Here is a 69,627-nt window from a genome sequence, read left to right on the forward strand (position 1 = left end):
CTGTCGCCACCTTGCCAGTGGCCCTGCTTTCTCACCTGCCTGCTCCTCTCTCCACCTTGCCAGCTGCCCTGCTTTCTCCCCTGCCTGCTCCTGTCTCCACCTTGCCAGCTGCCCTGCTCCCTCCCCTGCCTGCTCGTTTCCCCACCTTGCCAGCTGCCCTGCTGTCTCCCCTGCCTGCTCCTCTCTCCACCTTGCCAGCTGCCCTGCTTGCTCCCCTGCCTGCTCCTCTCTCCACCTTGCCAGCTGCCCTGCTTTCTCCCCTGCCAGGTCCTGTCTCCACCTTGCCAGCGGCCCTGCTTTCTCCCCTGCCTGCTCCTCTCTCCACCTTGCCAGCTGCCCTGCTTTCTCCCCTGCCTGCTCCTGTCTCCACCTTGCCAGCTGCCCTGCTTTCTCCCTTGCCTGCTCCTCTCTCCACCTTGCCATCTGCCCTGCTTTCTCCCCTGCCTGCTCCTGTCACCACCTTGCCAGCGGCCCTGCTTTCTCCCCTGCCTGCTCCTCTCTCCACCTTGCCAGCTGCCCTGCTTTCTCTCCTGCCTGCTCCTGTCTCCACCTTGCCAGCTGCCCTGCTCCCTCCCCTTCCTGCTCGTTTCTCCACCTTGCCAGCTGCCCCGCTTTCTCCCCTGCCTGCTCCTGTCTCCACCTTGCCAGCTGCCCCGCTTTCTCCCTTGCCTGCTCCTCTCTCCACCTTGCCATCTGCCCTGCTTTCTCCCCTGCCTGCTCCTGTCACCACCTTGCCAGCGGCCCTGCTGTCTCCCCTGCCTGCTCCTCTCTCCACCTTGCCAGGTGCCCTGCTTGCTCCCCTGCCTGCTCCTCTCTCCACCTTGTCAGCTACCCTGCTTTCTCCCCTGCCAGGTCCTGTCTCCACCTTGCCAGCGGCCCTGCTTTCTCCCTTGCCTGCTCCTCTCTCCACCTTGCCATCTGCCCTGCTTTCTCCCCTGCCTGCTCCTGTCACCACCTTGCCAGCGGCCCTGCTTTCTCCCCTGCCTGCTCCTCTCTCCACCTTGCCAGCTGCCCTGCTTTCTCCCCTGCCTGCTCCTGTCTCCACCTTGCCAGCTGCCCTGCTCCCTCCCCTGCCTGCTCGTTTCTCCACCTTGGCAGCTGCCCCGCTTTCTCCCCTGCCTGCTCCTGTCTCCACCTTGCCAGCTGCCCCGCTTTCTCCCTTGCCTGCTCATCTGTCCACCTTGCCAGCTGCCCTGCTTTCTCCTCTGCCTGCTCCTCTCTCCACCTTGCCAGCAGCCCTGCTTGCTCCCCTGCCTGCTCCTCTCTCCACCTTGCCAGCTGCCCTGCTTTCTCCCCTGCCAGGTCCTGTCTCCACCTTGCCAGCGGCCCTGCTTTCTCCCCTGCCTGCTCCTCTCTCCACCTGGCCAGCTGCCCTGCTTTCTCCCCTGCCTGCTCCTGTCTCCACCTTGCCAGAGTCCCTGCTTTCTCCCCTGCCTGCTCCTCTCTCCACCTTGCCATATGCCCTGCTTTCTCCCTTGCCTGCTCCTGTAACCACCTTGCCAGCGGCCCTGCTTTCTCCCCTGCCTGCTCCTCTCTCCACTTTGCCAGCTGCCCTGCTTTCTCCCCTGCCTGCTCCTGTCTCCACCTTGCCAGCTGCCCTGCTCCCTCCCCTGCCTGCTCGTTTCTCCACCTTGCCAGCTGCCCTGCTGTCTCCCCTGCCTGCTCCTCTCTCCACCTTGCCAGCTGCCCTGCTTGCTCCCCTGCCTGCTCCTCTCTCCACCTTGCCAGCTGCCCTGCTTTCTCCCTTGCCTGCTCCTCTCTCCACCTTGCCATCTGCCCTGCTTTCTCCCTTGCCTGCTCCTGTCACCACCTTGCCAGCGGCCCCGCTTTCTCATCTGCCTGCTCCTCTCTCCACCTTGCCAGCTGCCCTGCTTTCTCCCCTGCCTGCTTCTGTCTCCACCTTGCCAGCTGCCCTGCTCCCTCCCCTGCCTGCTCGTTTCCCCACCTTGCCAGCTGCCGTGCTCCCTCCCCTGCCTGCTCGTTTCCCCACCTTGCCAGCTGCCCTGCTTTCTCCCCTGCCAGGTCCTGTCTCCACCTTGCCAGCGGCCCTGCTTTCTCCCCTGCCTGCTCCTCTCTCCACCTTGCCAGCTGCCCTGCTTTCTCCCCTGCCTGCTCCTGTCTCCACCTTGCCAGCTGCCCTGCTTTCTCCCTTGCCTGCTCCTCTCTCCACCTTGCCATCTGCCCTGCTTTCTCCCCTGCCTGCTCCTGTCACCACCTTGCCAGCGGCCCTGCTTTCTCCCCTGCCTGCTCCTCTCTCCACCTTGCCAGCTGCCCTGCTTTCTCTCCTGCCTGCTCCTGTCTCCACCTTGCCAGCTGCCCTGCTCCCTCCCCTTCCTGCTCGTTTCTCCACCTTGCCAGCTGCCCCGCTTTCTCCCCTGCCTGCTCCTGTCTCCACCTTGCCAGCTGCCCCGCTTTCTCCCTTGCCTGCTCCTCTCTCCACCTTGCCATCTGCCCTGCTTTCTCCCCTGCCTGCTCCTGTCACCACCTTGCCAGCGGCCCTGCTGTCTCCCCTGCCTGCTCCTCTCTCCACCTTGCCAGGTGCCCTGCTTGCTCCCCTGCCTGCTCCTCTCTCCACCTTGTCAGCTGCCCTGCTTTCTCCCCTGCCAGGTCCTGTCTCCACCTTGCCAGCGGCCCTGCTTTCTCCCTTGCCTGCTCCTCTCTCCACCTTGCCATCTGCCCTGCTTTCTCCCCTGCCTGCTCCTGTCACCACCTTGCCAGCGGCCCTGCTTTCTCCCCTGCCTGCTCCTCTCTCCACCTTGGCAGCTGCCCCGCTTTCTCCCCTGTCTGCTCCTGTCGCCACCTTGCCAGCTGCCCCGCTTTCTCCCTTGCCTGCTCATCTGTCCACCTTGCCAGCTGCCCTGCTTTCTCCTCTGCCTGCTCCTCTCTCCACCTTGCCAGCAGCCCTGCTTGCTCCCCTGCCTGCTCCTCTCTCCACCTTGCCAGCTGCCCTGCTTTCTCCCCTGCCAGGTCCTGTCTCCACCTTGCCAGCGGCCCTGCTTTCTCCCCTGCCTGCTCCTCTCTCCACCTGGCCAGCTGCCCTGCTTTCTCCCCTGCCTGCTCCTGTCTCCACCTTGCCAGAGTCCCTGCTTTCTCCCCTGCCTGCTCCTCTCTCCACCTTGCCATATGCCCTGCTTTCTCCCTTGCCTGCTCCTGTAACCACCTTGCCAGCGGCCCTGCTTTCTCCCCTGCCTGCTCCTCTCTCCACTTTGCCAGCTGCCCTGCTTTCTCCCCTGCCTGCTCCTGTCTCCACCTTGCCAGCTGCCCTGCTCCCTCCCCTGCCTGCTCGTTTCCCCACCTTGCCAGCTGCCGTGCTCCCTCCCCTGCCTGCTCGTTTCCCCACCTTGCCAGCTGCCCTGCTTTCTCCCCTGCCTGCTACTCTCTCCACCTTGCCAGCTGCCCTGCTTGCTCCCCTGCCCGCTTCTCTCTCCACCTTGCCAGCTGCCCTGCTTTCTCCCCTGCCAGGTCCTGTCTCCACCTTGCCAGCGGCCCTGCTTTCTCCCCTGCCTGCTCCTCTCTCCACCTTGCCAGCTGCCCTGCTCCCTCCCCTGCCTGCTCGTTTCTCCACCTTGCCAGCTGCCCTGCTTTCTCCCCTGCCTGCTCCTCTCTCCGCCTTGACAGCTGGCCTGCTTTCTCCCCTGCCTGCTTCTCTCTCCGCCTTGTCAGCTGGCCTGCTTTCTCCCCTGCCCGCTTCTCTCTCCACCTTGCCAGCTGCCCTGCTCCCTCCCCTGCCTGCTCGTTTCTCCACCTTGCCAGCTGCCCTGCTGTCTCCCCTGCCTGCTCCTCTCTCCACCTTGCCAGCTGCCCTGCTTGCTCCCCTGCCTGCTCCTCTCTCCACCTTGCCAGCTGCCCTGCTTTCTCCCCTGCCAGGTCCTGTCTCCACCTTGCCAGCGGCCCTGCTTTCTCCCCTGCCTGCTCCTCTCTCCACCTTGCCAGCTGCCCTGCTTTCTCCCCTGCCTGCTCCTCTCTTCACCTTGCCATCTGCCCTGCTTTCTCCCCTGCCTGCTCCTGTCGCCACCTTGCCAGTGGCCCTGCTTTCTCACCTGCCTGCTCCTCTCTCCACCTTGCCAGCTGCCCTGCTTTCTCCCCTGCCTGCTCCTGTCTCCACCTTGCCAGCTGCCCTGCTCCCTCCCCTGCCTGCTCGTTTCCCCACCTTGCCAGCTGCCCTGCTGTCTCCCCTACCTGCTCCTCTCTCCACCTTGCCAGCTGCCCTGCTTGCTCCCCTGCCTGCTCCTCTCTCCACCTTGCCAGCTGCCCTGCTTTCTCCCCTGCCAGGTCCTGTCTCCACCTTGCCAGCGGCCCTGCTTTCTCCCCTGCCTGCTCCTCTCTCCACCTTGCCAGCTGCCCTGCTTTCTCCCCTGCCTGCTCCTGTCTCCACCTTGCCAGCTGCCCTGCTTTCTCCCTTGCCTGCTCCTCTCTCCACCTTGCCATCTGCCCTGCTTTCTCCCCTGCCTGCTCCTGTCACCACCTTGCCAGCGGCCCTGCTTTCTCCCCTGCCTGCTCCTCTCTCCACCTTGCCAGCTGCCCTGCTTTCTCTCCTGCCTGCTCCTGTCTCCACCTTGCCAGCTGCCCTGCTCCCTCCCCTTCCTGCTCGTTTCTCCACCTTGCCAGCTGCCCCGCTTTCTCCCCTGCCTGCTCCTGTCTCCACCTTGCCAGCTGCCCCGCTTTCTCCCTTGCCTGCTCCTCTCTCCACCTTGCCATCTGCCCTGCTTTCTCCCCTGCCTGCTCCTGTCACCACCTTGCCAGCGGCCCTGCTGTCTCCCCTGCCTGCTCCTCTCTCCACCTTGCCAGGTGCCCTGCTTGCTCCCCTGCCTGCTCCTCTCTCCACCTTGTCAGCTGCCCTGCTTTCTCCCCTGCCAGGTCCTGTCTCCACCTTGCCAGCGGCCCTGCTTTCTCCCTTGCCTGCTCCTCTCTCCACCTTGCCATCTGCCCTGCTTTCTCCCCTGCCTGCTCCTGTCACCACCTTGCCAGCGGCCCTGCTTTCTCCCCTGCCTGCTCCTCTCTCCACCTTGCCAGCTGCCCTGCTTTCTCCCCTGCCTGCTCCTGTCTCCACCTTGCCAGCTGCCCTGCTCCCTCCCCTGCCTGCTCGTTTCTCCACCTTGGCAGCTGCCCCGCTTTCTCCCCTGCCTGCTCCTGTCTCCACCTTGCCAGCTGCCCCGCTTTCTCCCTTGCCTGCTCATCTGTCCACCTTGCCAGCTGCCCTGCTTTCTCCTCTGCCTGCTCCTCTCTCCACCTTGCCAGCAGCCCTGCTTGCTCCCCTGCCTGCTCCTCTCTCCACCTTGCCAGCTGCCCTGCTTTCTCCCCTGCCAGGTCCTGTCTCCACCTTGCCAGCGGCCCTGCTTTCTCCCCTGCCTGCTCCTCTCTCCACCTGGCCAGCTGCCCTGCTTTCTCCCCTGCCTGCTCCTGTCTCCACCTTGCCAGAGTCCCTGCTTTCTCCCCTGCCTGCTCCTCTCTCCACCTTGCCATATGCCCTGCTTTCTCCCTTGCCTGCTCCTGTAACCACCTTGCCAGCGGCCCTGCTTTCTCCCCTGCCTGCTCCTCTCTCCACTTTGCCAGCTGCCCTGCTTTCTCCCCTGCCTGCTCCTGTCTAAACCTTGCCAGCTGCCCTGCTCCCTCCCCTGCCTGCTCGTTTCTCCACCTTGCCAGCTGCCCTGCTGTCTCCCCTGCCTGCTCCTCTCTCCACCTTGCCAGCTGCCCTGCTTGCTCCCCTGCCTGCTCCTCTCTCCACCTTGCCAGCTGCCCTGCTTTCTCCCTTGCCTGCTCCTCTCTCCACCTTGCCATCTGCCCTGCTTTCTCCCTTGCCTGCTCCTGTCACCACCTTGCCAGCGGCCCCGCTTTCTCCTCTGCCTGCTCCTCTCTCCACCTTGCCAGCTGCCCTGCTTTCTCCCCTGCCTGCTTCTGTCTCCACCTTGCCAGCTGCCCTGCTCCCTCCCCTGCCTGCTCGTTTCCCCACCTTGCCAGCTGCCGTGCTCCCTCCCCTGCCTGCTCGTTTCCCCACCTTGCCAGCTGCCCTGCTTTCTCCCCTGCCTGCTACTCTCTCCACCTTGCCAGCTGCCCTGCTTGCTCCCCTGCCCGCTTCTCTCTCCACCTTGCCAGCTGCCCTGCTTTCTCCCCTGCCAGGTCCTGTCTCCACCTTGCCAGCGGCCCTGCTTTCTCCCCTGCCTGCTCCTCTCTCCACCTTGCCAGCTGCCCTGCTCCCTCCCCTGCCTGCTCGTTTCTCCACCTTGCCAGCTGCCCTGCTTTCTCCCCTGCCTGCTCCTCTCTCCGCCTTGACAGCTGGCCTGCTTTCTCCCCTGCCTGCTTCTCTCTCCGCCTTGTCAGCTGGCCTGCTTTCTCCCCTGCCCGCTTCTCTCTCCACCTTGCCAGCTGCCCTGCTCCCTCCCCTGCCTGCTCGTTTCTCCACCTTGCCAGCTGCCCTGCTGTCTCCCCTGCCTGCTCCTCTCTCCACCTTGCCAGCTGCCCTGCTTGCTCCCCTGCCTGCTCCTGTCTCCACCTTGCCAGCTGCCCTGCTTTCTCCCCTGCCAGGTCCTGTCTCCACCTTGCCAGCGGCCCTGCTTTCTCCCCTGCCTGCTCCTCCCTCCACCTTGCCAGCTGCCCTGCTTTCTCCCCTGCCTGCTCCTGTCTCCACCTTGCCAGCTGCCCTGCTTTCTCCCTTGCCTGCTCCTCTCTCCACCTTGCCATCTGCCCTGCTTTCTCCCCTGCCTGCTCCTGTCACCACCTTGCCAGCGGCCCTGCGTTCTCCCCTGCCTGCTCCTCTCTCCACCTTGCCAGCTGCCCTGCTTTCTCCCCTGCCTGCTCCTGTCTCCACCTTGCCAGCTGCCCTGCTCCCTCCCCTGCCTGCTCGTTTCTCCACCTTGCCAGCTGCCCTGCTTTCTCCCCTGCCTGCTCCTGTCTCCACCTTGCCAGCTGCCCTGCTTTCTCCCTTGCCTGCTCCTCTCTCCACCTTGCCAGCTGCCCTGCTGTCTCCCCTGCCTGCTCCTCTCTCCACCTTGCCAGCGGGCCTGCTTTCTCCCCTGCCCGCTTCTCTCTCCACCTTGCCAGCTGCCCTGCTCCCTCCCCTGCCTGCTCCTGTCTCCACCTTGCCAGCTGCCCTGCTTTCTCCCCTGCCTGCTCCTCTCTCCACCTTGCCAGCTGCCCTGCTTTCTCCCCTGCCTGCTCCTCTCTCCACCTTGCCAGCTGCCCTGCTTTATCCCCTGCCTGCTCCTCTCTCCACCTTGCCAGCTGCCCTGCTTTCTCCCCTGCCTGCTCCTCTCTCCACCTTTCCAGCTGCCCTGCTTTCTCCCCTGCCTGCTCCTCTCTCGACCTTGCCAGCGGCCCTGCTTTCTCCTCTGCCTGCTCCTCTCTCCACCTTGCCAGCGGCCCTGCTTTATCCCTGCCTGCTCCTCTCTCCACCTTGCCAGCTGCCCTGCTTTCTCCCCTGCCTGCTCCTCTCTCCACCTTGCCAGCTGCCCTGCTCCCTCCCCTGCCTGCTCGTTTCTCCACCTTGCCAGCTGCCCTGCTTTCTCCCCTGCCTGCTCCTCTCTCCGCCTTGACAGCTGGCCTGCTTTCTCCCCTGCCTGCTTCTCCCTCCGCCTTGTCAGCTGGCCTGCTTTATCTCCTGCCTGCTTCTCTCTCCACCTTGCCAGCTGCCCTGCTGTCTCCCCTGCCTGCTCCTCTCTCCACCTTGCCAGCTGCCCTGCTCGCTCCCCTGCCTGCTCCTCTCTCCACCTTGCCAGCTGCCCTGCTTTCTCCCCTACCAGGTCCTGTCTCCACCTTGCCAGCGGCCCTGCTTTCTCCCCTGCATGCTCCTCTCTCCAGCTTGCCAGCTACCCTGCTTTCTCCCCTGCCTGCTCCTGTCTCCACCTTGCCAGCTGCCCTGCTTTCTCCCTTGCCTGCTCCTCTCTCCACCTTGCCATCTGCCCTGCTTTCTCCCCATGCCTGCTCCTGTCACCACCTTGCCAGCGGCCCTGCTTTCTCCCCTGCCTGCTCCTCTCTCCACCTTGCCAGCTGCCCTGCTTTCTCCCCTGCCTGCTCCTCTCTCCACTTTGCCAGCTGCCCTGCTCCCTCCCCTGCCTGCTCGTTTCTCCACCTTGCCAGCTGCCCTGCTTTCTCCCCTGCCTGCTCCTGTCTCCACCTTGCCAGCTGCCCTGCTTTCTCCCTTGCCTGCTCCTCTCTCCACCTTGCCATCTGCCCTGCTTTCTCCATTGCCTGCTCCTGTAACCACCTTGTCAGCGGCCCTGCTTTCTCCCCTGCCTGCTCCTCTCTCCACTTTGCCAGCTGCCCTGCTTTCTCCCCTGCCTGCTCCTGTCTCCACCTTGCCAGCTGCCCTGCTCCCTCCCCTGCCTGCTCGTTTCTCCACCTTGCCAGCTGCCCTGCTGTCTCCCCTGCCTGCTCCTCTCTCCACCTTGCCAGCTGCCCTGCTTGCTCCCCTGCCTGCTCCTCTCTCCACCTTGCCAGCTGCCCTGCTTTCTCCCCTGCCAAGATCCGTCTCCACCTTGCCAGCGGCCCTGCTTTCTCCCCTGCCTGCTCCTCTCTCCACCTTGCCAGCTGCCCTGCTTTCTCCCCTGCCTGCTCCTGTCTCCACCTTGCCAGCAGCCCTGCTTTCTCCCCTGCCTGCTCCTGTCTCCACCTTGCCAGCAGCCCTGCTTTCTCCCCTGCCTGCTCCTGTCACCACCTTGCCAGCGGCCCTGCTTTCTCCCCTGCCTGCTCCTCTCTCCACCTTGCCAGCTGCCCTACTTTCTCCCCTGCCTGCTCCTGTCTCCACCTTGCCAGCTGCCCTGCTCCCTCCCCTGCCTGCTCGTTTCTCCACCTTGCCAGCTGCCCTACTTTCTCCCCTGCCTGCTCCTCTCTCCACCTTGTCAGCTGCCCTGCTTGCTCCCCTGCCTGCTTCTCTCTCCACCTTGCCAGCTGCCCTGCTTTCTCCCCTGCCAGGTCCTGTCTCCACCTTGCCAGCGGCCCTGCTTTCTCCCCTGCCTGCTCCTCTCACCACCTTGCCAGCTGCCCTGCTCCCTCCCCTGCCTGCTCGTTTCTCCACCTTGCCAGCTGCCCTGCTTTCTCCTCTGCCTGCTCCTCTCTCCACCTTGCCAGCTGCCCTGCTTGCTCCCCTGCTTGCTGCCTGCTCCTCTCTCCACCTTGCCAGCTGCCCTGCTTTCTCACCTGCCTGCTCCTGTAACCACCTTGCCAGCGGCCCTGCTTTCTCCCCTGCCTGCTCCTCTCTCCACCTTGCCATCTGCCCTGCTTTCTCCCCTGCCTGCTCCTGTAACCACCTTGCCAGCGGCCCTGCTTTCTCCCCTGTCTGCTCCTCTCTCCACTTTGCCAGCTGCCCTGCTTTCTCCCCTGCCTGCTCCTGCCTCTACCTTGCCAACTGCCCTGCTCCCTCCCCTGCCTGCTCCTCCATCCGCCTTGCCAGCTGACCTGCTTTCTCCCCTGCCTGCTCCTCTCTCCGCCTTGCCAGCTGCCCTGCTTTCTCCCCTGCCTGCTCCTGTCTCCACCTTGCCAGCTGCCCTGCTTTCTCCCCTGCCTGCTCCTCTCTTCACCTTGCCATCTGCCCTGCTTTCTCCCCTGCCTGCTCCTGTCGCCACCTTGCCAGCAGCCCTGCTTTCTCCCCTGCCTGCTCCTCTCTCCACCTTGCCAGCTGCCCTGCTTTCTCCCCTGCCTGCTCCTGTCTCCACCTTGCCAGCTGCCCTGCTCCCTCCCCTGCCTGATCCTGTCTCCACCTTGCCAGCTGCCCTGCTTTCCCCCCTGCCTGCTCCTCTCCCCACCTTGCCAGCTGCCCTGCTTTCTCCCATGCCTGCTCCTCTCTCCACCTTGCCAGCTGCCCTGCTTTCTCCCCTGCCTGCTCCTCTCTCCACCTTGCCAGCTGCCCTGTTTTCTCCCCTGTCTGCTCCTCTCCCCACCTTGCCAGCTGCCCTGCTTTCTCCCCTGCCTGCTCCTCTCCCCACCTTGCCAGCTGCGCTGCTTTCTCCCCTGCCTGCTCCTCTCTCCACCTTGCCAGCGGCCCTGCTTTCTCCCCTGCCTGCTCCTCTCTCCACCTTGCCAGCTGCCCTGCTTTCTCCCCTGCCTGCTCCTCTCTCCACCTTGCCAGCTGCCCTGCTTTATCCCCTGCCTGCTCCTCTCTCCACCTTGCCAGCTGCCCTGCTTTCTCCCCTGCCTGCTCCTCTCTCCACCTTGCCAGCTGCCCTGCTTTATCCCCTGCCTGCTCCTCGCTCCACCTTGCCAGCTGCCCTGCTTTCTCCCCTGTCTGCTCCTCTCCCCACCTTGCCAGCTGCCCTGCTTTCTCCCCTGCCTGCTCCTCTCTCTACCTTGCCAGAGGCCCTGCTTTCTTCCCCTCTCCACAATGACTGCTGCCCTGCTTTCTCCTCTGGCTGCCTGCTCCTGTCTCCACCTTTCCAGCTGCCCTGCTTTCTCCCCTGCCTGCTCGCTCCTCTCACCGCCTTGTCAGCTGGCCTGCTTTCTCCCCTGCCTGCTCCTGTCTCCACCTTGCCAGCTGCCCTGCTTTCTCCCCTGCCTGCTCCTGTCTCCACCTTGCCAGCTACCCTGCTTTCTCCCCTGCCTGCTCCTGTGTCCACCTTGCCAGCTGCCCTGCTTTCTACCCTGCCTGCTCCTGTCTCCACCTTGCCATCTGCCCTGCTTTCTCCCCTGCCTGCTTTTCTCTCCACAATGACCGCTGCCCTGCTTTCTCCCCTGCCTGCTCCTCCCTCCGCTTTGCCATCTGCCCTGCTTTCTCCCCTGCCTGCTCCTCTCTCCGCCTTGCCAGCTGCCCTGCTTTCTCCCCTTTCTCCCCTGCCTGCTCCTCCCTCCGCCTTGCCAGCTGCCCTGCTTTCTCCCCTGCCTGCTTCTCTCTCGGCCTTGCCAGCTGCCCTGCTTTCTCCCCTGCCTGCTCCTCTCTCCGCCTTGCCAGCTGCCCTGCTTTCTCCCCTGCCTGCTCCTCTCTTCACCTTGCCATCTGCCCTGCTTTCTCCCCTGCCTGCTCCTGTCGCCACCTTGCCAGTGGCCCTGCTTTCTCACCTGCCTGCTCCTCTCTCCACCTTGCCAGCTGCCCTGCTTTCTCCCCTGCCTGCTCCTGTCTCCACCTTGCCAGCTGCCCTGCTCCCTCCCCTGCCTGCTCGTTTCCCCACCTTGCCAGCTGCCCTGCTGTCTCCCCTGCCTGCTCCTCTCTCCACCTTGCCAGCTGCCCTGCTTGCTCCCCTGCCTGCTCCTCTCTCCACCTTGCCAGCTGCCCTGCTCCCTCCCCTGCCTGCTCGTTTCTCCACCTTGCCAGCTGCCCTGCTTTCTCCCCTGCCTGCTCCTCTCTCCGCCTTGACAGCTGGCCTGCTTTCTCCCCTGCCTGCTTCTCTCTCCGCCTTGTCAGCTGGCCTGCTTTCTCCCCTGCCCGCTTCTCTCTCCACCTTGCCAGCTGCCCTGCTCCCTCCCCTGCCTGCTCGTTTCTCCACCTTGCCAGCTGCCCTGCTGTCTCCCCTGCCTGCTCCTCTCTCCACCTTGCCAGCTGCCCTGCTTGCTCCCCTGCCTGCTCCTCTCTCCACCTTGCCAGCTGCCCTGCTTTCTCCCCTGCCAGGTCCTGTCTCCACCTTGCCAGCGGCCCTGCTTTCTCCCCTGCCTGCTCCTCCCTCCACCTTGCCAGCTGCCCTGCTTTCTCCCCTGCCTGCTCCTGTCTCCACCTTGCCAGCTGCCCTGCTTTCTCCCTTGCCTGCTCCTCTCTCCACCTTGCCATCTGCCCTGCTTTCTCCCCTGCCTGCTCCTGTCACCACCTTGCCAGCGGCCCTGCGTTCTCCCCTGCCTGCTCCTCTCTCCACCTTGCCAGCTGCCCTGCTTTCTCCCCTGCCTGCTCCTGTCTCCACCTTGCCAGCTGCCCTGCTCCCTCCCCTGCCTGCTCGTTTCTCCACCTTGCCAGCTGCCCTGCTTTCTCCCCTGCCTGCTCCTGTCTCCACCTTGCCAGCTGCCCTGCTTTCTCCCTTGCCTGCTCCTCTCTCCACCTTGCCAGCTGCCCTGCTGTCTCCCCTGCCTGCTCCTCTCTCCACCTTGCCAGCGGGCCTGCTTTCTCCCCTGCCTGCTTCTCTCTCCACCTTGCCAGCTGCCCTGCTCCCTCCCCTGCCTGCTCCTGTCTCCACCTTGCCAGCTGCCCTGCTTTCTCCCCTGCCTGCTCCTCTCTCCACCTTGCCAGCTGCCCTGCTTTCTCCCCTGCCTGCTCCTCTCTCCACCTTGCCAGCTGCCCTGCTTTATCCCCTGCCTGCTCCTCTCTCCACCTTGCCAGCTGCCCTGCTTTCTCCCCTGCCTGCTCCTCTCTCCACCTTTCCAGCTGCCCTGCTTTCTCCCCTGCCTGCTCCTCTCTCGACCTTGCCAGCGGCCCTGCTTTCTCCTCTGCCTGCTCCTCTCTCCACCTTGCCAGCGGCCCTGCTTTATCCCTGCCTGCTCCTCTCTCCACCTTGCCAGCTGCCCTGCTTTCTCCCCTGCCTGCTCCTCTCTCCACCTTGCCAGCTGCCCTGCTCCCTCCCCTGCCTGCTCGTTTCTCCACCTTGCCAGCTGCCCTGCTTTCTCCCCTGCCTGCTCCTCTCTCCGCCTTGACAGCTGGCCTGCTTTCTCCCCTGCCTGCTTCTCCCTCCGCCTTGTCAGCTGGCCTGCTTTATCTCCTGCCTGCTTCTCTCTCCACCTTGCCAGCTGCCCTGCTGTCTCCCCTGCCTGCTCCTCTCTCCACCTTGCCAGCTGCCCTGCTCGCTCCCCTGCCTGCTCCTCTCTCCACCTTGCCAGCTGCCCTGCTTTCTCCCCTACCAGGTCCTGTCTCCACCTTGCCAGCGGCCCTGCTTTCTCCCCTGCATGCTCCTCTCTCCAGCTTGCCAGCTACCCTGCTTTCTCCCCTGCCTGCTCCTGTCTCCACCTTGCCAGCTGCCCTGCTTTCTCCCTTGCCTGCTCCTCTCTCCACCTTGCCATCTGCCCTGCTTTCTCCCCATGCCTGCTCCTGTCACCACCTTGCCAGCGGCCCTGCTTTCTCCCCTGCCTGCTCCTCTCTCCACCTTGCCAGCTGCCCTGCTTTCTCCCCTGCCTGCTCCTCTCTCCACTTTGCCAGCTGCCCTGCTCCCTCCCCTGCCTGCTCGTTTCTCCACCTTGCCAGCTGCCCTGCTTTCTCCCCTGCCTGCTCCTGTCTCCACCTTGCCAGCTGCCCTGCTTTCTCCCTTGCCTGCTCCTCTCTCCACCTTGCCATCTGCCCTGCTTTCTCCATTGCCTGCTCCTGTAACCACCTTGTCAGCGGCCCCGCTTTCTCCCCTGCCTGCTCCTCTCTCCACGTTGCCAGCTGCCCTGCTTTCTCCCCTGCCTGCTCCTGTCTCCACGTTGCCAGCTGCCCTGCTCCCTCCCCTGCCTGCTCGTTTCTCCACCTTGCCAGCTGCCCTGCTGTCTCCCCTGCCTGCTCCTCTCTCCACCTTGCCAGCTGCCCTGCTTGCTCCCCTGCCTGCTCCTCTCTCCACCTTGCCAGCTGCCCTGCTTTCTCCCCTGCCAAGATCCGTCTCCACCTTGCCAGCGGCCCTGCTTTCTCCCCTGCCTGCTCCTCTCTCCACCTTGCCAGCTGCCCTGCTTTCTCCCCTGCCTGCTCCTGTCTCCACCTTGCCAGCAGCCCTGCTTTCTCCCCTGCCTGCTCCTGTCTCCACCTTGCCAGCAGCCCTGCTTTCTCCCCTGCCTGCTCCTGTCACCACCTTGCCAGCGGCCCTGCTTTCTCCCCTGCCTGCTCCTCTCTCCACCTTGCCAGCTGCCCTACTTTCTCCCCTGCCTGCTCCTGTCTCCACCTTGCCAGCTGCCCTGCTCCCTCCCCTGCCTGCTCGTTTCTCCACCTTGCCAGCTGCCCTACTTTCTCCCCTGCCTGCTCCTCTCTCCACCTTGTCAGCTGCCCTGCTTGCTCCCCTGCCTGCTTCTCTCTCCACCTTGCCAGCTGCCCTGCTTTCTCCCCTGCCAGGTCCTGTCTCCACCTTGCCAGCGGCCCTGCTTTCTCCCCTGCCTGCTCCTCTCACCACCTTGCCAGCTGCCCTGCTCCCTCCCCTGCCTGCTCGTTTCTCCACCTTGCCAGCTGCCCTGCTTTCTCCTCTGCCTGCTCCTCTCTCCACCTTGCCAGCTGCCCTGCTTGCTCCCCTGCTTGCTGCCTGCTCCTCTCTCCACCTTGCCAGCTGCCCTGCTTTCTCACCTGCCTGCTCCTGTAACCACCTTGCCAGCGGCCCTGCTTTCTCCCCTGTCTGCTCCTCTCTCCACTTTGCCAGCTGCCCTGCTTTCTCCCCTGCCTGCTCCTCTCTCCGCCTTGCCAGCTGCCCTGCTTTCTCCCCTGCCTGCTCCTGTCTCCACCTTGCCAGCTGCCCTGCTTTCTCCCCTGCCTGCTCCTCCCTCCACCTTGCCAGCTGCCCTGCTTTCTCCCCTGCCTGCTCCTGTCTCCACCTTGCCAGCTGCCCTGCTTTCTCCCTTGCCTGCTCCTCTCTCCACCTTGCCAGCTGCCCTGCTGTCTCCCCTGCCTGCTCCTCTCTCCACCTTGCCAGCGGGCCTGCTTTCTCCCCTGCCTGCTTCTCTCTCCACCTTGCCAGCTGCCCTGCTCCCTCCCCTGCCTGCTCCTGTCTCCACCTTGCCAGCTGCCCTGCTTTCTCCCCTGCCTGCTCCTCTCTCCACCTTGCCAGCTGCCCTGCTTTCTCCCCTGCCTGCTCCTCTCTCCACCTTGCCAGCTGCCCTGCTTTATCCCCTGCCTGCTCCTCTCTCCACCTTGCCAGCTGCCCTGCTTTCTCCCCTGCCTGCTCCTCTCTCCACCTTTCCAGCTGCCCTGCTTTCTCCCCTGCCTGCTCCTCTCTCGACCTTGCCAGCGGCCCTGCTTTCTCCTCTGCCTGCTCCTCTCTCCACCTTGCCAGCGGCCCTGCTTTATCCCTGCCTGCTCCTCTCTCCACCTTGCCAGCTGCCCTGCTTTCTCCCCTGCCTGCTCCTCTCTCCACCTTGCCAGCTGCCCTGCTCCCTCCCCTGCCTGCTCGTTTCTCCACCTTGCCAGCTGCCCTGCTTTCTCCCCTGCCTGCTCCTCTCTCCGCCTTGACAGCTGGCCTGCTTTCTCCCCTGCCTGCTTCTCCCTCCGCCTTGTCAGCTGGCCTGCTTTATCTCCTGCCTGCTTCTCTCTCCACCTTGCCAGCTGCCCTGCTGTCTCCCCTGCCTGCTCCTCTCTCCACCTTGCCAGCTGCCCTGCTCGCTCCCCTGCCTGCTCCTCTCTCCACCTTGCCAGCTGCCCTGCTTTCTCCCCTACCAGGTCCTGTCTCCACCTTGCCAGCGGCCCTGCTTTCTCCCCTGCATGCTCCTCTCTCCAGCTTGCCAGCTACCCTGCTTTCTCCCCTGCCTGCTCCTGTCTCCACCTTGCCAGCTGCCCTGCTTTCTCCCTTGCCTGCTCCTCTCTCCACCTTGCCATCTGCCCTGCTTTCTCCCCATGCCTGCTCCTGTCACCACCTTGCCAGCGGCCCTGCTTTCTCCCCTGCCTGCTCCTCTCTCCACCTTGCCAGCTGCCCTGCTTTCTCCCCTGCCTGCTCCTCTCTCCACTTTGCCAGCTGCCCTGCTCCCTCCCCTGCCTGCTCGTTTCTCCACCTTGCCAGCTGCCCTGCTTTCTCCCCTGCCTGCTCCTGTCTCCACCTTGCCAGCTGCCCTGCTTTCTCCCTTGCCTGCTCCTCTCTCCACCTTGCCATCTGCCCTGCTTTCTCCATTGCCTGCTCCTGTAACCACCTTGTCAGCGGCCCCGCTTTCTCCCCTGCCTGCTCCTCTCTCCACGTTGCCAGCTGCCCTGCTTTCTCCCCTGCCTGCTCCTGTCTCCACGTTGCCAGCTGCCCTGCTCCCTCCCCTGCCTGCTCGTTTCTCCACCTTGCCAGCTGCCCTGCTGTCTCCCCTGCCTGCTCCTCTCTCCACCTTGCCAGCTGCCCTGCTTGCTCCCCTGCCTGCTCCTCTCTCCACCTTGCCAGCTGCCCTGCTTTCTCCCCTGCCAAGATCCGTCTCCACCTTGCCAGCGGCCCTGCTTTCTCCCCTGCCTGCTCCTCTCTCCACCTTGCCAGCTGCCCTGCTTTCTCCCCTGCCTGCTCCTGTCTCCACCTTGCCAGCAGCCCTGCTTTCTCCCCTGCCTGCTCCTGTCTCCACCTTGCCAGCAGCCCTGCTTTCTCCCCTGCCTGCTCCTGTCACCACCTTGCCAGCGGCCCTGCTTTCTCCCCTGCCTGCTCCTCTCTCCACCTTGCCAGCTGCCCTACTTTCTCCCCTGCCTGCTCCTGTCTCCACCTTGCCAGCTGCCCTGCTCCCTCCCCTGCCTGCTCGTTTCTCCACCTTGCCAGCTGCCCTACTTTCTCCCCTGCCTGCTCCTCTCTCCACCTTGTCAGCTGCCCTGCTTGCTCCCCTGCCTGCTTCTCTCTCCACCTTGCCAGCTGCCCTGCTTTCTCCCCTGCCAGGTCCTGTCTCCACCTTGCCAGCGGCCCTGCTTTCTCCCCTGCCTGCTCCTCTCACCACCTTGCCAGCTGCCCTGCTCCCTCCCCTGCCTGCTCGTTTCTCCACCTTGCCAGCTGCCCTGCTTTCTCCTCTGCCTGCTCCTCTCTCCACCTTGCCAGCTGCCCTGCTTGCTCCCCTGCTTGCTGCCTGCTCCTCTCTCCACCTTGCCAGCTGCCCTGCTTTCTCACCTGCCTGCTCCTGTAACCACCTTGCCAGCGGCCCTGCTTTCTCCCCTGTCTGCTCCTCTCTCCACTTTGCCAGCTGCCCTGCTTTCTCCCCTGCCTGCTCCTCTCTCCGCCTTGCCAGCTGCCCTGCTTTCTCCCCTGCCTGCTCCTGTCTCCACCTTGCCAGCTGCCCTGCTTTCTCCCCTGCCTGCTCCTCTCTTCACCTTGCCATCTGCCCTGCTTTCTCCCCTGCCTGCTCCTGTCGCCACCTTGCCAGCAGCCCTGCTTTCTCCCCTGCCTGCTCCTCTCTCCACCTTGCCAGCTGCCCTGCTTTCTCCCCTGCCTGCTCCTGTCTCCACCTTGCCAGCTGCCCTGCTCCCTCCCCTGCCTGATCCTGTCTCCACCTTGCCAGCTGCCCTGCTTTCCCCCTGCCTGCTCCTCTCCCCACCTTGCCAGCTGCCCTGCTTTCTCCCATGCCTGCTCCTCTCTCCACCTTGCCAGCTGCCCTGCTTTCTCCCCTGCCTGCTCCTCTCTCCACCTTGCCAGCTGCCTTGTTTTCTCCCCTGTCTGCTCCTCTCCCCACCTTGCCAGCTGCCCTGCTTTCTCCCCTGCCTGCTCCTCTCCCCACCTTGCCAGCTGCGCTGCTTTCTCCCCTGCCTGCTCCTCTCTCCACCTTGCCAGCGGCCCTGCTTTCTCCCCTGCCTGCTCCTCTCTCCACCTTGCCAGCTGCCCTGCTTTCTCCCCTGCCTGCTCCTCTCTCCACCTTGCCAGCTGCCCTGCTTTATCCCCTGCCCGCTTCTCTCTCCACCTTGCCAGCTGCCCTGCTTTCTCCCCTGCCAGGTCCTGTCTCCACCTTGCCAGCGGCCCTGCTTTATCCCCTGCCTGCTCCTCGCTCCACCTTGCCAGCTGCCCTGCTTTCTCCCCTGTCTGCTCCTCTCCCCACCTTGCCAGCTGCCCTGCTTTCTCCCCTGCCTGCTCCTCTCTCTACCTTGCCAGAGGCCCTGCTTTCTTCCCCTCTCCACAATGACTGCTGCCCTGCTTTCTCCTCTGGCTGCCTGCTCCTGTCTCCACCTTTCCAGCTGCCCTGCTTTCTCCCCTGCCTGCTCGCTCCTCTCACCGCCTTGTCAGCTGGCCTGCTTTCTCCCCTGCCTGCTCCTGTCTCCACCTTGCCAGCTGCCCTGCTTTCTCCACTGCCTGCTCCTGTCTCCACCTTGCCAGCTACCCTGCTTTCTCCCCTGCCTGCTCCTGTGTCCACCTTGCCAGCTGCCCTGCTTTCTACCCTGCCTGCTCCTGTCTCCACCTTGCCATCTGCCCTGCTTTCTCCCCTGCCTGCTTTTCTCTCCACAATGACCGCTGCCCTGCTTTCTCCCCTGCCTGCTCCTCCCTCCGCTTTGCCATCTGCCCTGCTTTCTCCCCTGCCTGCTCCTCTCTCCGCCTTGCCAGCTGCCCTGCTTTCTCCCCTTTCTCCCCTGCCTGCTCCTCCCTCCGCCTTGCCAGCTGCCCTGCTTTCTCCCCTGCCTGCTTCTCTCTCGGCCTTGCCAGCTGCCCTGCTTTCTCCCCTGCCTGCTCCTCTCTCGCCTTGCCAGCTGCCCTGCTTTCTCCCCTGCCTGCTCCTCTCTTCACCTTGCCATCTGCCCTGCTTTCTCCCCTGCCTGCTCCTGTCGCCACCTTGCCAGTGGCCCTGCTTTCTCACCTGCCTGCTCCTCTCTCCACCTTGCCAGCTGCCCTGCTTTCTCCCCTGCCTGCTCCTGTCTCCACCTTGCCAGCTGCCCTGCTCCCTCCCCTGCCTGCTCGTTTCCCCACCTTGCCAGCTGCCCTGCTGTCTCCCCTGCCTGCTCCTCTCTCCACCTTGCCAGCTGCCCTGCTTGCTCCCCTGCCTGCTCCTCTCTCCACCTTGCCAGCTGCCCTGCTTTCTCCCCTGCCAGGTCCTGTCTCCACCTTGCCAGCGGCCCTGCTTTCTCCCCTGCCTGCTCCTCTCTCCACCTTGCCAGCTGCCCTGCTTTCTCCCCTGCCTGCTCCTGTCTCCACCTTGCCAGCTGCCCTGCTTTCTCCCTTGCCTGCTCCTCTCTCCACCTTGCCATCTGCCCTGCTTTCTCCCCTGCCTGCTCCTGTCACCACCTTGCCAGCGGCCCTGCTTTCTCCCCTGCCTGCTCCTCTCTCCACCTTGCCAGCTGCCCTGCTTTCTCTCCTGCCTGCTCCTGTCTCCACCTTGCCAGCTGCCCTGCTCCCTCCCCTTCCTGCTCGTTTCTCCACCTTGCCAGCTGCCCCGCTTTCTCCCCTGCCTGCTCCTGTCTCCACCTTGCCAGCTGCCCCGCTTTCTCCCTTGCCTGCTCCTCTCTCCACCTTGCCATCTGCCCTGCTTTCTCCCCTGCCTGCTCCTGTCACCACCTTGCCAGCGGCCCTGCTGTCTCCCCTGCCTGCTCCTCTCTCCACCTTGCCAGGTGCCCTGCTTGCTCCCCTGCCTGCTCCTCTCTCCACCTTGTCAGCTGCCCTGCTTTCTCCCCTGCCAGGTCCTGTCTCCACCTTGCCAGCGGCCCTGCTTTCTCCCTTGCCTGCTCCTCTCTCCACCTTGCCATCTGCCCTGCTTTCTCCCCTGCCTGCTCCTGTCACCACCTTGCCAGCGGCCCTGCTTTCTCCCCTGCCTGCTCCTCTCTCCACCTTGCCAGCTGCCCTGCTTTCTCCCCTGCCTGCTCCTGTCTCCACCTTGCCAGCTGCCCTGCTCCCTCCCCTGCCTGCTCGTTTCTCCACCTTGGCAGCTGCCCCGCTTTCTCCCCTGCCTGCTCCTGTCTCCACCTTGCCAGCTGCCCCGCTTTCTCCCTTGCCTGCTCATCTGTCCACCTTGCCAGCTGCCCTGCTTTCTCCTCTGCCTGCTCCACTCTCCACCTTGCCAGCAGCCCTGCTTGCTCCCCTGCCTGCTCCTCTCTCCACCTTGCCAGCTGCCCTGCTTTCTCCCCTGCCAGGTCCTGTCTCCACCTTGCCAGCGGCCCTGCTTTCTCCCCTGCCTGCTCCTCTCTCCACCTGGCCAGCTGCCCTGCTTTCTCCCCTGCCTGCTCCTGTCTCCACCTTGCCAGAGTCCCTGCTTTCTCCCCTGCCTGCTCCTCTCTCCACCTTGCCATATGCCCTGCTTTCTCCCTTGCCTGCTCCTGTAACCACCTTGCCAGCGGCCCTGCTTTCTCCCCTGCCTGCTCCTCTCTCCACTTTGCCAGCTGCCCTGCTTTCTCCCCTGCCTGCTCCTGTCTCCACCTTGCCAGCTGCCCTGCTCCCTCCCCTGCCTGCTCGTTTCTCCACCTTGCCAGCTGCCCTGCTGTCTCCCCTGCCTGCTCCTCTCTCCACCTTGCCAGCTGCCCTGCTTGCTCCCCTGCCTGCTCCTCTCTCCACCTTGCCAGCTGCCCTGCTTTCTCCCTTGCCTGCTCCTCTCTCCACCTTGCCATCTGCCCTGCTTTCTCCCTTGCCTGCTCCTGTCACCACCTTGCCAGCGGCCCCGCTTTCTCCTCTGCCTGCTCCTCTCTCCACCTTGCCAGCTGCCCTGCTTTCTCCCCTGCCTGCTTTTGTCTCCACCTTGCCAGCTGCCCTGCTCCCTCCCCTGCCTGCTCGTTTCCCCACCTTGCCAGCTGCCGTGCTCCCTCCCCTGCCTGCTCGTTTCCCCACCTTGCCAGCTGCCCTGCTTTCTCCCCTGCCTGCTACTCTCTCCACCTTGCCAGCTGCCCTGCTTGCTCCCCTGCCCGCTTCTCTCTCCACCTTGCCAGCTGCCCTGCTTTCTCCCCTGCCAGGTCCTGTCTCCACCTTGCCAGCGGCCCTGCTTTCTCCCCTGCCTGCTCCTCTCTCCACCTTGCCAGCTGCCCTGCTTTATCCCCTGCCTGCTCCTCTCTCCACCTTGCCAGCTGCCCTGCTTTCTCCCCTGCCTGCTCCTCTCTCCACCTTGCCAGCTGCCCTGCTTTCTCCCCTGCCTGCTCCTCTCTCGACCTTGCCAGCGGCCCTGCTTTCCCCCCTGCCTGCTCCTCTCTCCACCTTGCCAGCTGCCCTGCTTTATCCCTTGCCTGCTCCTCTCTCCACCCTGCCAGCTGCCCTGCTTTCTCCCCTGCCTGCTCCTCTCTCCACCTTGCCAGCTGCCCTGCTCCCTCCCCTGCCTGCTCGTTTCTCCACCTTGCCAGCTGCCCTGCTTTCTCCCCTGCCTGCTCCTCTCTCCGCTTTGACAGCTGGCCTGCTTTCTCCCCTGCCTGCTTCTCTCTCCGCCTTGTCAGCTGGCCTGCTTTCTCCCCTGCCCGCTTCTCTCTCCACCTTGCCAGCTGCCCTGCTCCCTCCCCTGCCTGCTCGTTTCTCCACCTTGCCAGCTGCCCTGCTGTCTCCCCTGCCTGCTCCTCTCTCCACCTTGCCAGCTGCCCTGCTTGCTCCCCTGCCTGCTCCTCTCTCCACCTTGCCAGCTGCCCTGCTTTCTCCCCTGCCAGGTCCTGTCTCCACCTTGCCAGCGGCCCTGCTTTCTCCCCTGCCTGCTCCTCTCTCCACCTTGCCAGCTGCCCTGCTTTCTCCCCTGCCTGCTCCTGTCTCCACCTTGCCAGCTGCCCTGCTTTCTCCCTTGCCTGCTCCTCTCTCCACCTTGCCATCTGCCCTGCTTTCTCCCCTGCCTGCTCCTGTCACCACCTTGCCAGCGGCCCTGCGTTCTCCCCTGCCTGCTCCTCTCTCCACCTTGCCAGCTGCCCTGCTTTCTCCCCTGCCTGCTCCTGTCTCCACCTTGCCAGCTGCCCTGCTCCCTCCCCTGCCTGCTCGTTTCTCCACCTTGCCAGCTGCCCTGCTTTCTCCCCTGCCTGCTCCTGTCTCCACCTTGCCAGCTGCCCTGCTTTCTCCCTTGCCTGCTCCTCTCTCCACCTTGCCAGCTGCCCTGCTGTCTCCCCTGCCTGCTCCTCTCTCCACCTTGCCAGCGGGCCTGCTTTCTCCCCTGCCTGCTTCTCTCTCCACCTTGCCAGCTGCCCTGCTCCCTCCCTTGCCAGCTGCCCTGCTTTCTCCCCTGCCTGCTCCTCTCTCCACCTTGCCAGCTGCCCTGCTTTCTCCCCTGCCTGCTCCTCTCTCCACCTTGCCAGCTGCCCTGCTTTATCCCCTGCCTGCTCCTCTCTCCACCTTGCCAGCTGCCCTGCTTTCTCCCCTGCCTGCTCCTCTCTCCACCTTTCCAGCTGCCCTGCTTTCTCCCCTGCCTGCTCCTCTCTCGACCTTGCCAGCGGCCCTGCTTTCTCCTCTGCCTGCTCCTCTCTCCACCTTGCCAGCGGCCCTGCTTTATCCCTGCCTGCTCCTCTCTCCACCTTGCCAGCTGCACTGCTTTCTCCCCTGCCTGCTCCTCTCTCCACCTTGCCAGCTGCCCTGCTCCCTCCCCTGCCTGCTCGTTTCTCCACCTTGCCAGCTGCCCTGCTTTCTCCCCTGCCTGCTCCTCTCTCCGCCTTGACAGCTGGCCTGCTTTCTCCCCTGCCTGCTTCTCCCTCCGCCTTGTCAGCTGGCCTGCTTTATCTCCTGCCTGCTTCTCTCTCCACCTTGCCAGCTGCCCTGCTGTCTCCCCTGCCTGCTCCTCTCTCCACCTTGCCAGCTGCCCTGCTCGCTCCCCTGCCTGCTCCTCTCTCCACCTTGCCAGCTGCCCTGCTTTCTCCCCTACCAGGTCCTGTCTCCACCTTGCCAGCGGCCCTGCTTTCTCCCCTGCATGCTCCTCTCTCCAGCTTGCCAGCTACCCTGCTTTCTCCCCTGCCTGCTCCTGTCTCCACCTTGCCAGCTGCCCTGCTTTCTCCCTTGCCTGCTCCTCTCTCCACCTTGCCATCTGCCCTGCTTTCTCCCCATGCCTGCTCCTGTCACCACCTTGCCAGCGGCCCTGCTTTCTCCCCTGCCTGCTCCTCTCTCCACCTTGCCAGCTGCCCTGCTTTCTCCCCTGCCTGCTCCTCTCTCCACCTTGCCAGCTGCCCTGCTCCCTCCCCTGCCTGTCCGTTTCTCCACCTTGCCAGCTGCCCTGCTTTCTCCCCTGCCTGCTCCTGTCTCCACCTTGCCAGCTGCCCTGCTTTCTCCCTTGCCTGCTCCTCTCTCCACCTTGCCATCTGCCCTGCTTTCTCCCTTGCCTGCTCCTGTAACCACCTTGTCAGCGGCCCTGCTTTCTCCCCTGCCTGCTCCTGTCTCCACCTTGCCAGCTGCCCTGCTCCCTCCCCTGCCTGCTCGTTTCTCCACCTTGCCAGCTGCCCTGCTGTCTCCCCTGCCTGCTCCTCTCTCCACTTTGCCAGCTGCCCTGCTTTCTCCCCTGCCTGCTCCTGTCTCCACCTTGCCAGCTGCCCTGCTTTCTCCCCTGCCTGCTCGTTTCTCCACCTTGCCAGCTGCCCTGCTTGCTCCCCTGCCTGCTCCTCTCTCCACCTTGCCAGCTGCCCTGCTTTCTCCCCTGCCAGGATCCGTCTCCACCTTGCCAGCGGCCCTGCTTTCTCCCCTGCCTGCTCCTCTCTCCACCTTGCCAGCTGCCCTGCTTTCTCCCCTGCCTGCTCCTGTCTCCACCTTGCCAGCAGCCCTGCTTTCTCCCCTGCCTGCTCCTGTCTCCACCTTGCCAGCAGCCCTGCTTTCTCCCCTGCCTGCTCCTGTCACCACCTTGCCAGCGGCCCTGCTTTCTCCCCTGCCTGCTCCTCTCTCCACCTTGCCAGCTGCCCTACTTTCTCCCCTGCCTGCTCCTGTCTCCACCTTGCCAGCTGCCCTGCTCCCTCCCCTGCCTGCTCGTTTCTCCACCTTGCCAGCTGCCCTACTTTCTCCCCTGCCTGCTCCTCTCTCCACCTTGTCAGCTGCCCTGCTTGCTCCCCTGCCTGCTTCTCTCTCCACCTTGCCAGCTGCCCTGCTTTCTCCCCTGCCAGGTCCTGTCTCCACCTTGCCAGCGGCCCTGCTTTCTCCCCTGCCTGCTCCTCTCACCACCTTGCCAGCTGCCCTGCTCCCTCCCCTGCCTGCTCGTTTCTCCACCTTGCCAGCTGCCCTGCTTTCTCCTCTGCCTGCTCCTCTCTCCACCTTGCCAGCTGCCCTGCTTGCTCCCCTGCTTGCTGCCTGCTCCTCCCTCCACCTTGCCAGCTGCCCTGCTTTCTCACCTGCCTGCTCCTGTAACCACCTTACCAGCGGCCCTGCTTTCTCCCCTGCCTGCTCCTCTCTCCACCTTGCCATCTGCCCTGCTTTCTCCCCTGCCTGCTCCTGTAACCACCTTGCCAGCGGCCCTGCTTTCTCCCCTGTCTGCTCCTCTCTCCACTTTGCCAGCTGCCCTGCTTTCTCCCCTGCCTGCTCCTGCCTCTACCTTGCCAACTGCCCTGCTCCCTCCCCTGCCTGCTCCTCCATCCGCCTTGCCAGCTGACCTGCTTTCTCCCCTGCCTGCTCCTCTCTCCGCCTTGCCAGCTGCCCTGCTTTCTCCCCTGCCTGCTCCTGTCTCCACCTTGCCAGCTGCCCTGCTTTCTCCCCTGCCTGCTCCTCTCTTCACCTTGCCATCTGCCCTGCTTTCTCCCCTGCCTGCTCCTGTCGCCACCTTGCCAGCAGCCCTGCTTTCTCCCCTGCCTGCTCCTCTCTCCACCTTGCCAGCTGCCCTGCTTTCTCCCCTGCCTGCTCCTGTCTCCACCTTGCCAGCTGCCCTGCTCCCTCCCCTGCCTGATCCTGTCTCCACCTTGCCAGCTGCCCTGCTTTCTCCCCTGCCTGCTCCTCTCCCCACCTTGCCAGCTGCCCTGCTTTCTCCCATGCCTGCTCCTCTCTCCACCTTGCCAGCTGCCCTGCTTTCTCCCCTGCCTGCTCCTCTCTCCACCTTGCCAGCTGCCCTGTTTTCTCCCCTGTCTGCTCCTCTCCCCACCTTGCCAGCTGCCCTGCTTTCTCCCCTGCCTGCTCCTCTCCCCACCTTGCCAGCTGCGCTGCTTTCTCCCCTGCCTGCTCCTCTCTCCACCTTGCCAGCGGCCCTGCTTTCTCCCCTGCCTGCTCCTCTCTCCACCTTGCCAGCTGCCCTGCTTTCTCCCCTGCCTGCTCCTCTCTCCACCTTGCCAGCTGCCCTGCTTTATCCCCTGCCTGCTCCTCTCTCCACCTTGCCAGCTGCCCTGCTTTCTCCCCTGCCTGCTCCTCTCTCCACCTTGCCAGCTGCCCTGCTTTCTCCCCTGTCTGCTCCTCTCCCCACCTTGCCAGCTGCCCTGCTTTCTCCCCTGCCTGCTCCTCTCTCTACCTTGCCAGAGGCCCTGCTTTCTTCCCTGCCTGCTCCTCTCTCCACCTTGCCATCTACCCTGCTTTCTCCCCTGTCTGCTCCTCTCCCCACCTTGCCAGCGGCCCTGCTTTCTTCCCTGCCTGCTCCTCTCTCCACCTTGCCAGCTGCCCTGCTCCCTCCCCTGCCTGCTCGTTTCTCCACCTTGCCAACTGCCCTGCTCCCTCCCCTGCCTGCTCCTGTCTCCACCTTGCCTTCTGCCCTGCTTTCTCCCCTGTCTGCCCCTATCCCCACCTTGCCAGCTGCCCTGCTTTCTCCCCTGCCTGGTCCTCTCTCCACCTTGCCAGCGGCCCTGCTTTCTTCCCTGCCTGCTCCTCTCTCCACCTTGCCAGCTGCCCTGCTTTCTCCCCTGCCTGCTCCTCTCTCCACCTCTTCAGCTGCCCTGCTTTCTACCCTGCCTGCTCCTCTCTCCACCTTGCCAGCTGCCCTGCTTTCTCCCCTGTCTGCTCCTCTCTCCACCTCTTCTGCTGCCCTGCTTTCTCCCCTGCCTGCTCCTCTCTCCACCTTGCCAGCTGCCCTGCTTTCTCCCCTGCCTGCTCCTCCATCCGCCTTGCCAGCTGCCCTGCTTTCTCCCCTGCCTGCTCCTCTCTCCGCCTTGCCAGCTACCCTGCTTTCTCCCCTGCCTGCGCATGTCTCCACCTTGCCAGCTGCCCTGCTTTCTCCCCTGTCTGCTCCTCTCTCCACCTCTTCTGCTGCCCTGCTTTCTCCCCTGTCTGGTCCTCTCTCCACCTCTTCTGCTGCCCTGCTTTCTCCCCTGCCTGCTCCTCCATCCGCCTTCCCAGCTGCCCTGCTTTCTCCCCCTGCCTGCTCCTCTCTCCGCCTTGCCAGCTGCCTTGCTTTCTCCCCTGCCTGCTCATGTCTCCACCTTGCCAGCTGCCCTGCTTTCTCCCCTGCCTGCTCCTCTCTTCACCTTGCCATCTGCGCTGATTCCTCCCCTGCCTGCTCCTGTCGCCACCTTGCCAGCGGCCCTGCTTTCTCCCCTGCCTGCTCCTCTCTCCACCTTGCCAGCTGCCCTGCTTTCTCCCCTGCCTGCTCCTCTCTCCACCTCTTCAGCTGCCCTGCTTTCTCCCGTCTGCTCCTCTCTCCACCTTGCCAGCTGCCCTGCTTTCTCCCCTGCCTGCTCCTCTCTCCACCTCTTCAGCTGCCCTGCTTTCTCCCCTGCCTGCTCCTCTCTCCACCTTGCCAGCTGCCCTGCTTTCTCCCCTGCCTGCTCCTCTCTCCACCTTGCCAGCGGCCCTGCTTTCTCCCCTGCCTGCTCCTCTCTCCACCTTGCCAGCTGCCTTGCTTTCTCCCCGCCTGCTCCTCTCTCCACCTTGCCAGCGGCCCTGCTTTCTCCCCTGCTTGCTCCTCTCTCCACCTTGCCAGCTGCCCTGCTTTCTCCCCTGCCTGCTCCTCTCTCCACCTTGCCAGCTGCCCTGCTTTCTCCCCTGCCTGCTCCTCTCTCCACCTTGCCAGCGGCCCTGCTTTATCCCCTGCCTGCACCTCTCTCCACCTTGCCAGCTGCCCTGCTTTCTCCCCTGCCTGCTCCTCTCTCCACCTTGCCAGCTGCCCTGCTTTCTCCCTTTCCTACTCCTCTCTCCACCTTGCCAGCTGCCCTGCTTTCTCCCCTGCCTGCTCCTCTCTCCACCTTGCCAGCTGTCCTGCTTTATCCCCTGCCTGCTCCTCTCTTCCGCAGCTCATCACTTCCGATTACAAGTCTTCACATCTGTGAATTTACAGATGTACGCACCTGAACATTTGCATCTGTTTTTTAAGGAACAAACAGAACACATATACAAAAACGTGAAGGGGCACAGACAAAAAGGGGCGCAGTGGGGTTTGCCTCTCCACACACATGTCATAGGCACTGCCTCTACGGGCTCCGTTGCTGTGTCTGATGCCAGAGCTACAGTGAGTAGTAAGAATAATACTGGCATACTAGATAGGACTAATACCCGTCACTGTTCCAGGTGCTTCCCGCCGTGGTTCCAGCCCTCAGATCATCACTCGCAGCTGCACCGACGCTCTCTGTCTGCACAAGCCACGGTCGTGCACGTCTCTGTGTGTGTGTGTGTGGGTGTGATAGTGTGCCTGCCCCTGTGTATGCGTGCGCGCGACCCTCAATTTCTCCTCCAAAGCCACAGGTCTGGTCACCCAAAAAAAAAGTGGCCCACCCTTCGCCTCAAAAATGTGACCCACCCCTTGCCTCACGACCCTTGACCTCTGATGACATCACCAGAAGTGATGCCATTTATCCCCACCCCAAAGTGACATGCCAGGAAGCGATGAAACACGACCTTTGACCCCTTGACAAACAGGAAGTGGCATCAAATAGCATTGTTTCTAATCTAAGTGCACTAAATTACTGTGAATCCAAGCAGACATCCAAGGCCAAATGATAATAGGTTATTGTATAGCACTTGCGCTTAAGCTCCTTTTTACAGAACTATGCATACAATATCACCCAACCTATGTTGGTACTCATTTATCGACCTAAGAAGGATGAAAGACTTTTTGAGAAACCGGCCCAGGCATAGCCAGAAACCGGCCCCCACTGCCCAGGGGCGATTTCGGCCCGGCCGAGGGGTCAATCCGACCATGCAGGTGTCCTGGTATGGAGAGGCACTCAATCTTTCCCAAAAAAGATGAAGCTCGCCTTTGCGGCCCGAGTATACCGCGTGGGTTCGCGGACCCGTGCGCTCTGCACGCCATAGATTTTATATGGATGGGGGGGGGGGGGGGGGGGGGGAGTATGTCGAACCCTTGAGGACATAAAGTGATTGGTCAAAAACGTGCAGTGCGGTTCACGTCCCAGGTGTGATGCCTTCCAGGAGCATAACGGTCTCATGTAAAATATCGGCGAGCAAACAGTTAATGCAGCATGATTCTTGCAGGATGGTAGCGAATGTAACATGTTCGTTTCAGTATGTTCGTATATGTAAAGTGAATGGAATTTCATTTGGGATGTTTTGTGTTATTAAACCACTTTGACTTGAGTGGGTATGTAAGAGGTTGTGAAAGTGTGTGCTTGTGCAACAGAGTGAAAACGCTGTGTATAGGAGCCACGACGAGTTCGCATGTCTGTCAGAGGTTTGCGTATAAAAAGGAGATGTGTAAAAGAGTGAACGCGTGCAGGCAGAATAGCACGTGTAAGCGAATGTGTGGGTCAGAAACAGCGAGTACACTGTGCGTTTGTGTTGGAGAGTGAGAGGGGCAGCTGTGTGTCCGTGCGTGTCAACCACCGGCACTTCCAAGACGATATAAACGGGCAATAACTGATATATGAGGGCAGTTCATTTCCGAAAATATGTGTAAATAGTACAAATATGGCTGTAGAGTGGCAGAGAAATATGGTTCACGCAAACAAACTGCCCGGAGAGCCTAAAGCTGAGAAGGCGAGCAGGAGAGACGCGCGGATCAGGCCCAGGGAGGGGAGAAGCGTGCACACCTGAGAAGGCGGAGCAAGAGACACGCGCGGATCAGGCCCACGGAGGGAAGAAACGTGCACCGCCAGGGAAGGCGGAGCAGAAGAGACGCGCGGATCAGGCCCAGGGAGGGAAGAAGCGTGCACGCCTGAGAAGGCGGAGCAGAAGAAACCCGCGGATCAGGCCCAGGGAGGGAAGAAGCGTGCACGCCTGAGAAGGCGAGCAGGAGAGACGCGCGGATCAGGCCCAGGGAGGGAAGAAGCGTGCACGCCTGAGAAGGCGAGCAGGAGAGACGCGCGGATCAGGCCCAGGGAGGGAAGAAGCGGGCACGCCTGAGAAGGCGGAGCGGGAGGGACGCGCGGATCAGGCCCAGGGAGGGGAGAAGCGTGCACACCTGAGAAGGCGGAGCAAGAGACACGCGCGGATCAGGCCCACGGAGGGAAGACACGTGCACCGCCAGGGAAGGCGGAGCAGAAGAGACGCGCGGATCAGGCCCAGGGAGGGAAGAAGCGTGCACGCCTGAGAAGGCGGAGCAGAAGAAACCCGCGGATCAGGCCCAGGGAGGGAAGAAGCGTGCACGCCTGAGAAGGCGAGCAGGAGAGACGCGCGGATCAGGCCCAGGGAGGGAAGAAGCGTGCACGCCTGAGAAGGCGAGCAGGAGAGACGCGCGGATCAGGCCCAGGGAGGGAAGAAACGTGCACCACCTGAGAAGGCGGAGCAGGAGGGACGCGCGGATCAGGCCCGGGAGGGAGGAAGCGTGCACGCCTGAGAAGGCGAGCAGGAGAGGCGCGCGGATCAGGCCCAGGGAGGGAAGAAACATGCACCGCCTGAGAAGGCGAGCAGGAGAGACGCGCGGATCAGGCCCAGGGAGGGAAGAAACATGCACCGCCTGAGAAGGCGAGCAGGAGAGACGTGCGGATCAGGCCCAGAGAGGGAAGGAGGGTGCACCGCCAGGGAAGGCGGAGCAGGAGAGACGCACGGATCAGGCCCAGGGAGGGAAGGAGCGTGCACCGCCAGGGAAGGCGGGGCAGGAGGGGCGCACGGATCAGGGCCAGGGAGGGAAGAAGCGTGCACCGCCAGAGCAGGAGAGACCCGCGGATCAGGCCCAGGGAGGGAAGAAGCGTGCACCGCCAGGGAAGGCAGAGCAGGAGGGACGCGCAGATCAGGCCCAGGGAGGGACGAAGCGTGCATCAGTAGAGATGCGTGGATCAGGCCCAGGGAGGGAGGGACAGAGTGAAGGATGTGTAGGTACGGTGACAGTGTCCAACTGGGGCATACAGTTGTCTCGGGCACCAATGAAAAAGTGTCCTACGGTTGCAAATGGACATTCATTCTTTTTGGGACAGACTATTTCAATAGTACCCAAGGGGGATTAAAAAAAATGTGATGCACATTGTGCATTTTAAAGAATATCTATTCAACAACACTGGTCAAAACTACTAGCCACATGGTGAAGTAACTCGTCAAACTGGCCCATATTGGCCAAAAAGGTGGTCCACTTTGACCCAAAAAACTGGCCCACACTAGCATTTTGCGTTTTGGGTTGGGACATTGCCCTATAGGCCAGTCCGAGATTGCATGGTGAGGGGAATCTAGGCGTAGATGGATACAAGTGGGGATAGAGCAACGGGCAATATACAGAGTGATGCACAGGGAGGAGGGGGAGGGGGGGCGAGGGAGAGATAGAGATGTATCAGATGTAGGGATAGAATAAAGGGCTAGATACACATAGAGAGATCTAGATTGATGGAGGGAGATGGAGATAGGTGAAGGGGTGCATAGGCAGGGGGTGGGGGTGGGTAGATAGCTTTGCTGACAGGTGGATGCATGGGTACACCCAGCCAGAGCTAGATCAACAGATGGATGGATAGATCGAAATAGTGGCTGTATGGTGTGGACATCACCTGTGTTCTTTCCAAGAACACGGTGTTTGGCTATATTGCCTTAATTCGGGCAACGTGTGTCTCTTATTATCTTTTCATGGTATATTGAAGGCGGTGCACCTGGCATTGATTGCTCTTGCATGGAGTAGTGTATATGCAAGGCACATCCGTGTCCTGCTATTTCACAGATAATGTGTATTAATTGAATCGGAAGCTTGCAACAGTTGCATTAGTTTTTCTTTTATTGTCTTACATTTGTTTACGTTGGTGGAACCCTCATGTATTGATGTGTATTTGATCTTGTAATAATAGTTTGTTTTATGTGTTACACGTGGAACGTTCTATGGAACTAAAGTCACATTACATTCAATGTTTAAAAAGATGGAACTCGTGAGAAGGCGATAGATACACAGAGATAAACACGTTGCTAGATAGATGTAGTGACAGACCGAAGGGATAGACAGATATAGAAATCGCTGTAGTGAGGAATAAGCAGAGAGAGATAGATGGAGAGGGGTAGATAAACACGTTGCTAGATAGATGTAGTGACAGACCGAAGGGATAGACAGATATAGAAATCGCTGTAGTGAGGGATAAGCAGAGAGAGGTAGATGGAGAGGGGTAGATAAACACGTTGCTAGATAGATGTAGGGATAGAGTGAGGGATAGAAAGATGGATAGATATAGTCCCAGGTGGTATAGATCAATAGATAGATGGGTAGATAGAAATAGCGAAAAAGAGAGAGGTACACACAGGTGCGATATACTGAAGCTATAGATAGATCAACACAGCAGAGAGATAGCTGGCACGAGGGGTACATACATACTTTGCTAGATACATGTACTGATAGATTAAGGGATAGATATGGTGATAGATGGATAAATGGATAGACATAGTGCGCGTGAGATCAATAGAGAGATGGGCAGATGTGCATGTTTAGAAAGAAATAGATATGCTAGGTCGATTGCTAGATATGTGTGGTGATAGACTGAAGGGATAGACAGATACAGAGAGAGAGAGAGATGGAGCGAGGGGTAGATAAACATATACATAGATGTAGTGATAGACTGAAGAAATTGGCAAATACAGAGAGAGATAAGGATGGGGCGAGGCGTAGATACACACAGATAAATGTATGGTTAGACTGAAGGGATGGGCAGAGAGATGGATGGGGCGAGGGTAGATGAATACCTAGATAGATGTAGAGATAGACTGAAGGGATAGACGGATACACGGAGAGAGAGAGAGAGAGAGAGAGAGAGAGAGAGAGAGAGAGAGAGAGATGGAGCGAGGGGTAGATAAACACATAGATGTAGAGATAGACTGACGGGATAGACAGATACAGAGAGAGAGAGAGAGAGAGAGAGGGAGAGAGGGGGGTGGGGCGAGGGGTAGATAAACACATAGATGTAGCGATAGACTGAAGGGATAGAGAGATACGGTGACAGATGGATGACTGGTGGATAGACACAGTGAGAGCGAGAGCAATGGCGAGATGCGCAGGGTGGGAAAGAAATAGATGGGACGGGTGGATAAATAGAGCGAGCGAGGGGCAGTTGGATGGGCAGGGAGATCTGTTTCATTAGGGGGAGGGGAGCATTTGACAGGCATGCGGCGCTTGATTCGCTGGAGAGAGCAGGTGCTACAGGTGCCGAGTCCCGTGACCCCCTCCCCCCCCATGACAGCGCACAAGTGTCGGTCTCCCGCCAGCCTAGGAGCGGATCTTTCCGGGCCCAGCACCGCGTCCAGTAGTCTAGAACTCGCACGCCCCCCCCCCCCCCACCCACCCGGGGTGAGGCTATTTCATGTGGGAGCTTTGTACGTGATGGTAACTGTTCTTAACAGAACATATAAGTAATCCTACCGGTGGTGGTGACCGTGCACCAAAAGCGTTTATACACAAGGGGTTCGGCATAAAAACAGTGTGAAAGCACTGCTTGAGTCTGAGTGAGTGCACGGGGGCAGGGGGGGCTGCCAGTCCAGCGAGCACCTTCGCCCCTGGAGGTGGGGCGAGGTGAAGGCACGCGGGGTGAGTTGCTGAATCTCTTCAGGGTGTACGGCGTGCCTGTGCGTCTCCTGGAGTCCCCTGCTCGTCCTCCCACCCGGTCACCACATGTCACAACGTTGCCACTTAATAATACCACACACCGGGGAATGTCGCGCGCCGCCCTCTCGGGGGTTAAGGGAGATAGCAAACAGGACTCGGCCCAGCGCTCTCTTTATAGGCAATTCACCAAGTGCCTTCCACCTTCCACGGCGGCCTCGCATGTTATTTGAGCAGAGAGGGGCCTATTTAGCTGGTGTATTAATAAAAGAGCAGAGGAAAACCTAGCATATATGTATGTGTTGCTCTGACCCCCACCCCCCTTCTAGCAAGCCAGATTCGCGGACTTCCTCCACGAAGGCGCGTTTCTATGCGAACAGGGGGGCTTGGCCCGCGCCCCCGCCCCATGCAAAAAAGTTCGGGTTTCATACCTTCTGTCGACCGGCCCTAAAATACCCCGCCTGGGGGCAGACTACAGAGTCTCCTTCCGGAGTGGACTCTGTCAGGAAAGGGCGCCTGACTCTAAGCCACATCCCCCCACCGCCAATACGCATAGGTCTGTAAATTTCAGAACGTGGATTTACTAAAATTCAAGAAGTGTGTCATGTTCTGTTAACTTAAGCACACGATTCGTCCCCGTTAATTCAATAGTGTTTGCTGCAGTCCTGAACTGCGTCACTTCGATTCAGGCGTGCTGGCGAGGGCGATATGGCCCCTAAACGCGGAGGGCAGGGAGCGCCTGGATGCCCCCTTCAACGAAATTAATCATCTGCGTGTGGTGTGGGGCGACCCCGGTGCGTTTCTACAGAGCGGCGGGGGTCACTCCTTTCAATGGAACCCACACATGTCTTATTAGCATGACATGGGGAATCCTTCCACTCAAGACAAGACACGTGTGGTGTACACATATATAATAAAACTGTTGTGCAATGCCAAACTCATACACACAAACGACAACCTAGGCTGGCCCACAGATATCCGGATAAAGTACCAGTTCTGCCCTGGATTTGTACACACACCTCCACGAGTCAAGAATTAGATTGTATATCTTATAGACTTACACACTGTTCGGAGAATTGGCCTTAAATTAGAAATGCTCATAAAAAAACATTAACACATTATCGCACCCAACATTCCCTATACATTCAGTAAAATAGTAGAACAAATAATTATGAAGATAATAATATTAATAGTCCATTTTTACATGAATAACAGATACTAGAATTATTTAACGTTGCAGTCAGTGCACGTGTTGTCTTCCTTTGATGGTTGAAAGACTAAGCCGGCACTTTATGGATTCGTACCCACTTGCGTGCAGGCGCTCAGCGTACTGAGCTATTTCACCGTGGGTGAGGTCTGTGTACAGGGGTGGGGGGCGAGTTATTAAAACCGTGCACATGTTTCTGGTCGCTATAATTGATTGTGAACGGCGGGACGCTCAGAGTGCTTGCAGGTGCGCAGGCGAGCGCTGGGTTTGGAACAGGGCGCATATAAGGTGGTCCATAGAAGCCGAACACATGTAATTAAACAGATGTGCGATCACTCGTACCGACAGCGAAAGGGCCCGGACTACCAATGTCCGCGGAGAGTTCGGCGCGGAGAGACGCGTGCGCCACAATCTATTTAGGATGAAAGCGCGAGCGTTTACATTATTGCCAAACACATCATTGCCATTTCTTTCGTTTTGTTGAATTGTACATTAGGCACTCGTAAAAGGTGACATGTCTGTATGTCCGGGTACCCCTCTCTTGCAAGATAGGGGCCCCCTTTCTAAGAAATGCACTTGTTTCGTTTATATTTATATGGTGCTGGTGCAGAGTTTTACTAATTGTTATTGTTAATTTCAATCTTAATATATATATTTATGTATATATATATATAGAGAGAGAGAGAGAGAGAGAGAGAGAGAGAGAGGAGAGAGAGAGAGAGAGGAGAGAGAGATGGGTAGAGAGATATTCGTTTTTTCTTATAAACAAAACGAACCTATTTCTTGTGGACATGCAAAGCCCCTCTTTCCGCGACGGACACCCCCTTTCGGGGCTTCCCTAGGGTTGTCCTGTGTGCATCGGGGGTCTTTTGGCCATTCAGTGAAGGTGTTAAAGTTCCCACAGACTAAGCGTCGCCTTAGATGTAGGCTGAACTGTCCTCGTGAGGAGCTCTGACACAGGCTGTGCGTTAAAAGAAAATAACACCCGGGGCTGTGTGCGAGAGTAGCCACGGTGATGAAATCGTGATAAATCACTCGAAACAGGGCAGCCGTGAAAACGGGAGAGAGGACGGAGGGAATCCCCGTCGTACAGATTTTTAATTATCTAACAATAATAATGACGAAACAGACAGTGATAAAGATACAAACTGTTATAGCAATAGTACGCTACGAATACCATTAATGTTAATAGTATAGCGATCATTAGAAGACTGTAATTATATGTATAACTGCTGTAGGAATATATGGGAACAGTTTAACAGTGATGGACATCTCCTAGAACAACAGCCTTCAGCTATGACACTAGTGTGATAATGGTGACATTACTATCTCACCGGCCACACAATCAATGCCGCGATTGCCTAATGATCCTAAGGATGGTCATTGCTAATATTGAGCACGTCTCGGGACGGGGACCTAGGTTTTCCCTCTGGGTGGGTATGAGCTGCTGAGGGCAGCGGCAAGTGCCTTCCCCGCCCGTTAAGAACCAGTTGCCACCCAAACAGAAGTAAACACAGAAAACTATGCGAAGGGGCGGGGCTACGAGAGGGGCGTGGCCATCACAGCGGAGGGTCCCGAGTGCTCTCCACTTGCAAGCTCCCTCCTGGGCGTGGCCCGGGAGGTCGGCTGCCGGGCCGGGGCGGGGCCAGCATGCTCGCCCCTTGAAGGTTCTCTGTGGGCGGGGCACGGGGCGGGGCCGGCCCTGGAAGCTCTCTGGCCGCTGGAGTGTGGTGGAGCTCAGAGCCCGCACTCACGCCGGGAAGGAACTTTGCGAGATCTCGGACTGCGGGAGCACGAGACCCGCGCGCGCTGGGGAGAGCCGGACCGGCCAACTTGCCGGGGGAGCGGGGGAGCTTCACAGAGCATACAGGGGGCTTCCTGTCACGCTTGTCCCCTCAGCATGCCTGAGTCCGGCCGGAGGCCGCCGGGGGAGCCCTGCTGAGCCCGCCTGCCGTGTAGGCATCTGCCTGCCCTGGGATTAATGAGCGCCGAGTGAGGAGGCTGGGAGCAGCGCCCCCCGGAGTGGGGTCGGGTCCATGTGGTAGGTAAGTCGCAGCCATGCAGAGGCAATGGGGGTGGGGTGGGATTGGGGGAGCCCCTGTACAGGACCCTGAACATCGGCCACCACTCGTAGGGATTCGACTGCTCCCCACTCCAATCGCACCTCCTTACTACTGCAACTTACCACTTGCGAGACCCACGGCTGCTCTGCACGCAGGATCCCACACTGCTGGTGTCGGACACATGTGTCCATCGCGCCTCTCGCCACACCGTACACTGCATCTTAAAGTGCCAGTGCCACACACAGGTGTGTCTGCCCTGGATGTCAGCTATGAGAGTACTTCTGCAGAGAGTCAGTGTGCAGAGGTCCACTCACAGTTCTGAGTGCTGCAACAGCTGTCCTGGAAGCAGCACGCGTGCGAAGATGCAGTGTTACACCGTGCACACGACTAAGACCCCAGCGGGATCACACACGGCCGTGCTCACCGCCGGCCTGCGCAGGAGAGTGTGTGGGCAGGTGTGCCGCTCATGACCTGTGAGGGTCTCGCCATCAGACAGTAAGACTTGCTCTGTACACAAGACTCGGGACGTGGGGGCACCCTCCGATCGGCCGGTCCCGACTTACCCCCTCGGGCAGTGTCGTTTTCCAGGCTCGGTCAATGGTACTACGCCAATGTGGCTTAGTTCCCCAGCATGTGCTTCTGGTCGCTATTGGAGCAGTTTGGTGTGAGAAGGCACTTTGCATTTGGTGCCAAGGCCTCTTTTTCTCCTCAATCTGACTTTTTGTCTTGTGCGAGTTGTGTCAGCTGTGAGAGTCACAGGTGTCACACTCGGATGGGCCTGATCTTATCGACGCCACTTCTGAGATTCGGTGCCACGCTGCACACAAGGATGTGTGGCTATGGGCCGCAATCAGTTGTGCCTGGGTTGCTTTCTGTGTCCACACCGCCATGCCCTGTCGCCAGTGCTCTGTGTACAGCAGCGCCTCGAGGAGGCGCCGTGGGGAAGCCCATACCCGAGCGGCGGTCGGTGGGGACAGCCACGGGGCAGGGTCGGCCGTCCCCTGCGTGTGGGCTCCTTCGGATTTCACGTCTATTGGGATTAGAGTGTAGGAGAGGCACCGCACACCCACCGGGAGGAGGGGGGGGGAGGGGGGTGCTCGCCTGCGCGCTCGTGTTCATGCCACGGCGAGAGGGAGAGAGAAACAGTTGTCACACTATATATATGACTATGTATGTACACCTAGAGTGACAGTAAAGATCACCCCTTCTTTAAGAGGGCAGACCGTAGCCTTCCCCCGTCTAACAGCATCTCGCTTTCTGGGAGCCGGTCCTTATCCAGAGAATGGAAACATGTGCACGGGGTATGGGCAACAGCGAGCGTCCGTGGCAGGTGAACACGCCGCAGTCTGTGTCGCAGAAACTAGAATTAACACATGTACTTTTTTCTGTGTTTGCCCCCAAAGTGTCCCTTTTCTATACGGTGCCAGGCCGCCTCTAACCGGCCCCGGTTCCTTTGGAGCACAGAGCCCGCAGCCCAGTGGAATCAAGTGTTTTGCCCAAGATCACACGTTTTGGGCAAGTGTGGACTCTTCTGGCTCCACAGCCGATAGCTAACCTACCCTTACCGCGCCACGTGGTGGCCCCAAGAGGAGGCAGGCAAAGGAAGGCCCCCGTTGGTGGTTTGTATGAGGAGAACGTGTATAAACGGCACCCTACATCAAGGGAGGCTGCCCCCTATTGCCCCACCCCTCTCCGCATCTATAGAGCGCCCTCGCCATCCGCAACCTGTAGTGCTTTCCGTGTGCCTGCGGGGCTATAACCATAAGGATGGATACCACCCTTCCCCGATCACCCCCTGCAATCTTTACTTCTAAAGGCCAATACGATTTCTGTACTATGCGATCGTGTGAGAGCTTTCCATTGGGGAAAAGGTTTCTGTGTCATGAGTTGACCATATCATTGTTATGGCTGCATATTTAAAATCTTTAGCTGTTCCGATTTTTAAATTCTATATTTCGTTCATATCTCGTGCCATCAAAATAACATTCATGCATGCAGTCTCCGCCAATCAGAGAGGCTTGTCCCTTGCACTGCAAACGTGACGAAACCTGTCCTCGCCCAATGCCAACCTGCGTGTGTGCAAAATGTCCTCTTGTAGCAATACTACATTAATATAGATTAATCACAGCAATGTTGTGCTGCTTTGTTCAACAACTGTTCCAACCACCCAATAGATCATAATTCAATTGAAGGTGAAGGGGTGAGGAAGGCGCGAGTCTCTGACCTGCAGATTTTAGCACTGGTCTCCGCAGCAAGCGCTTAACCCACTGAGCTATTTGACCGGCACGTGTCTGTTTCATATTACTTCGAAGTAGGGCAGAAACTGTTATGTACGCTCAGAACATGTCTGCCACCTTAATAGTGACTGCATTAGCAAATGCCTTAAACACAGGCGGAACCCGTGTGCCTTCGCGGTGAGCAGCCAAGGCTGGGTGGTCGCAGGTGCTTGTCTTCTGGGAGGCGCGAGATACTTTGATTTCGGGAACGAGCCCGTGAAGCGTGCACACGCCCGCCAGCACCGTGCGGTTTCCCGGCCCTTTCTGGCGCAGTGCTTGGAGTCCGGGGCTTTAGAGCAATAACCAGCGGACAAGGCCGCTTCTGCCTCGCCCTGCGAGTAAAGCAGCATGCCCGCTCTTCGGATAGGCAGCAGACCAAAACATGAGGCGTCTAATACATGCTTGGGCCATATAATATCTGTACTGAAAACCAGGCTTTCATATAGCGACTCACGTCGATTCTAGGAGCTGCAATGCTAGCTGTTTTGATGACCAACTCATCATAGAACCGAGCCGGCCTTGCCAGGACGGAAGAGGGTCTCAGTGGTCATTTATAAGGTTGGCATAACACGTGCGTATTTGAGGGTTCTGGATACCTGTGTGTGTGTGTGTGTGTGTGTGTGGGGGGGGGGGGTGGAGGTCATCGCTGGGTGGGTTAGACTGAGGAATTTTGTGGAGGGTAAACTTTCACTTTAGTGGAAGGACTCTGCAGTCGGGAATTCGTGCTCGCTGGGAAACATACCCCGCGGTAATGTTCTCTGGCGCGTGGCAGAAGATGGCCGAAGGTGGTGCCGCTTCGCCAACAAGGGGGCGGGGGTTCTTTAATTATTTATATGTTTATAACTGGAATGCGGGGGTTTAAATGGCCATTATAATATCCGAATTTCTAGCAGAAGAAGATGGCTGCCCGTTAAGGCGTACGCGCATTTGTAACGCGCCTATACAGAAGTGTTTCGAGGCGCGACGAGGCGGGGAGGGGAGAACAGAGGGAGGACAGACAACGATCCTACTAGGCCAGGTGACATTGAGATCGCACAAGTGCATGGGAAGGGGGAAAGGGATGAGTGCGGGGGAACGGGGGAGGGGAAAGTGCAGTTCATGGGATAGTAGAATACGTAAGATAGTACAAAGTGACATTTCAGGCAGGTTATAATGTTCACTCCTCGCGTAGCCGAAGATGCTTCCTTTTATTTAATGTGTGCATTTCATCTTGTGGGTTTGCGTGGTTCAGTATTCCAAATTCAGAATTTCTAATCTTTCTAATCGTGGCCGGTTCCCTGTGGATTGTAGCGTGGAGCGCGGCAACGTGTGTGGTTGTGCACCGCTCTTTCTGTATTTGTGATTTGTAATCTCAGGAACTCTGCGTCCGTGAGGTTCTCCGAGTTGGCGTTTGAACGCGCCCGTTCTTATACGCGTATTCGTGCATTCTAGATTGTGCATTTCTGCAGTTCAGTTCTAATACTTTTTGTTAGAAGGCCAGAAAATAAGGGAGAAGGCAATATGTTGACTTTGCTGGGAGGAACTCGGCTTCTTCTGAAAGCGTATATGCGTGCCCCCTCCCCGGGCGTGTGGAAATACGCGGTGGGGTAGGTAGGGCTGGCTGGCTGGGAGAAGACGGGCGCGCGTAGAGCATCTGCGCAGTGGGCCCAGTGAACTCCGCGGGGTCCCCTGCCTCTCATTCCAGCTTCAGCCCCTCGAGGGGCGAATAGCGGGGGGCGGCTCAGGGGCAGCGGCATCTGTCCTTATGGCCCCGCGCACGCCACCCTGTGCAGCGCTGCCCGGGGTGGGCAGCACACCAGCCCTGGCAGTTGGCCTCCACGCGAAGGTCTTATTTATATCGCGATGCCAAACCCCACACTATTTAGCAACGACTTTTCTTCGGATTAGTTACAGCTCTTGACATTTCCAATCTTTTAAAGCACACCGTGTTACTGATTTTGACTCGCAAACATATCCAATTCACTGTGGGCCCGATTCGTGGAATTCTGTGCACGGTTCAAAGTGACTTGCACTGCTAAAAAGTGACTTTGCAACGCCGACACAAACCCTGTTCACGGAAATGTGCAAAGTGTATTGTTGCAGTGCAAAGTCATTTTTGGAGTACAAAGTTAACTTTCCACTGACAAAAATACACTTTGCACAGGTCGACGAATCAGAATTTGTGTCCGCGGTGCAAAGTCACTTTGAACCTGATGCATTAAGTTCACGTATCGCTTGTCTAGCTACACATAGCCATACATGTGCACACATATGGCCCTAATTTACAGCCGCATTTCTATGACGGCAAACCCCCTTTGGAAACGCTCTGCCCTTGGGGTTTTCGTCTTTGGAATAAACACGATATGTTCATAACATAGCACACATCCAAATGATTCACTCGCTCACATATAATGTAATCGTCCCCAAGGACCTACTGCAGAAACCTTCGCACCCTGGGACGGGCAGCGGGGGGTGCAGGTCTGCACTCAGCAACCCAAACCCCCAAGAATATTGGCCAACCGCTGCGTGGCCGTCCGCGGACTATTATGGCCGTCCGCGGACCCAACCGGAATGCGTATTGCTACAAGTGCAAGATACATTGGTCAATCACTCCCACAGGTGGTCAGCGAATTGACGTGATCCCTCTATGAAGCCGCGACCCTCGTCTGGCGTCCACTGGGAGGCGGGTGTGCTTGGCAATCCGCCCTCAGACATCACCCGCCATTCACTTCATCGCCATCACCTTTCCATACGGGTGTTGAACAAGGGGGTGTCATTATTTCATGCGGCCCTTGTATGGATTTACAGACTGTCACAGATAAACCCTGCCCCTCTTGTTAGCTATAGACAACGACTGCTCGGCGAGGGAAGCCCGTTGGCCACACGGCGCTGCGGCGCTGCCCCCGGGGGTCAGGCAGTGAGATGCACTTTGGACTTCATAAACGTGTGAGAGTACCACGCGCTGGTTTCACTGCACATTAGGGCTTTTATTGGCCACTTTCATACCCCATTTACACAAACACGTGTAATCCCGCAGGCGGGCCAAGGACTCCCACAGGAAGGCTAAAGCACCGAGCCCTACAACCAGCGCAGACGCGTGGGTGAAATGATGTACAGAACTCACGTGTAACCCGTAAGGGAGGGGTGGGGGTAAGGATGGCGCGAACCCTGGTGCAGTCTGTAGTGACGTTATTAGGTATAGCCATGTCCAAACCATAAGGGTGGCTAAAAGGATGGAGCGAACCCAGGTGCATTCCGTAAGGGTGGTTAAAATGATGGACCGAACCCGCATGCAACATAGAAGGGTGGCGAAACGGATGCCGCGCCTAGAAACCCTTGTGCACAGGTGCGTTATAAATGACGTATCATATCATGTACCCGATAAACCAACCCATATGCAATCCAGAAGGGTGGTTAAAAGAATGTACCAAACCCATGTGCAATCTGGAAAGATGGTTAAAATGGTATACTGGAGTCATGTGAAAGGCACATGGGTGGTTACAATGATGCCCTAAAGTCGTGTGCGGTCCAGGAAGCGGCTACAGGGATGTGCCGAACTCACGCGCAATCCAGGAGCGTGGTCACAATGAGACAGCAAAGCCAGCAGCAGAGTCACCACGATACCCACGAAAGAGGGTTGTGCACTCTCTCTCAAGTATCAGTCCGAAATCGGGTTTGGAGGGTCCAGTGTGGCAGCCCTTGGGTAACCCCGAAGGAAAGTTAGGATTGTCTGCAATAAATCGTGTGCAACCCTTAAGAAACATTAAGTTATGCACACAACATAGTGTGTATTCCCAAACCACGGATCGATCTCTCGATCTCTCTCTCCCCTCCACCCCCCCTCCTTAGTATTGAGCAGCAGGTTCCGGGCTGTACACAGCACCGGTAAAATAGCCAAGTGGGTTGAGCGCTCACTCCTGTAATCTGTATGTGATCTGCAGGTCGCAGGTTCGAATCCCAGCAAGGCCACCTCAACCTTTTACCCTTCCAAGGTCGATAAACGTGTAATAACTTGGGTTGGGTGATATTGTATGTAAATATGTTCTCTGTAAAGCACGCTTTGGTCTGCAACTCACTGGACTAATGGATCAACTACAGGGGGCTGTGTTTGACATCATGGTCACAGGTTCACAGCCTGCATGCCATTTCTGGGGGTGGGTCAAAGTCAGAAATGCAGTGCCACCCTCTTGCAGTGGAGTGGAGCCTCTGTGGCAATCTGGGGGCATGACCCCTGTTACTCTGCAGAGGGAAGGGCCCTCTCTTAATCCAGGGTACTCTTTGGAGGTCCCGGCGCTGGACCCTATCTTGTCCTCTATTGCTCTGCAAGAGTTCGGGCACAGGGCCCATTTTGCCCTCAGTTACTGTGCAGCAGGCCACCTGTAGTACCCTCTCTTGACCCCAGATGGTCTGCAGTGGTCTGGATACAGGGCCACTCCTAACCACAGTTGCTCTGCAGCGATCAGTAAGCAGATCCCACTATTGTTCCTAAACTTCCTGGTGCAGGCTCCGTCTTCACGTTAGTTGCTCTCAGAGGTACTTGGCCAGAGTGCCTGTTGCCCCTGGTGAAGGCCCCCTGTTGACTTCAATTGACCCGCAGAGGTCCTGATGTAGGCCCGCCTTTTGACCCCTTCAGCTCTGTAGAGGTCCTGGTCCAGCACCCCACTTCATTCCAGGTGCTCTTCAGAGGTCCGGTGCACAGCCTCACTCTGGACTCCTGGTGATCTTCAGAGGACCTGTGCACAGGGTCACTCTGGACTCCTGGTGATCTTCAGAGGTCCTGGTGCACGGCCTCACTCTGAACTCCTGGTGCTCTTCAGAGGTCCTGGTGCACAGTTTCAGTCTGGACTCCGGGAGCTCTTCAGACAGAAGACCGGGGCATGGCCTCAATCTGAACTCCTGGTGATCTTCAGAGGTCCTGGTGCACGGTCTCACTCTGGACTCCTGGTGATCTTCAGAGGTCCTGGTGCACGGCCTCACTCTGGACTCCTGGTGATCTTCAGAGGACCTGGTGCACGGTTTCAGTCTGGACTCCGGGAGCTCTTCAGACAGAGGACCGGTGCATGGCCTCAATCTGAACTCCTGGTGATCTTCAGAGGTCCTGGTGCACGGTCTCACTCTGGACTCCTGGTGATATTCAGAGATCCTGGTGCACGGCCTCACTCTGGACTCCTGGTGATCTTCAGAGGTCCTGGTGCACGGCCTCACTCTGGACTCCTGGTGATCTTCAGAGGGCCTGGTGCACGGTCTCAGTCTGGACTCCGGGAGCTCTTCAGACAGAGGATCTGGTGAACAGCCTCCCTCTGGACTCCTGGTGTTCTTCAGAGGACCTGGTGCACAGCCTCCCTCTGGACTCCTGGTGATCTTCAGAGGGCTTGGTGCACGGCCTCCCTCTGGACTCCTGGTGATCTTCAGAGGACCTGGTGCACAGCCTCACTCTGGACTCCGGGTGATCTTCAGAGGTCCTGGTGCACGGCCTCCCTCTCTGGACTCCTGGTGATCTTCAGTGGTCCTTGTGCACGGCCTCACTCTGGACTCCTGGTGATCTTCAGTGGTCCTTGTGCACGGCCTCACTCTGGACTCCTAGTGATCTTCAGAGGTCCTGGTGCACGGCCTCCCTCTCTGGACTCCTGGTGATCTTCAGTGGTCCTTGTGCACGGCCTCCCTCTGGACTCCTGGTGATCTTCAGTGGTCCTTGTGCACGGTCTCCCTCTGCACTCTTGGAGCTCTACAGATACCCAACACTCAGGGGTAGTCATCACCCCCCCCTAAATTGCTGTGTAGCAGCAGTCTTAGTACAGGTCCCACCCCCGCCCCCCCCTCCCCCGCGGAGGACCGGGCCCTGCACGCATCTGGGCAGATGTGGCGGCTCTCCAGTGCCATCTGGGAGGGATCTGGGCTTAGCTGCTGTTGGTGTGAGCCTCTGGTGCCAGGGAGGTGTTGCTTTCCACTCCTCGGGGATCTTGATAAATGAGCGGTTGTTGTAGCAAAGAAAATAAGCACCCCGGGTGGGTGTTATGGAGGGACAATCCTGCCCCCTAACCTACCCCGCCTCACCTAATGACTTTATAAATCACTACAAATGCTTGACAAGCTTCCCCAGAGTGGCTGCAGTGTGTCTGGAGCCGGCATGGGGGCAGGAGTGGGCACGGCTGCCCTGCAGAGAGCCACCCCCCTACCACCGCCGTGTTCTGTCTCGCACTAGCGACAACGTGCGAATTTCCAATTCTATTGGGGTCACGCTGCGCTTGGTGTTTTGCTGTAACACCCGTGGCTGCCTTGTACTAAAAAACAGCAAAAGAACGAAAGAAGCCGATTACTTGAACACGTGGTTCACTGCCCTGAGCTGTTTGTTGTGGAAAGCGAGCTCAAAGCCTTTCATGGCGACGGAGTCAAATTAAAATACCAATTAACTCTGCTGACACGTGTTGGCAAAGTCACTACATGGCGGGCAGGGCTGCTTCTAGGACTCCGCCGGCGCTGGCGTACCCCAAGCCTGCATTGTCGGACATTCCTGACATGACAGTGTGTGGGGGCGGGGATGGCACGTTAAAGTGTAGACAATCGGTTACTCTGTAGGTTGGGTTTGAGGGGTCATGGAAGAGCAGATGAACCTCCACTTTCAGAGGAACCGGAGCGCTGATATCCGCTCTGCTGTGGGCCAGAGACTGCTAAAACACCCCATAATTACTTCTTGACTTAATGCCTACTTCCTGCGCGGGACTGACCGTAGAGGTGGACGTGTGTTGCCCATGCTTGAACTCTATGGGCATAGCTGTGAAATTATAGCCTGTCACTGGACTGCACTTTCTGCAGCTCTGGCCTTTCAGCCTGTAACAGCTTTGCATCCTGGGGCTTGTAGTTCTGCGCTTTACGTGCATGGGTTGCTGCAGGTCTCAGCAAGCAAGGTTCTGCTGGTGACCAGTTGACAGCTAAGTACAACGGTGCATGTATATCACAAGTGACTGCCAGGGAGTGCTGCACACTACTAAATGTTTACTGCTCGAATTTCCTGTGGCCGAAAAGACTAAGGGCCTTACAAAAATGCTTTAACATGGCAAAGTCCCATTGAAAACATGTGTGTAAACATGCCCCAAGACACGTCCCTAGTAGCCTGCTCCTGTGGCTCCAGAATCTTGAACGCCCTCCCTGCCGGGCCGCGCATCTCCTCTTTACTGGCGAGCCTTCTAAGCACTTTTAAAACCCATCCAGTACAGGCGTTCTCAGATCTTGGCTAACTTCTGCTCATCTAGGCCAGACACTGATTTTTCTGTACTGTGATTGGTTGATGTGCCCAACACGTGCTTTATTGTATCTCTGTGTTCTGTTGGCTTTGGCCTATAAAGTGCACAATGCAGTGTTGGACTCACGTTTTCAAACATACAAAAGGCTGCCATTGGCATAAAAGTGTATGCACACTTTGTGGGCAGTAAGAGGAATGATGGTACTGTGTGCACGGGTGAATGTGCACAAGACACACACTGTTCTGCTGGTGTGTTCGCCCACAAAGTCTGCACACACTGTCTGCCAATTGCAGCCTTTTGTCTGCCTATAAATACAACATTAATGTTAAAGGATATTTATACCGTGCACTGTCACCACCAGAGTGGTCCCCTGGCGCTCTGGCACTCTGAAAGGCAAGAGGTTAGGGTAAGTTAGTAGGACATAGCGGGAGAAAGAGCAAGAGAGCTGGGATGTGCTGTTGGCAGCTTCAGTTCGATTTACACCGTTCACTGAGCTTAGGTGTATTTTTCTTCAGTTGGTAAACTTCATATGCTGTTGGGCAGGCTATGTGTGATTTGTTTTGTTGTGGTGTAGGGAAGTGCGTGCGGTTTGTTGTGCTTTAGAGGTATGGTTGTGTTTAATTCAGGGTTTGAGAGGTGTATGCAGAGGGGTGGGTATTTTATTAGTGGGGTTGGTTGTGATGCAAGCTAATATACACATTCCTGTCTAGATGTGACGTAAGCAAATATTCACAATTCCATCTAGGTGTGATGCAAACTAACATTCAAATTTCTGTCTAGATGTGACGCAAGCTAATAATCGCAATTCTGAGTATATGTGGTGCAAGCCGTCATGACGTTTCTGTCTAGATAAATAAATGGCCGTCATGACGTTTCTGTCTAGATAAATAAATGTACGTCTCTCAATAGTGAACTGAACCTCTTCTCATTAGAGGCAACGGCGTAAGGGCCTGATTCACGGAATGCTTTCCCATGAGTTTGCGCCATTATAAAATGCTTCTGTGAATCGCCTTTTTTATTTTTATAGTACTAGCAAGACAATTACAATAGTGAAGAGGTTTACAATGTATGAAAGCGGTTTAGGTCTATTTGGTTGAAAATATTTGACCTTTTCCAATTTGACCTAATTTATTTTGGTTGTTTTTTTGCTTAAAAATGTGGGGGGAGACCCCTGCACTCCCCCTCCCCCTGTTTCCCCCACCGTAACCTATTCTCTAACCCCATCCCATATATTTATTTAATTTGACCAAAAAAAACAATTTAAAAAATTCAGTCAAATCGAAAAGGTCAAATGTTTTTCGATCAAGTATGCCAAAACCGTGGAAGCCAGTAGAACTGGGCAAGGCATTTTTGGATAGTAGTGCAATACTGTTGGCCGAAGGGCCCAACAACGTGAATTCTCCCAGTCTCCCCGTACCCCCACCCCAAATAGCTCATGAGATATACCTGCCCCCCTCTTCAGAATTCAGGAAACATGCTGCAATGGTACCTGATAGAATATCTTACTCAAAGGGTGCCTGGCTGTCCCTGTGCACTGGAGGGGGGCTATCTGCTCACCCCTTCCCCACATTCCCCTTTCACACAGGGGTTAGGGCTAGTCTTGGCTTCTAGAGTTGGCAGTCTAGAATCAATACTCTGGAGTTAGCTTGGGGGGGATCCATCACACCACAGCCACACACTGCCTATTTGTATTACCTGTCGTATCTTTTTGTAAAGTGCCACATATAAACTTTCTGTTATCCCCTAGGTGCGTTAGAATTCACCCTCTAGTCGTGTTAGAATTTACCATCCCAATCTCTGCAATCCTCTTCTATGACCCACTATAGCTGGACCTGCACGCACCCACTCTATCACAAACACGTTCCCCTTCCTTTATCCTGCCCCCCTTCGTTATAATTCCTGGGTGTCTTATCCAGATGCTCTTTTCCTCACCACTCCACCCCTTTCCTTATCCTCCATAGGCTAAGGTCTGGAGACTCCCGGCACGGGCATACTTCACCAGACTCCAGCCAAGCATCCGCTCTCTGGGGTCTCTCTGCGGGGGTGGGGCGATCCAGGAGTCAATGTCAGCCACTTTAGGACCCCTCCCCCTTCTAATGGCACAGGAGTGGATGGTTTGACCTCTTCCTTCTCTGATTTACTCTCACCACTTAACCTTGATTGTATTGCTCTAAGGATGTCACCTACGGGCACACGAGTGAACGAATATGTGTTCCCTTTTCTCTGAATTTTACCTAGTAGAACATTAGTTAATTCCTGTCCATCTTCTCTCCGTAGAATTCCTGCTCTAATGGCTCAGGAGTATATCTCTCCTCTCCCAATATTATTCCTAGTGGACATGAGTTAATGCCTTCCCATCCTCTCCCATTAGGATTTCTGCACTGGGGCACATGAGTGAATTTCTCTCATTCTGTCGCTCTTTCTCCCAGTGGCACATGAGTTAATGCTTTCCCTGCCTCTCCCCTTTTGGTTCCTGCCCTAATGTTACAAGTGAACATCTGTCCTTCTCTCACCCTTTCTCCTGGTGGCACATCAGTTAATGCCTTCCTATCCTCTCCCCTTAGGAATCCTGCCCTAATGGCATAGGAGTGAATATCTGCCCTTCTCTAAGTCTTTCTCCTAGTGAACTTGAATGCCTTCCTATACTCTCCCCTTAGGAATCCTGCCCTAATGGCATAGGAGTGAATATCTGCCCTTCTCTAAGTCTTTCTCCTAGTGCACTTGAATGCCTTCTGATCTTCTCCCCTTAGGATTTCATCTCTAATGGCACATGGGTTAATGTCTGCCCATATTTTCCCCTTGCTCTTTCCCCACTAATTGTAGATGAGTGATTATACATCTCAGCTTATATTTTAAATCCAAAGAATTCACGACTTAACATTTCAACTTCTTATTTCAACATTTTTCCCAAACGGCAAATTAAATAACACATGTTCAGGACTGCTGTAGACCCTTCGAATATTTCCAAGGCTTGCTTTCTAAAGGCAAAAATGCAGCCAAAGATGTTTTCTTCTGCCTGTGTGAGAGGGCGTGAGATGAGACAATTGCAAGAAGGATTCTGGAAGATGGGTGAGGTTAGGTAAAGGGGGTCCGGGAAAGGTTTCGAAGGAACCAGTCGCTGGGGAGAAGGGATGGATTGTGTTAAGGATGGCCAGTACCTTGGGGAAGCATGATGTTGCAAGTCAGTGCTGCTGGATTTATTGCGGGTTCCTGCACTAGTGAGCTGCTGGCCACATGCTTCAATGAATGCATGCACACCATTCTGCTTTCTTTGGGTGCTTGCCCCTTTGTTCTCCTTGGTTTTTACCCCACGTGGCACATGAGTGACAACTGTCCCTTTTTTCTCCTTAGGTCTCCTGCCTCCAACCACTGTGTGGAACAAAGCAGTCCCAGAAGAGCGGCGCTGGGCCTTGTGACTTCCACTGGCTGGGAAGATGGGGAGTAAAGCGTTGCCAGCACCCATCCCGGTGCACCCATCCCTACAGCTCACTAACTACTCCTTCCTACAGGCCGTTAACACCTTCCCGGCCGCTGTGGACCAGCTTCAGGGCCTGTATGGCCTGAGTGCTGTGCAGACCATGCACATGAACCATTGGACCTTGGGCTACCCCACCCTGCATGGCATCAGCAGCTCCACCATCACAGAAATGGCGGCTGCCCAGGGCCTGCTGGATGCCCGCTTCTCCTTCCCAGGGTTGCCCTTTGCTGCTGCCCACCTCTTTCACCCCAAGCAGGGCAGCTTGGCCCGTGGGCTACCCACACTGCATCGCAAGGAGAGGCCCCGCTTTGACTTTGCCAACCTTGCCATTGCTGCCACTCAGGAGGACCCGCCCAAGCTGGGAGACCTGGCGAAGCTGAGTCCAGGACTAGGGGCCACCCTGGGCTCCGAGATCAGCAAGCTGTCCCCGGACAGGAAGCCCTCACGTGGCCGGCTGCCCTCAAAGACCAAGAAGGAGTTCATCTGCAAGTTCTGTGGCAGACATTTTACGAAGTCTTACAACCTGCTCATCCACGAGAGGACACACACCGACGAGAGGCCTTACACGTGTGACATCTGCCACAAGGCCTTCAGGAGGCAGGACCACCTACGGGACCACAGGTGAGGCGTGCGGCAGATCGGCCAATATAAGGGGCAACGACTGGGCGGAAGCAGGAGGAACCTGTCACTGCGGGGGAGGTAGGAGGGACCACCTAAGTGTTAACAGGATTGGTAGAGGATAGAGGGGCAGATATGGGGAGATGGGAGGGACCAGCAGACCTCCAAAAGGTGTGGGGATGGCAGGAACGTGCATGGGAAGATGAAAGATTGTATTCAAGGTTAAAGTTCCCACCTGCTGCATGAGTGTGCATGGTTGTAGGTGTACACAGTCCTGCCCTGATACAGGACTGCGCCGGTATGTAGGCCCTATCCTGCTGCAGGAGTGTGCATGTAGTTAGGTGTACACAGCCCTACTCTGGTTTAGGATTTTGCAGAGGGTTGGGTACGCAGACCCTAAACTGCTGCAGGAGTGTGCAGTCCTACCCTGAAGCAGGGCTGGGCAGAGGGCTAGGTACATTAGGCATATCCTGCTTCAGGAGTGTGCATGCTATTATGTGTGCACAGTCCTACCCTAATGCAGGGCTGTGCATAGGGCTAGGTACATTAGGCATATCCAGCTGCAGGAGTGTGCATGGGGTAAACTGTACACAGTCCTACCCTGAAGCAGGGCTGTGCAGAGGGCTAGGCACATAAGGCGTATCCTGCTGCAGGAGTGTGCATGAAGTTAGGTGTGCACAGTCCTACCCTAATGCAGGACTGTGCAGAGGGCTAGGTACATTAGGCATATCCAGCTGCAGGAGTGTGCATGGGGTAAACTGTACACAGTCCTACCCTGAAGCAGGGCTGTGCAGAGGGCTAGGCACATTAGGCATATCCTGCTGCAGGAGCGTGCATGGAGTAAACTGTACACAGTGCTACCCTGAAGCAGGGCTGTGCAGAGGGCTAGGTACATTAGGCATATCCAGCTGCAGGAGTGTGCATGCTATTATGTGTACACAGTCCTACCCTGAAGCAGGGCTGTGCAGAGGGCTAGGTACATTAGGCATATCCTACTGCAGGAGCGTGCATGGAGTAAACTGTACACAGTCCTACCCTGAATCAGGGCTGTGCAGAGGGCTAGGTACATTAGCCATATCCAGCTGCAGGAGCGTGCATGGGGTAAACTGTACACAGTCCTACCCTGAAGCAGGGCTGTGCAGAGGGCTAGGTACATTAGGCATATCCAGTTGCAGGAGTGTGCATGGTGTACAGTGTACACCGTCCTACCCTGAAGCAGGGCTGTGCAGAGGGCTAGGTACATTAGGTATACCCAGCTGCAGGAGTGTGCATGGGGTAAACTGTACACAGTCCTACCCTGAAGCAGAGCTGTGCAGAGGGCTAGGTACATTAGGAGCAGGGCTGTGTAGAGGGCTAGGTACATTAGGCATATCCAGCTGCAGGAGTGTGCATGCTATTATGTGTACACAGTCCTACCCTGAAGCAGGGCTGTGCAGAGGGCTAGGTACATTAGGCATATCCAGCTGCAGGAGCGTGCTTGGAGTAAACTGTACACAGTCCTACCTTGGTGCAGGAATGTGCATGAGGTTAGGAAAGGGACTATTGGTATGGGCTCGGATGAGGGGGGCATGATCATAAGCGGAGGGTCAATAGGTGGCCGGCAGCATCGATTACTGGAGGCTATCACCTTTGAGACCTCGGTGAGGGGGAAGAAACACATGACTGGATGGATAACCGGAGGGGACACAGATGAGGGGGGAGGAAGGGGGTTCCATTTAAGGAGCCACTGGGGACAAAGGGACAGGGGCCCGAAGAACAACGCATGTGGGGCTTAAGATGAGGTGGAAGGCAGGTAGACAGGCAGGCCCAAAGGCGGGACCACGGGTAAGGGGGTGGGGGGTGAAGGGATCAGTACAACACAACAGCTATGGGTAGACCATGGTGAGTAGCAGGTGCCAGCTGTGGGACCACCAGTGAGGGGCCGCTGGAGCTAGCCGAGAGCCCAACGTTAAGGTGTCTGGGGGACCCTCCTTAGTGGCCAGTGGTGACGAGGAGAACAGGTTGGACCAGCTGGGCTCCATCGGGGGAGGGAGGGGGTTAGTGCAGGGGAACCACTTGTGGGTCACACGAGATTGGGAGGAGGGGACTCACTTGTGGTGCCCCGGGTAAGGGGTGGGCAGGAAGGATCACCTGAACAGTCAAATGTAAGGGACAAGAGGACCCATTGTGAGGCCCCGGATGAGTGGGTGAAGGGGCCGGTGGCAAGATTGCCACCTTAGGGTGCTCACTGTATCCTGTTGGGTACACATCGCACTCAGGGCACGGTTGACCCTCTCACACATAAGGTCCCCTACGCACCAGTGGATGTCTTACCAACTAGTTTCGCTCTCTGTAAATCCCATATACACAAACGTGCATGGGGCACGGGGCACGCATGACCCTTGGAGGCCCTGGGGTGAGAAGTAAGGCTGAGGTACCACCAGAGAGACAGCAGGCCCACGGCCGGGTGATGCTGGAATCGATGGAGGGCAAAAAGGGGTGTGGCCGGGGAGTGCAAGAGAGAAACCGCGGTAAGCACTCTCAGAAAAGAGAGAAAAGATAAACGTTGCAGAAACAGAGCAAGAGAGGCAGCCAGGAAAAGAAAGAATGATAAACAGTAAACTAGACCATAAGAGAGTCGGGAACCACAGACACAGCAACACAAACTCAACTGACAGCTCACAGCTTTAAACACTTCCCTGTCCAAACAGCAAATGTCAGATCACTGGCAGGAGAGCTGTGAGTAGCAGGAGAAGAACATGATGACAGCAGCCCCCGCCCACATTCCACCTGTAGAGAAAGAGCACCTGCTATATGACCAGGAGCGCGCACAGACAAAGGAACCCGATCCAAAGAAGCGCGGCAAAATCCCGAAAAATGATTTAAAAATACAAGTAGCGCCAGAAGCGCAGCAGAATCCTGAAAAATGGTTACAAAATACAAGTGGCGCCAGAAACGCAGAACAATCATGACAAATGATTACAGAATACAAGTAGCACCAGAAGCACAGCACAGTCCTGAAAAATAATTACAAAATACAAGTAGCGCCAGAAGCACTGCACAGTCCTGAAAAATAATTACAAAATACAAGTAGCGCCAGAAGCACTGCACAGTCCTGAAAAATGATTACAGAATACAAGTAGCACCAGAAGTGCAGCACAATACAAAATAAAGATTAATAACGATAAGTAGCGCCAGAAGCGCTGTGCAATCCTGCATAATTATTAAAAACTACATGAATGCCAGAATCACTGTGCAGTCTTGAATAATGGTTAACAACTATGATTAGTGCCAGAAGAGAAGCGCAATCCTGATCATTGGCACCAGACGTGCATTACAATTCAGAATAAAATATGACCACAGTTAGCGTCAAAAGTGTGGTGCAAACCTGAATAATCATTACAAATTACCGTTAGCACTGGAAGGGCTGTGCAATCTTGAAAAATGATTAAAAAATACAAGTAGCGCCAGAAACGCAACACAATCGTGAATAAAGATAAAAACTAGAATTAGCACCAGAAGCAGAGAACAATCCAGAATAAAGATTAAAAACTAGAATTAGCGCCAGAAGCAGAGAACAATCCAGAATAAAGATTAAAAACTAGAATTAGCGCCAGAAGCAGAGAACAATCCAGAATAAAGATTAAAAACTAGAATTAGCGCCAGAAGCCCTGGTGCTTTTAATATGTCAAACTGCACTTGTCGAGGTGCAATGGTTTTTAATGTGTCCCAGTGTTTTTTTTAAAATAGGGCAAACTTTGCCCTAGTGCTAATACCGTGCAAACTTTGCACTTGCGCAAAATTTCTGTAATCTGGCCCCAGAAGCGCTGTGCAGCCTTAAATAATGGTTAAAAACTACGATTAGTGCCAGAAACGCCATTCAGTTTTGAATAATGGTTCAAAACTATGATTAGCGCCAGAAGCATAACACAATCTTGAATAATGCTTAAAAACAATAGACAACCGGGAAGGCAATGCAAAGCAAAACATCGATAAAATGCCCACTACAAGTGGCGCCAGCAGTGCACACCTGACTAATGACACAAACATCCACAGACCGCAGTGCGGTACAATCCCAAAATAAGGACTAAAACACGTGTTTAGAATATTATGTTACGTAATTAACCATTATCTAACATTTGCAGTGTTGCTAAAAATTGAGCAAATGCTTAGATAATATGACTGGCGCTAACAGGTTTTGTCAAAATCTGCACTGTCTAAACATTTTTGCTCTAGGGCAAAAAAATAACTGTTTATTGTACTTTTTGCTGCATAGATTGATCCAATGTATTTCTTTCCATAATAAGCAGCAAACAGTAAATAAAACAGTCTCCTGTTTGCCCTGGATACACATTTTTGGGACTAACCCTGTTTGCTCCTTTGCGTGTTATCAAAGCAGCAAAAGTGCTGCTAAATGTACACAGGGGGAAGCTTTGATAACCCGGCACTTGGAGCTTTACAGAGTGCTGCATGCCGGATTTGCGGTTTCCGAGCGCTTGGTAAGAGGAGCGACTAATTACCGTGATTATAACCGACATGTGTGGCAGACAGTTAAGGAGCCGGAGAGGGTGAAGGCACGAGGCAGCAGCAGGAGGGAACCTCCTCTGGAGACGCAGTTAGTCTATCCTCTGCGTTATAGTTAAAACAAAAAATACGTTCCAAAAGAGCCAGAGTCGCGGTGCAATCGTCAACGTATATATATATATATATATATATATATATATATATATTTTGCATATATACGTAATATGTATACAACTGAGCAATGTAAAGCGTGTCCTAGAATAGTGTTAACCCTTCGAGCCCCGTGGGAGATCTCAGGAAGAAATTATAGTGTGAGACTGTGGACTTCAGAGTGTATATTCCAGAGAAATCCGTGGGTTGCGGCAGATCGCGCGATCACAGTTCTTTCCGAACAGATAATTGTAGCCGTGCTGCCAGGCAAATGCAACCATGCTTGTATTGTTTAAGCAGCAGGATGCTTGCGTGTATAGCTGGCCAGTGGCAACAGAATGCCTCAGCCTGACCCGGCGGCAGAGTGGAGAGCCCGGGCGAACGAGCAACGCTGCTATTATTCAGACCCAGAGTCTGCCAGGTTCCCTGCCAAGCATGGCATAGAAACCCCCACCGGCGCCGATTTACGGACATTTCGCTGCGGGATTCGCGCCTCTCCAAAAATGCATCGCAAGAACCGAAAGTGGTGGATGCCGCGAAGAAGTGCACTTGCGCCCGTGCAGTCACGGCAGCCGACTGTCCTGCGCGTTTCGATTATGCGTAGCAATAAGTAGGGTGCTAACGCAATTTGGTTTTGCGGTGTTATCTGTAAAACTGCTCATAGTAAGTAATTATTGACAGTGGCAGGACAAATCATAGCTAGAAAACGAGAAGTTGGAAATATCCCATTAGTAAACGAAAATAATACCCTACAAACTACCGCGAGTTTGGAAGACCCCCCTCGCCACCCTCCATCATGCATTAGCGAGAAGTAGGCTTCATTAGCTTGTGGACATGATTTTATTTCTCGTGGGCACGCCGCAGGACCGGGCAGCTCCTGCCGATCCAATGCCCGTTTGTTTACATCGGGGCTGGGGCGCTATAAATACACTCCCCGCTCCATACTTGCACGGTGCCGGGGGGGGGGGGGGTTCTCGCATACCTATCTTGCATTCAGTGCCCAGGGCGCTCCCCGGGGCACCGGCCATGCCCTTCCGATGCCCGGCACCGCCGCAATGCGCCCTGCGGCCGGGCATCGCCGGTGCGCTGGCAGAGAAACCCAGCGAATAGCACAGAACACCTGCTTTTAAGACACCATTCGGGAATAAAAATCAGTCATGTACAGGGTTCGTCATTGTATTATTATTTTTTATCGAGACGGGCAATAGTTCATTGGTAAATATATTATAAATATGGATGTTAGGCGTGTACGCCTCCGCTATTAACCAATTAACTACTGCTCGTCTCAATAAAAATAATATATATGAGCAGTCAGTGACTTGGCTGAAATTGCCTATTCTACTCTCACGCTCCAGGCAGTTCTTTCCATGCTGTTTTAAACCCACCAGACTATCGATGTAGTTTGCTATTAATTTCTATATTATACATGGTGCGGGGTCAAAGAGAGAGGGCGAGGGGCAGGAGGTAAAAGGGGGAAAGGGGCATTTCCACAGAAATGGAGCGAGGCCGAGAACCCCAACACGTTTGCAGCAGTTGTAGCATTTAAACCATTCGAAGTGTGAGGGGGTCCTGGGTAGCGTGAGTTCGCGGACGCCACGGCCCCGTGCATGTTTTGGGTAACAAGGTGCGGCGTGTGTGGGGTTAGGGGGATTCTGGGCGCTGAGCTAACTAACCCCTGCCCTTCCATTGCAGGTACATCCATTCCAAAGAGAAGCCCTTCAAGTGCCAGGAATGTGGGAAGGGCTTCTGCCAGTCCAGGACCCTGGCAGTGCACAAGACTTTACACATGCAGGTGAGCTGCCCTCAGTCCTCTCTGCGGCCGCAAATCTCCCTCCCACGCGCGGAGCCCAATGTAACCGCATTCCTCTGCAGCTAGCTTGCATGAAGGGCCCCTTAGAAGTGGGTGGGGGAGGGGGAATGTGCGTGAGTGCTTGGGGGTGCGTGTTAGGTTTTCCAAAAATAGCATACAATGCCATGAATTGCACTATGTAAAGAGATTAGTATTTGAAATATATGTCACGATGTAGAAAAAGAGAGCAGGGTTTTAACTTTGTGTATGAATGAGAGGCAAGTACTCGAAGCGCTTTAGGGATGTCATTAGTATACGATACGGGATCATGTGTTTTAAAATGTATTAATTGATTGAACGTTGCTCTTGTACTATGCTGATCCCAGTACGCGTCGTGTAAATGCCGCGTGTGCTTATTGTGAATGCACCCTTTGCATGGGGCAGAGCCAGGGCGGGGTGGGGGTTGTGCCTGTGCAGTCAGCGCCCCGTGACCCCTGTGTAATGTTGTTCAGTGTAAACAGACTGGTGGTTTGGGAAGGATTAATCCTTTGCTTGCTTCAAATCTGCACAGGAATCTCCACACAAATGCCCCACATGTGGAAGAACCTTTAATCAGAGAAGTAATCTGAAAACTCACCTTCTTACCCATACAGACATCAAGCCCTACAGCTGTGAGCGGTGCGGCAAAGTGTTCAGGCGAAACTGCGACCTGCGGAGGCACAGCCTGACTCACAGTCCCCGGAGGGACTGCTAGCGCCTCCCGGGAGGAGCCTCTCCCCCCGGCCCGGCCCGGCACATTGGACTGACTCTCCCACTGGGAGCCTCGCCTAACCCTCCTCCCGGCCCCCCTCGGACTGCGCCTCCTCTCCCAGGCTTAACATGGCATTCATCTAGCTGGCACTTATCCGCCGAAGGACTCGTGAGCCCCACATAGCTCTGGACTCCCACCCCTCCAATGGCATCTCGGCTGTGCAAACACTGCAACTCCCACCTAACCACGCATGGTGGACCTGTAACCCTTTTAGCACACCACATCAGGTCCATGCAGCCAATGGCACCTCAAATTCCCATGACCCTGGGGCACCCAGAGCCATTATAGTTCCCAACATGTAGGTGCTTTCTCTGGCTCTGCAGTAGAAGCTCACATCACTCCTCGAAGTCGAGAAGGGACGCTGTCACTTCCGGTCTATGCCCCGCCCATCACGAGATAATTACAGCGCTGTCCCCTACCCTCTTTAACTGTTAACACTCACCACAATGCCCTTTTTGACACACATGCCACGCCCTCGTCTTCTGCAGTAGAGGAATCGCCTATCTATAAACTGAAGCCGCCCACCCCCGCTGTTGCCCCCTCGCCTGGGCCATCCCATGTCCCAGGCGCCGTACCAGCCTCTTTTGCCACTTGTGCCCAAGGACTTGACGGGACTGCAAAGCCTTATCCAAAATGGAGCCTCGGGCCCGCCCCTCTGTGCATATATAGCAGCTCATTTTAGAGCTCTGTAAATAATGTTTTTGTATTGTACTGTTTCGATTGACATTGATACAGAGATTGAAAGTCAAACTATCTTTATAACTGCATTTCAACAATAAAATCTTTTCAAGTGACTGGTGCCGTTATCTGTGTCACATAAACCTCTACATATCAGGGCATTTATTAAAAAGAGTTTCCTTTCTCTTTTTGTTGTTTCATACATCACACCTGTTGGAAGTGTTTGTTTTGCTTTTAAATACAAGTGGCCTTTGGCGTGCCTTCCGACTCCACGCAAGATGGGGACCCTCTTCCGGGCCTGCTCTGGAACTTGTCAGGTGGGAGGGGCCACGTCCCCGGTGCTGCCTTCAAACGCTGCTTATTAGTCAATTATTGCCATCGCACCATGCCTTGCAGACGTCACCTTTGCGCAACCCCCCCCCCTCCGCCCCCCACACACAACAGATTGCACTATTGTCGTCTCACGGCGGCGGCGGACTTTGAGCATTAGTAATTCATTATATACACTGCCGTGACTGCTACAGGAGACACTCCGCTCTGGAGACTCCATAAAATCCGCAGGGCCATAAAACGAGCCGAGCCTCTTCCCAGTGGGCCAGCACGTACCCAGTAGTGGCAGCCCCCGCCGCTCTCCAGTTCCTCTTAACCCCGGCAGTCACACACTGTGCAAGATAAGTGTCGGTTGCCCAGCTCGGACCGGGTGCAGCGCCCACGACTTCCAGGGTTTCACATGGCATGATTCGAGCCCAGCCCAGATGCAAACTTGTGCTCAGCATACTATGTAGAGATCTCTGCAGCAGGCGCTTAACCCACTCGGCTGTTTGGAAAATGCAATGGTTAAAGCACAAACTCCGGAGAGTGCACACTATAAGTGGAATGATCAAAGCCTGTGAGTTTTTTCCAGGTCTGTGAGTTAGTAAATGTTTTACGATGTCACGTCCTTGTTTGCTTGCCTAATCCTGCGCACATTCAGTGAGTTCTTCTGCATTGGGGAAGGTGCTGGGAAGAAAGCGGCAGGCATGACATATATGCATACATTTCGAAAGAGGATTCTTAAGTCCTTCTTTCGGCTGAAATAGAAGATGCTTTTCAAAGATGAGGCCTCTACATGTTTCTAACAGCCAACCTGAAGGCAGCCGTTCGCTGCCCCCTTACCGCGATTTTTTCTATGGATTTGGGGACTTAGATGTGGTAAGCAGGGATATGTTTTTGAAACACGTGTTTACTTTGTCTCCTGATTAATGACCATGTGGGAAGTCAAATCCAGTCATGTCTGTTGGGCAATAATGTATTTCCAAAGAGTCAATAAAATACGTATTTGTACTTTACCCCCAGTCCGTATTTACTGTTATTGAATGGACGACAATCATATTGTGTGCCCTATTTAGATCTATTATTAAAATAAATAAATAAACTTCCGGCCTCTCGGCGGAAAGCGCGCATTATCCGCTTCCATAAGAAGGGTGACAGAGGGATTCAGAGAATTATAGACCTATGGATCTCCTTCGGGGGAAGTAATAAATATATGTATATACAGGGGTAAGGAGTATAAGGGCGGTGTGGGAAGGAGTGTATGGCGAACCCCCATTATACATAAAAAGCACAAAAGAAATTCGCAGACACTGCATCGAAGTGAATTACAACAAAGTAATTCACTTCGATAAAACAACATAGAACCCTCAGCTTGATAGTACCAGAACCGTTTTTGCAACATCAATAGTGAGACAACTGTCCACATCGGTTAAATACATGAACATTCTATCTCCCTTTAAGGCAGGATTCACATGAGGTATGGAGACTACAATAAACGGTTTCCACATACATGATCTAATGAAAGAATTGGCATTCAACCTGCTCCCACAATATATATGGCTTTTTTGACCTTTCGTCGGCAGGCAAAATATAAAAACGCATGAATTTAATAATATGATAGGGTTGGGCTAATATGAAAATGTTATGGTTAAAGTTAAAAAAGTGGGGCATCCCCGAGGATCTCTTGAAGTTGATCCTCTTATTGCACACAAACCCAACAATCCAAATAAGATTACATTCGGAGAGTACATTTTGAAGACCATTGACACCTCCCATGGATTAAAGCAGGGGGCAACTTATCACGTTTTTGTCCAATTTGCATCCTCCTGACTAGACACAACCATGATTCCTTTGCTAGGTTATGCCGATGATTTAGTCCTCTCGGACTTAACTCTAGATATAGTCCTCTTGGACTTAACTCTAATAAGATTACAATGAAGTCTTGATGCCAGAAGAACAAGAGTGTAGAGAGTGTGTTGCCATGGTGTGACTCTGAGATTCTCTGTTAAAAGAGTCTCTCTTCATTTTCTATCATTGAGAGGAGGCAGCATGTGGCCATATATACCTGGCCAACAAGCGGAGCGTGGCGGAGTGTGGCAAGTTTGTTGCCGTGGTGAGACTCTCAGATTCTGCGCTGAGAGACTCTTCATTTTTTATCATTGAGAGGAGGTGGCCTGTGGCCATATATACCAGGCCCCCAAGCGGAGCGTGGTAGAGTGCGTCTAGTGTGTTGCGAGTGGTGAGACTCTAAAATTCTGTGCTGAGAGAGTCTCTCTTCATTTTCTGTCATTGAGAGGAGGCGGCCTGTGGCCATATTGTCACGATATATTATGCAGCACAAGTCAGTCAGGGATTTCTTTCCCCGGCAATGAGTGTGGCGCACAATAAAACCGTTTTATTTTTACAATACCAATTCTTTTTTTAAGGAGGCCTCTAATCCATCTCACACCCAACCCCCCACAAGCACCTCGTGATCAGTAGCCCAGGAACCAGGCTGGTGTGTATCAATAAGATATTTTAGTAATGCACATGGCCTTTGATGCTTGCCGCAGGAATATCTTGTGGAACAAGCTTGCGAGTTGGCAATGCCCTCCAGAGATATTGGAACCCATTAAGTTACTCTATTCCAATACTACAATTTCGATTAGATTAATAAAAGAAGGAACCACTACTGACTCTATAACAACTTGGCATGGTCTAAAACAGGGCTGCCCTCTGGCATCAACATTATATAACCTATATACAGCTGACTATTCTTCAAATATCAAATCACATCTTCTGAATCCACCGAAAATCAACTCAGTTCCGATCCCATATTTGATATATGCTGATGACATAGTTCTCCTTGATAAGACACCTTCAGGATTACAGGAAAATCTATGTATGACAGAAACATCCATGAAAGCTAACGAATTACAGATCAATACAAAAAAAAAACTATGTCATTAACTACTTATCAAAATACAAAGCATCGATATAGGACACCGAATCTCACACTGGATAACAATCTACTGGCCAGTGTAACTACCTTCAAATACCTAGGTGTTGTGCTGAACCAACATAAGGCAGAAATAGCCTGGGCAACTACACTGGAGACTAAAATTCAATTGCTAGCCCGACAAGGGGTGAGGATACACAAGCGCTTTGGCAAATTTTCGCTCAAACCAATTGTAGCCTTTTATCGCCAGAAAGTCATCCCTATAATTATCTATGGGAGTGAAGCTATGATTACACCTACCCTCATAAACTGGCAAAAGCTCGAAGCTATTTTCTGGCGTAAGATCTTGCATCTCCCGAAGAACTTTCCTATGCCCCAAATTCGCTTTGAGGTAGCATTGCAATCTCTCGCCTCACTAGTTCTTTGGAAGCAGTTAGATTTCCTACAAAAAATCATAAATGGGGAACGCATTCCAGCCTTACAAATTCTACATGAAATGCCTCAGGCGATGAATAATACAGTGTTGAAACAGTGGAAGTCACGACTTTTCTTGGCCATGGTAAAAGAAGACATTACTGTCGAAATGCTCATGAAACGGCCACAACGTGCAAAGATTAAGCTGCAACGCAATGATTGGCACAAAACAATAGAAGAGAAAACTAGGTATAACATGAATTTACTTTCTTCATTTGACATACGAGCCCTGATTGAACTTCCACAGTATCTGACACTCTTTCCTGATCCTACTATCCGGACAATCTTCATGAAACTTCGCTTTAACATCCTGCCGACGCGACAAAGACTAGCCCACGTCCACAAAGTACCAAAAGATGAACAATTCTGTCGATATTGCAAGGATATAGATGCCACAGAATCCCTCAAACATTTAATCATGGTATGCCCTGCACTATCCGCCAAGAGAGCCCTCTATGGAGAAGCATTTAATATTGCCCAGCATCAAGAGGAGGGAGATAACAGATGGCTAAAGCTTCTTGGAGGCAAAAACAAAAAATTAATTTTCACAATCGTCCAATTCATGGTTGACATTCTAGATTATAACCAAGAATGAAGCATATAGTCAGCACTGTGAAATGTATTTATTTTGCCTTTTCTTTTTTTCTTTTTCTAAATCTTGTAAACTAACGATAAATGAAATGTGTATGATAATTTAAATGAAAAGTTTATATATAAACTATATCATTTTAATAAAAAAAATATATTTTATTAATGTATTATTTAACGTAAAATCAGGATAATCAAAATACAACAGCCACCAAAATTGTGGCAACACAAATGCAATATCCTACGTAGAGCGATCAGGTTGAAAAAGACTGTTACACTCACTTTAGTTTTAATGACACAACAGGAAAATAACAATTCCACACAAAGTGTTAGCGCCTACAGTTAAGCACTCCCCCTTGCAACACTCAACCCCCCAACATCAAACATTCATTTGAATGGAAGGCAGTGGCAAGGAGTAGGAATAAAGGGGGAAAATTGGTTTTGGGGAGATGCCCACGACCACAATATGGGGAGCCAGCAAAAAGGAAACAGCTAGTTTTTGCACAATGGGAAAAATGGGTTTTTAAATATTTAGCACAACTGCTATGGGACAGAACATGAGGGAAGTCAGACTGCTTACACTTGGAAGACAGGCAGGGCTATAGAGACTACTAGTCAGCACACAAAGGGGAATTAGAACAGAGTAGGAAAATCGCTTTTTAAGAGATTCGACACCTGGGCAATGGAAAGGTAATTCATATGGCAATTCGTTGTGACAACACAATAGGGAAAGGGGAACAGAATAGGAAAATTGGTTTTAGGGATGATAAGCCCAAATTCAAGGGAAAAGAAAATGCAAATGGGATTCGTTTTTTCTTTACTGAGAATGGCAGGTAAGCTTTGGGAGAAGGGGTTAGCTCACAAAAGGACAATCAGTTTTGGGTTGGAAGAGCCAATGCAAAGGGAAAACACAGTGGCAAATGGAAATTTGTTCAGCAGTGCACCATTTAAACACAGGACCAACTTCGTTTCTCAGATCACAATGGGATTCATTCTTTTGGGCAATGCTTTATAACTATAATAATTAACAAAAACACTGTGACAAAGATTTTTGGTTTTGAATTCCACCAATCCCGATCCCATGAAATTCAATGGGGGAATTCATTGATTTACTTGCAAAAATACTAAGGATTTACACAGACAAATGAGGGGTTTTTCAATGGGGAGATGCTAACATACACAGGCAAACGAGATTCTTCAATGGGGAGAAACTTGGACTACACGGGCTAACAAAGGATTCTTCAATGGGGAGATACTTGTAATAAATTGGAAATTGGGGGGTTTCAGTGGGGGAAAATTGGGTGCAATGCTACAAGAATGACGGGCTTATGCAATTTAGGGCTGCGGTTATTGCTACTTCCTTTGTTTTAGGGTTCAGGAAATCCAGCTGCATCCCAGGAGACTCTGGAAAGAGAGGGCAGGGGTCTGGTCACTCCACTCTCAAAGATGGTAAGTTTCAGCAGCCTTCTCTCCGTCCTCCTTTTTTCTGTCTCCCCAGTTTGTGTGTGTCCTGAGTCCTAATACAGCCCCCCCTTATATAGCAGAAATTACATCACTAATTTTACAATCTAGGGGAAGTACCCTGCAATAATCCCTGCAGCTAAGATTGGACAGTTAGCCTCTCTCTCCGCTCCCAGTCAGGATTGGTTTAGTGGTTGGGAGCAACATCTGTCTTTTTCCATTTGTCATCATCCTTTGTTCTCTTTTCAACTTTTTGGCAAAAAATAGTTATGTATCACAGCTTCATAATTGTACTAGCAACTGCCGTACGCAACATATATTCTGTTTTAGCTGATCATGGGGAATTAGATAAGCCGACCGCTAAATCCATACGATGTAACATGGTCATGTGTCACATTTTTGTCATTTACATAAAATGTGCAATAGTTATGAATATGTAATTTATCAAGCATATTCCTTATTTCATTTTCCACCGTTTCACCAACTCTCACATTTGTTACATGTTCAGATCAGCCAGAAACCTAGTCTATCTGGCCATTACGAGTTGAAGACCACTAAATAACTATATAAATACTTAGAACGCAAATGGCAGAAAGACAAAACCCAGGAGAGCAGGACCACCTTGGCCCGACACCTCCATCAGTACAAGGCCGAAATCCGGAAAGCAAAAAAAGCCCATTACAACTCCAGAATCCTTAACTGCAAAAATCCAAGCAAAGAACTCCACAAAATCATTTCCAAATTCTCCAAACTGGCTTGCTCCACGACCATCTCGACCCCGTCTCAATCACTGTGCGACTCACTCTCCCTCCACTTTTATACCCTAGCTCTCGAAAGAACAAATACTATAGCCACCAAACTAGCTCTCTTACATCCACCAGACAATGCTCCCCCCATACCGTCCAGTCCATCGGCTGCGACCACTACGCAACCAACGTTTGATTCCTTTAGTCCAATATCCCCAGAGCAATTTCTCAAACTTCTATCCACCCGCAAACCATCTGGCTCTCTGCTGGATCCTTGCCCAGCCACAACCCTCAAAGACATTTTCGCCTCCACCTGCGCAGGAGAACACACAAGATCCATCATAAATGCCTCCTTATCCTCTGGTATCTTTCCAGACACATTCAAAACGGTTCATGTCAAACCTCTAATTAAAAAACCTTTGCTCAACCCCCTCGAGCCCAAAAACTACCGCCCCATCTCAAACACCAGATTCCTTGCCAAACCCATTTACCGAACCGCCTACTCCCAACTAAATGCCTTTGTCGAAGCCAACAACCCCCTAAATCCCGCACAATCAGGTTTCAGAGCCTGTCACAGAACTGAAACCACCCTAACCTCAATCTGGGATGACCTTAAAATGATGGCAGACTCCACGGGATGCGCCGTTCTAATCCTCCTTGACCTATCCGTCGCCTTTGACACAATCAATCACTCAATCCTCCTAGACCGCCTCCACTCCCTAGGAATCCGTGGAACTGCTCTTAAATGGATAGCTTCATTCCTCAAAGATAGGTACCAAATAATGATACTCTCCACCTATACCTCCAAAGCCCGACCAGTCGACACGGGAGTCCCACAAGGAGCATGCCTATCTGCCCTCCTATTCAATCTCTACTTGATCACCCTCCCACCAATAATTCGTTCACACAATATCCTGTGCTACAACTACGCCGACGACACTCAACTAATTCTAAAACTCTTGAACTCAAAACCCAACTCCCGGTCTGACCTGGCATCCTGCCTCCTTGACATAGAACTCTGGATGTCCCAAGGTCACCTCTTGTTAAACCCCTCCAAAACGGAAATCATGGTATGTGGCAACTCAGAACTTCTTCCGCACCCGCTACCCTGGCCATCCGCCATGGGCAACTCACCGACCCCCTCCAACTCAGTGAAAAATCTTGGATGCACCCTTGACTCTGACCTAACACTCTCGCGGCAAGTCAACAACATCTCAAAGTCCTGCCACTACCACCTTAAAACCCCTAGGCGCATCTTTCCATATCTCTCCTTTCCCAACAGACTCTCTGCGGTCCAATCAATCGTTATATCAAGACTGGACTACACAAACCCCCTATACCTCGGAGTCCACGCGTACCAACTGAATGAACTCCAAAGGGCACAAAATGCGGAAGCCAAATTGCTACTTCCGCTCGGCCCAAGAGACCACATCTCCCCGGCCCTTAAAACGCTGCACTGGCTTCCAGTAGCCCAAAGGGTGACCTTCAAAACCTTATGCATCTCCCATCGAGCACTGCATAAAACTGGACCTCAATATCTTCAAGACGAGCTAAAACCCTATCACCCCTCATGCACCCTAAGATAAAGCTCAGTCGGCCTCCTAGTCATACCGAAGACAAACTCAGTCAGGTTAGGCGGATCATCATTCTCCGCCTTGGCCCCCACGCTATGGAACTCACTCCCACCCCACATCCGCCTAACTGAGGATTTAACATCTTTCCGCAAACTGCTGAAAACCTGGCTCTTCCCCTAGAACCAACCCGTACCAGCAACCCAATGGCACCAATCCAACAAACTACCTGATGCAAGAAATTGAAAGATAATAACCCCTAATATAAACGAGAAGGACAAACAGATTTAAACGAATAAACTAGATCAAAGCAGTGAAATGGTTAATAAGAAGTAAATCATTCGGAAACAGTAACAAGATTTAAACTCCTGAAATGGACAGAATTCATGAGAAATGAACAAAGTGAATGGCATAGATGAAATAGTTATAATGGATGAAGCAGGTGGAACAGATGAATACGCTGAGTGGAAGAATGCATGAGTGGAAGAACAGATAACTGTATAGTTCGAAAAGTGTGGAAATCGAATGAATATGTAGATCGGATGAGTGTATAGAATGGCTGAACATGTTGAGCGGATGAGTGTGTAGAACGGCTGGGTGTGTAGAGCGGATGAGCGTGTAGCTCTGATGAGTGCGTAAATACAGAGAAGCGAGTAGAATGCAGACGTGCGTAAACCAGATGAATGTGCAGAACGGTTGAGCGTAAACCCGATGAGTGTGTAGAACAGACGAGAATGTGGAGCGGATGAGTACGTAGAGCGTATGAGTGTGGATAGCAGATGAATAGGGAAGTGCGGAGAGTATGTAGATCGCCGGAGCAGATGAAAGTACAGACCTGGCGAATGTATAGAACTGATGAGTGTATAGAGCACATGAGTGTATGAGTGTATGGAGCGGATGAGTGTATGGGGCGGATGAGTGTATGGGGCGGATGAGTGTATGGGGCGGATGAGTGTATGGGGCGGATGAGTGTATGGGGCGGATGAGTGTATGGGGTGGATGAGTGTATGGAGCGAATGAGTGTATGGAGAGGATGAGTGTACAGAACAGATGAAGGTATAGAACAGATGAGCATAGAGATGAATATATAGAACAAGATATTGCTGTTGATTGCATGAAAAGCACGAGCGCCTAAAGCGGATGAGTGCGGAGAGGGGATGAGTGCGTGGAGCAGATGAGTGCATAGAGGGGACGAGTGCATAGACGATCCTCGAGGGCAGCGGGCAGGAGCCCCCCCCCCCTCCTGCAGCTACAAACACCAGGCTGCAGCATAGACCTCCGGCATCACACGGCCTGCCTGACCGTGTCTTCTTCTTCCGCCTGACTCGCCCATGCCGGGCGCGACGCGGCGCCACAGCGAGGCTAAGCCTCGATCTGGGCCTTATTTCGTTCGCAGTAGCCGCCGGCAGGCGGATGCGCCGGCGGCCGACATGAAGGCCGTATAAAGGCCCTGTTTTGCGCCCAGGCCCCCTTCTGCAAGACGATCCTCGAGGGCAGCGGGCAGGAGCCCCCCCCCCTCCTGCAGCTACAAACACCAGGCTGCAGCATAGACCTCCGGCATTACACGGCCTGCCTGACCGTGTCTTCTTCTTCCGCCTGACTCGCCCATGCCGGGCGCGACGCGGCGCCACAGCGAGGCTAAGCCTCGATCTGGGCCTTATTTCGTTCGCAGTAGCCGCCGGCAGGCGGATGCGCCGGCGGCCGACATGAAGGCCGTATAAAGGCCCTGTTTTGCGCCCAGGCCCCCTTCTGCAAGACGATCCTCGAGGGCAGCGGGCAGGAGCCCCCCCCCCCCCCTCCTGCAGCTACAAACACCAGGCTGCAGCATAGACATCCGGCATCACACGGCCTGCCTGACCGTGTCTTCTTCTTCCGCCTGACTCGCCCATGCCGGGCGCGACGCGGCGCCACAGCGAGGCTAAGCCTCGATCTGGGCCTTATTTCGTTCGCAGTAGCCGCCGGCAGGCGGATGCGCCGGCGGCCGACATGAAGGCCGTATAAAGGCCCTGTTTTGCGCCTGTTTAGCGGCGTTTTGCAAGGAAGCGCTCTTCTCTTCACCCCCGATCACTAGAATTATCTCGGAGTGAGCCTCGTCCTCCTCCACGGTGGGCCCTATCACGGTAAGCCTTGGAACCCTACTTTGCACCACCAATAAGGAAACAAAAACCTCTGACATTGTGATCCAGTATCTAAGCTCCTCCCAAAGACATAAAGTCACTCCTTGAGTTACTGCGAGCTGTACTCATATAATTCTGTCCACTATCTTGCTGCCCAATAGGTTGCTATAATATCCCATCAATCATTGCCAGCGATATGGTCACTGCTATTTGCCATTTGCTGCCTGCACTGTGCCTTTGCCATTTGTAATACATTCATTATAGCCCTGCGCTCCTTGCGCCCTGCACCTTAGTCATTGCAGCCTATGGAGACTATACTGACCCATGCCTTCTCTGATTTTGTGTAACTTATGTCTACGCTACCCACTGGGCCCTTGCTACCTGAATCCTAGCCACTGTGCATATACTTTTCTCTGCCCAGTATGCCCAATTGAAATAGCCTATCCAGCTCCCCGTGCTTATTTGAAATTCAGCGTCCTCATTGCGCAGACCTTCATAGTACTGCTACAGACTCCGTAGCTCTGAACAATGTGTTCTCACCACCCACTGCATAAACATGGACCTCTATTAATACACCTTTTGACCCACTCAAGACCCTCCTGGTCTCATGCCAACTGTATGGTCGCTTAGAGATCACTGTGATATTGTGTTGTGTCCTATGGTCGCTTAGAGATCACTGTAATATTGTGTTGTGTCCTATGGTCGCTTAGAGATCACTGTGATATCGTGTTATGCTTTATAGCCACTCCTGACCGCCCACATGCACCCCTAGGACCCTCGCTATTAGCCTAACAGTACTTCACTACTGACTACTGTATCTAGCCGTCGGCCAGTTCAAAGGCCACTCTAACCAAATTGCCTTATGGTCGCCATTAGACCACAACTGATTATGTTTTGCCCAGATTCATGTTTAGCCTCCAGTCTTACGGCCCTTGCCTCTCACTGTTAATTTTGATCTTAGGTGGCCCCTGTCTATGTACTTGGTTGTTGTACCTCCTGGCTCTTCTCTCCCACCTAGGTAACCAGGACCTCATCATGCACATCAGTGTACTCCTCCCATTTCTCTTCACACTATCCCTTCGACTCACCCAAGCTCTCCAGCTACCTACAGTAACAACCTCCACACTCTGGGTTAAAATGGACCAGCCTTCCACCAGCATGGCACCCCCACATCCTCTCGCATCGCCTAGAATAAGCCCGGCAGCACCCACTGTAGGCCATACCAACCTATACCTCAACGACCCAGCTCTATGGCTGGATCACTTTGCTAGGAAACCTACACCTAACCAACCCTGCCCCCTCTCTCTCAGAAATAAGAGACTAGGCTCCAGATTCCGCCTACGCCTACGCCACTCCCGTCACATCGCCAGGAAACAAACCCCCCTCTCTCCTGGATCTCTGTCAATTACCACCACATGCAAACCCACCTCCACCAAGGCTAAATTGCACATGTTCAAAGGCGCCCTCATTAATGCCAGATCCCTCACTGCACATGCACTAGACATAGCTGACCTCATCACCACGTCCGACCTTGACTTCCTAGCTATCTCCGAAACATGGCTTCATGCCGCATCTGGCCCCTTACTAGCGTTAGCCCTACCGCCGAACTACGGCATCACACGATGTGACCGCTCCTCCACCTCTTCCAAAGGCGGTGGTGTGGCCTTCATCCATAAAAATACTCTTGACCTAAGAGTGTTACCTGACTCCAAACTCACATCGGCCGAATTGCTGTCTGTCAAACTAGCACTCACACCTAACCAAACAGCCACCATGCACCTAATCTATAGACATCCAGGACCCGCTCCAACATTTGTCAGTGAAATCTCCACTCTCCTCCTCAACAATACAAAGATCAACTCGCAAACAATCATCCTAGGCGACCTTAACTTAGGTCTTGGTGACTTAAAAGATCCGGTGGCCTCTGACCTGGAGATTGCACTATCTGACCTCGGCCTTACCTTATACATCCATGAGCCTACCCATATTAAAGGTAGAACACTTGACTGGGTAGCTGGCTCCAATTGCAATATCAAAGTCCTTAACAATTCCCCCTGTCTATGGTCCGACCATCACATTATAACTTTCAACATTGAAGCCACACCACGAATCCCGTCACCGTTAGCCCCAGCACTCCCAACTCGAAGCAAAAAAGATATAACCAAGGAGAAACTCCTCCCGTTGTTACTCCCGTCCCTTAACACAGCCACCAACTCCTTCTCTGATCCAACCTCACTAGCACACACCTACAACCAAACAATGCAAACTGCCATTGATTGTATAGCACCTCTCAAACTTAGAAAGGCTAAACCTCAAGCCCATCTCAACTCATGGTTCACACCACAGCTAAGATCGCTCCGCAAAGCCAAACGCTGTGCCGAAAATCGATGGAAAAGCCACCCCTCAGACGAGCATAAAGACAGTTTCCTCCTAGCCTCACTCTCCTACAAAGATGCCATCATCACGGCTAAAAAGGAATCTT

At 55.4% G+C, this 69,627-nt stretch overlaps 1 protein-coding gene across 3 annotated transcripts; it reads left to right on the forward strand.

The window, feature by feature from the left end:
- Positions 1–35,054: 35,054 nt before the first annotated feature.
- OSR2 (odd-skipped related transciption factor 2) lies at positions 35,055–57,054 on the forward strand. 3 transcript variants are annotated; one of them, XM_069621421.1, is made up of 4 exons: positions 35,055–35,397; positions 48,263–49,010; positions 55,353–55,452; positions 56,103–57,054. In XM_069621421.1, exons 2-4 carry the CDS (start codon positions 48,346–48,348, stop codon positions 56,175–56,177), a joined length of 840 nt encoding a protein of 279 aa, XP_069477522.1. In that variant the 5' UTR covers positions 35,055–35,397; positions 48,263–48,345; the 3' UTR covers positions 56,178–57,054. The 3 variants fall into 3 exon arrangements, with proteins under 3 accessions (XP_069477522.1, XP_069477520.1, XP_069477521.1); XM_069621419.1 differs by having other exon boundaries at positions 35,081–35,397; positions 56,021–57,054; XM_069621420.1 differs by having other exon boundaries at positions 35,081–35,393; positions 56,021–57,054.
- The last annotated feature ends 12,573 nt before the right edge of the window (positions 57,055–69,627 follow it).

This window comes from Ambystoma mexicanum, chromosome 5q (assembly GCF_040938575.1).
Source record: "Ambystoma mexicanum isolate Mex_15411 chromosome 5q, UKY_AmexF1_1, whole genome shotgun sequence".
NCBI lineage: Eukaryota > Metazoa > Chordata > Amphibia > Caudata > Ambystomatidae > Ambystoma > Ambystoma mexicanum.

What these genes read in the sequence shown, in the direction of transcription:
- OSR2 (XM_069621419.1), top strand. Translation starts at nt 48,346, where the DNA reads ATGGGGAGTAAAGCGTTGCCAGCACCCATCCCGGTGCACCCATCCCTA. An exon ending in GACCACCTACGGGACCACAG is followed by an intron (nt 49,011 to 55,352) that starts GTGAGGCGTGCG and finishes CTTCCATTGCAG; the next exon opens with GTACATCCATTCCAAAGAGA. An exon ending in ACAAGACTTTACACATGCAG is followed by an intron (nt 55,453 to 56,020) that starts GTGAGCTGCCCT and finishes AAATCTGCACAG; the next exon opens with GAATCTCCACACAAATGCCC.